The sequence below is a fragment of the Chionomys nivalis genome, chromosome 6, assembly GCF_950005125.1.
Source record: "Chionomys nivalis chromosome 6, mChiNiv1.1, whole genome shotgun sequence".
NCBI classification, from domain to species: domain Eukaryota; kingdom Metazoa; phylum Chordata; class Mammalia; order Rodentia; family Cricetidae; genus Chionomys; species Chionomys nivalis.
In genome coordinates, this window is record NC_080091.1 from 74,280,626 (window position 1) to 74,337,621 (window position 56,996).

General features: G+C 43.5%; 2 protein-coding genes across 2 annotated transcripts; both read right to left on the reverse strand.

Moving 5' to 3' along the window:
- Positions 1-5,603: 5,603 nt before the first annotated feature.
- Lrrc66 (leucine rich repeat containing 66) lies at positions 5,604-39,502 on the reverse strand. Its single transcript, XM_057772874.1, is given in 7 exon segments — positions 5,604-5,706; positions 5,708-5,779; positions 5,781-5,831; positions 5,833-7,336; positions 8,407-8,596; positions 19,179-19,348; positions 39,058-39,502. Coding segments are annotated over 7 exon segments (2,535 nt in total).
- A 3,009-nt stretch (positions 39,503-42,511) lies between these two features.
- Positions 42,512-53,114, reverse strand: Sgcb (sarcoglycan beta). The gene is made up of 6 exons (XM_057773106.1): positions 53,059-53,114; positions 49,872-50,081; positions 48,809-48,994; positions 48,027-48,218; positions 47,631-47,762; positions 42,512-45,224 (listed from the first exon to the last, which is right to left on the reverse strand). The coding sequence occupies exons 1-6, from the start codon at positions 53,092-53,094 to the stop codon at positions 45,021-45,023; spliced, it is 960 nt and encodes a 319-aa protein (XP_057629089.1). The 5' UTR covers positions 53,095-53,114; the 3' UTR covers positions 42,512-45,020.
- Positions 53,115-56,996: the final 3,882 nt, after the last annotated feature.

The window sequence follows — 56,996 nt, forward strand, 5'->3', positions numbered from 1 at the left end:
TGCTTCATGCTCTGCTTCAGCTCACCTGTCCATAGTCTCAACTTGATCTGCCCTTGGCTTGTAGCGTGTGATTTACAGAATGCAAGGCTTTTCAGGGATGCAAATTTCACAGCAGAAAAAAAAATCAACCTATTATTCTCCACTAAAAGAAAACAGAGCTGAGAGTGATTTCCATTCTTGAACATTCTAGACTGCACTGGAATATTTATTGTGAAAAAGCAACAATACTTTAGGAATAACAGAAAAAAGACACAGAAAATAGCATAAGGGGGAGCCTATTGGTCTGTTTGTGAACATTAGAACATCTAAAAATAAAACCAAAATTATGGTTAATTAAGATTATGTTGAGCTGTAAAAAGCTAGTCAGTAGTGATAGCTAAAGAAAAATAATGAGAATTTTCTTTTTAAGCCCCAAGACTTACTTCTGGGCTGTATTTATTTATTCAAATAAATAAAGATGCCACTCACATTTAATCTTATGAATACACACACAAACACACTCACATGCATGAGCACACTCACACGCATGCTCACACACATACACACACAGAGGCTGGTGAAAAAGTCAAAGGCTGAGCCAGTTTCATGTCTGTGACTGGAATGTCCTGGCCTACCGTGGTGATGGAAGAGCGCCTGTCATTTGTTAAGCTATTATGAGCATCTGAGAAGCCTTAAGACACAGCCAACCCTTCACCGCCAGTATCACCTAGAATTTGCAGTTATTAGGGAAATATTAAAGTAGGAATCTGGACATAAAATCTGGACAAAGGTTGTGCAAATCTAGAGATAGATAGCCGTAGGTCTTTGCTGAACATCTAGGAAATACGAGATTCTCAGAAAGTGCAGTGATGGGCCCTCTCTCCCTGTGCACTAGCAGACAGGTTCCTCACTGCTGTCAGCCTGCCACTTGTCTCTGCTTGGCAGCTGGGACTACTGTTGGCACTACTGACCTTCGTGGAACCTCTTCACACAGGGGAACTTCTAACCCTGCTGTCTTTGTCTCCTTTGCACAGGGAAGTGCTTCAAGAACAGCCTGCAGACCAGGGAGGGGTCGGCTTTAATTTGAAGTAGACCAGAAATAGATGAACGAGTGTCTACTGGTCTGCATTTACTTGTGGCTCTGTGTTTCCAGCAGCTATTTCTGGTTACCCAGGTTACTCCTGTGATTTTGCCCCAAAGAAGAAAGATGGAGCCCCAGACCTTACACCTGGTACCTTTCTAGAGGATGAGGAAAAAATGCTGTCAGTCAGATCCCCAAGGGACTTCACTGAACTGAAGGATCCTTGGAGGAGGTCATGAAAGACAGATCGTTTATGATCCTACTCATCTTCAAAGAGAATAAAATTGCAATGTTTCATGTTTGGGGTTTCAGCCCTGGGCCAAGACTTATTTATTTCATAGCTTTGGAAGGTAAATCAACCATACAAGAAACTTCTCTTGAAAGTGTTTCTTGAACTTAGGTCTGCTAGGACCTGGCTGAGGCAAATTCGTTGTTTCGTTGTTCCGCTATAGACATGCAAACGGGCAGCCTGAACAAAATGAAGATGTTTGGAGAGTCCTCTGTGGAATAACACAACTAAAGACATAATCTTGGAGAAAATCAAGAGGGGAAGCCGAGAGAAAGGACTCCACAGAACTCAGTTTCAAAATCTGGAATTGTAGGCTTCCAATCCTCCATCAACCAGCTCTGTCCAAGTTGACAGCAGGCACTCTGGGAGGGGGTTAAGTGTGTTTTCACAAAAGACAGGGGCCTTGCTGGGAAATTGGGCCGCTAAATTGTGCTGCCTGCGTTGTTTCTGCCACACTATGAGGACTCCTTTTGGAAGTCGGAAAGAGACCAAGTGAATGACTAAAGTGCTAAAGCCCCATAGACAATTTTCCATGTGCTTCTGGGCTGGAAAGCAGGTTTTCACCTTATGCATAACTTCGGGCTCTGAGGTGATGGCTGTCTCCATCGATTCCATGTTGAAACTGAATTCTGCCCAACTGTTGTGAGGCAGGAGAGAGTCGCATGGAGAGTGAGGTTGACATTAGCATATTAAAGACGCATTGGCACAGAGACAGACGGGAGCCTTTTTGCCACAAAGGCCAATATGTAACAAATGGAGCATGAACAGAAAGGCTCACACTGTGTGAATGACCCCAAAGCCTGGGCCGGTAAAAAATCCCGGTGATTTGTACAGTTTTTGTTCATGTTCTCCCAGCTCTGGCCCCTTTCTGCTCTTGGAAGGACATTGTTTCTCCGTAAGCTACCTCCACTTCTGTTCTGCTATTACCCATGTGTCTCTCGGTTCAGGTTTTGGTTCTGGGACACAAGAAGTTGGAAACCCCACTGGACACTCAGTAAATCCAAAATCCACCAGCAGTTGGAGATTGACTAATAAAAGAGCCTCATAGGCTCCAGCCATGCCATATTAAACCTTGGTGCTTCCACAAGACGTGAATTATACTACATGGCCAAGTGGGGAACAGAGTGGTCATTTCTACCTCAGTGGAATGAGGGGGAAAGGCTTGTTGAGGAGGTATGCTTTGAACCAAGACTTTGGATGAAGAATAGACAGATGCCGGGAGTTGGAACACCAAACAAACAACACAAAAAGTAGGTTGCAGCTCAGCCAAGAGCAGCGAATGACATAGGCTGGTGTTTGTAACCATGAGCAACTTGTATGGCTGGCTGGCTTGGTTTGGGTGGTCAGAAGCAGGCAGGAGGTAACAGCAAGCAAGCTGAGGGAGAAGCAGGACCTGATCATGGAATTCCCTGTCCTGTGTTACAAAGTTGCTCTTTCATTATTTCTTCAAGAAACAAATATATTGAGAACCTACTAAATGTGAATTCTCAGGGAGACAGATTTGTGGTGGAGCTTTTGTCGTTGTTCTTCTCGTGGAACTTTTAGCATAAAAGCGGCAGAGATTAAGCTTCCGATCATAGTTATTTAACTGTATGCACAATAACATCTTACATGTAGAAGTTAGCGATGTATAGTGAGAGCAGTAGGCGGGAAATCTAACTTAGTCCAGGGTCTGAGAGTTCCCCAAGGAGGTAACACAAAAGCTGAGTGGATACCAGTCAGCTAAAGCAGGCTTGTCTGGACACGTTGGAAGGAGGATGTGGGCAGATATGACATGGACAAAGGGCTGGAAACAGAATTTTACAGAGTTTTACAGAAACAGGTGGGTGGGGAAGTCACATGGTCGGTCACATCTGCACCTCAGTCACCCTCCCGATGTAGGACGGGGAGTGTGGTGATGGGTTTTATGTTCTGAGGGCAAAGGGATGGCCTGACAACAGGCAAGGCTTCACTTCCAGCTGTGCCCAGGTGTGGTCTCAGGAAGAGCTCAGCGGTTGAGTCAGTAGATCCAGTGAAGAGCTTGGCTCTCATTGTGTGCACAGCACCATCCAGTCTACACAGCACCCCAGAAGAGCAAAAAGGCAGAGGAAGGAGGGAGTGTCTCTCACTTCTTGGGCTGGAACTTTCGTGTTCTTCTGATGAGGAGACAGAAACTTGACAGGTAGTTAAGGGTGGGGACCTCCAAAATCAACCTGCTCCTCCTGGCCAGGAGTCAAATAGCCTTGATTCTATGGCTATTCTGTCCTGGCTGAAAATGCCAGACATGTTTTGGCCAGGAGACATTGGTCTGGTTCATGTCCTAGGTCATTTAGGTATTTATTTATTCTTTCTTCTATAGCAGAGCAACCTAATGAATACAGCTGTCTGAAAGCTAGGCACGAAGAGATACTTCACTGGTCCTTGAAGACTGGTGACAGAATCTCAGCCCAGTCACCAGGGTGGAGAGACACAGGACACCCTGTGGGGATCTATGACTGGGCCAGCTGGGCTGACCAGTCCACGTCTCCTTACTTCTCAGCCCAGTCATTTCAAGGACTTACCGACTTCTTTAGTCAAGAATCCTACTAACTCCTGGACAAAGACCCTTCACTTTCTTTACGTGCTTTCTCGCTATAATAAATCTCCTTGTTGGCTTGAACTTACTCTTCATTATTTGTGAAACTGACCCTTTGCATTTGCACCACCAAGAACCTGGAATATCACTGGTTCTGTAGAGGTTTTAGTGACTGGGACCCTGACCACTGAGTTAAGCCCACGTGAGACTAGAAAGTCTCTATCATACTTAGGGGCCACCATTTCCCCTCTTCACTTGGACATCAGTGCTCTTGGTTCTTAAGGCTTTGGGCTCAGACTGGGATTTGCAACATCAGATGCACATTCTCTTAACTTGCATTGTTTGGATGGGACTGTATTGCTAGCTTGCATGGGCACCAGTTTGGACAGAACAGATTGTGGGACTTCCGTGCCTCCATCCTCATGGGTGTCAGTTTCCCACAGTAAAACCATTCCTTCTGTCTCTAGGCACCATATTGGTTCTGTTTCCTTGGAGACTCTTGGCTAATACAGGATTTGGAGGAGGCAGTTTGATGTGTGATGTGTGCTGTTGTGACCAACCTCGTGGGAATGACCAAGCAAGGGATAAAATTGTGACGGATTGGACAGGGAAGGTGGAATAGACTTGACGGATCTCTAGGGCCTTGAACTGGCTGTACCCAATGACAAAGAAGTTACATACGGGGAACATAAAGATAAATGTCAAAAGAATAATCCTTAGATATCTGAATGGAGGAGCCCTTGTGTGAGCAGTGAGGACCAGATCTGGTAGGTGGCAGGGATGAGGGGACAGAATAAGCTTCAGTGTGAATACATTTACCTTAAAACTAGATAGGCAACTGGAAGCGAGCATAAAATCTTGAAAAGATTTCAGAGCCAGACTTGAAGAAATAAGTAAGGCTAGCAGAGAGGTAAGTGGCCTTCTGAAGCCCCAACACCTGAGAACACTCACAGAGGAAGGTGAGCAGACTGAGAAGACTGGAGAGTCATATCCTGGGCCTCTGTGAGAGCGACTGAGAAGCTAGAAACCTGAGGACCAGCAGTGATGCCATGAGGTGGACGGGGAGACTCGGTGTCCTCCCTCCAAACTTGATCTCTTTTTGTCTTCTATGCAAACCCTAATTCAATGAAAATTGTCTAGCCCCGATCCAGACTGCCTGCCAACTGTCTCCCCACATAGACAGCCAGGAGCTTAGACTGTGCTCCTGTTTAACATCTGCGCAGATGCAGGAAATCAAAGAGACGTCAAGACTAAGACAACTGTGAATGAATTTACTGGGTTGACACCGTGGTAATGGTGACTCAAAAAGTGACTTTGGGAAAGCACACTTGTGAAGGAAAACAATGACTTTCAGGTTCCAGGATGATCCAGGTGGATCCGGGCACCTGCAGTTTGGGGGTGTGAGCCTGGAGTCTGAGTGGGGGACTAGGCCTCGTCATGAGGATCTGGCAGTTGTTTCAAGCTGATTGTTGGCGCAATACGGCTCGCATTTGCCAGAACACTCTGTCACCCATCCTGAAAAATCCTGGTGTTTCCTGTCTCTACCTCCTGAGAGCTGGGAGGACAGTGTGGGCCACTATGCCCAGTTTGTACAGTGCAGGGGATTGATTCCAGGACTTCGTGCATGGTGAGTCCTGGATTCTACACTCCACCAACAGAGCTTTATCCCCAGGCCATAAAAGGGGGTGGTTTACCAGTGGTTACTTCTCTTTGGTGGCAGGCTCCTCAGGAGCTGAGGGATCTCTAGCAGACTGTGGTGGTGATGGTGAAGGACCCACATTTGGGAATTCCAGGTCTCTAAGGCCAGTCTACTGCCTCCAACTGGGGTCCTATATCACCATCACATACAAAGGTGTCTGATGTCTCCTGGTGTGATTGCTATATTCTCAGGGACAATGGAGTTCAAGTCCCTTTCCAGGTCCATCTCACACAAACGAGTCTGGAGCAGAAACGAAGAGGTTTCCAAAGAGAGCGTCCTGGATTTCACATATCTCCAGAATCCTCTGTGGGGTGATGTCCTTATCACTTTCTGCTGATATCACATCGTCCTGATAGTTCCCCAAGTTCCTGCTGGGCAGGGGCTGACTGGCCCCCACATTCTCCACAGAAGTCTGTCCTTCAGACAAACTCCTTGGGTTCTCAGAATCCTCAGAACTAAGGGTAAACAGAGAGCCCTCGTCAGAGTCAGAATCGTAATTGGCCACCAAGTCATAAGGAGAGTCAAAAGGGACATCTGTTGGCTCAGGCTCCTCGGGGGCAGGTGCGGCATGAGGGTCACTGGCCCATCTCAGCACAAGGGAGGGCGGGTCTACATCTCTTGGGTTATGGTGTAGGACCTCATCATAGACATCGGAAACCCTTTCCTCAGCATCGACTTTCTGGAAGCTTGTCTCCCGTGTGGCCATCCCCCTAACGAAATTGCTCGCCTGCCTTCCCTCGGAAGACTCCATCAGTGAGCCCGTAGCTTCCAAAGGTTCAGGGCAACCCCTTTCCTTACTCTCCCCAGAGCCCTGTGTATTTGTAGGTGCTATAGTTTTGGAGACGGGAGCCACAACAGCTCTTGACTGTGACAGGCACAATTCATCCCATTCACCATAGGTGGAGCCAGGGATAACTTCCAGAGAGCTAGAAATGGAAGACCTATCTGTCACACCCTCGTAGAGAGAAGATTCCTGGTCCACCGTGTCATAATGTAATTCTTCATAGTGATCCTGAGCCGCTGAAATCAGCTCTTGAGTACCAGCGTTTGGAAGTCCATGGAGAGCAGAGCGGGCTGCACGGCCACATGGAAGCACATTGCCATCTCTGTTGTCCTCGAGTTGCACCGGGTTCTGTTGATGACTGAGATCCATTCTGCCACTCCCCGGTACCCTTTCTGGCACGACAATATCATATGGCATTGGCTCTGTTGCCCAGGAAGGGTTCTCGCTCTCATAAAGCTTTAGCTGGTGGGATGCTTGGCATGATTCTGTCCCTTGGTGCTGTTCAGGTAGGGAAATTTCAACTTCATCATAGAAGCCCTCATTTGAATAGGCATCTCCTGAGCCAGACTTTTTGTTCAGGCAGCATTTTAAACACAGTCTGTCAATATAAGGCCTCATGAAGGCACCCAGGCAGAAAGCCACCACGAACGTGATGCACACGGACAGGCAGATGGCCAGGACGAGGTCTGGAGAATCATCGTCCTTTCTGTCAGTGACATTATCATCCTGAGAGTCTCTGAGTCCTGCGGGGGGCTGTGGCCGTATCTCATTGAGGTCATTGTAGCCCACCTGGGCTGCCTGCTCCAGAGTGGAAAGGTGAGCATCCACTCCTTCCTGGGGCTTCTCTGCTTTGCTCTGCAGGAGGCTTTTCGTGTCACTCGGAGTAGCAGGAAGGTGTGTTTCCCTGGAAATTCTGATCTGGGGGGTCTCCAAATATGGTTTCTCATTTTCTGCAAGAGGGAAATGGAAAAACACACTGATCAGATGTTAGAATAAGACACCAGGTTTCAGAGAGTCTGTGAACCCTCAAACTTTAGCTACCTATGTTTTCAAGCATGTATCAGGTAACAGGTAATTTTCATGTATTCATTCACGTGTTCATTGCCCACAGTGGCTCTGTGAGACATGGGCCTGTTTCTCACAGGTCCAGAGGTTGGTTATGTTTCTGAGGCCTCCTGTCCGACGACTGCCTACAGGTAAAGCAACCAGATGGGAGAGCTGTCACATGACTTCTCCTTCCTCCATACCCTCAGCTACTTTGCATTTGCTAGAACATTCTATCAACCCTCTATGGTATCTGCTTGTAGGTTGGAATACTAGTTCCTCACCATTCTCCAGTTTTGCTAAGCAGTAAAACCCCCACTTTCTTCTTCTGCCTTATACACTCAGAATGCCGGTCCTGGCTGATGACTCCCTTCTGTTCTTCATGGATATCTTCTTCACTCAGTAGCCATGGCCATGACACCGCTTCAATGGCAAGATCAAAGCCCAAGCCCAAGCAGTCAGATTCCAGGCCTTTTGGTCCTGAATCTTATTTTCAGGATAGTGAGGATAGCAGGAGGATTAAAACCTGCCCAGATTGTCCCATCTCACTGGCGTCATTCGTGGGGAGGGATGAGGACCACATCAAATGAAACTTTACTTTTGAAATCCATGTGCTTGTCTTCTGAACTCAGAGGGTCACATTTTAGAAGTTAGTAAGCATTTAGAATGATGCTAAAAACCCCTTCTTTAATCAATCATGAAGAATTGGGATGAACTTTGTGATATTTTGGGGGACTTCCAGGCAAAATTCTTCTCTAGCTAAAGAACTGTTTCATTTATATGTTTTTTTGATCACCTGAAAAGAAACTGTCAGAAGCCAAGGAAAAGGGTTTTAAGTGTTAGGACTGTCCTTTGCCGCAGCCCAAAGCTGAATGGGGTGGGGACCAGCATCCCTGTCTTTTGAGAGACTGTCGCTACTTTTAAGGAGGTTGCCTTCTTATATGCTTTTCCAGGCCAAATGACGCCACTCACTCACCCACAGCCGTGTTGCAGATGGCGTCCCACATCTCCCTCCAGGATGCAGAGGTGACATTCTGAAGGCTGGCACTGCTGTCGCTACACCGCCACTGGTTATCAGCCAAGTCAAGTTCCAGGTGGGGTAATTCCAGAGCAATGGTCACAATGGGTGCCAGGGCGGTCAGGGCATTGCTTCTGAGGTCTACCACCTGCTCCAACAGAAGCAAATGTGGGTCAGGCTGTGCACAAAGACAGTGAGGGGAAAAGCTACAAGGAGTTAACACAGAGATATTTCTAGCTCTACAAAAGCAATGCAACTTCAAGCCTGGCATGAAAGTCAGCGAACACTGGGTTTAAATCCCTGCCCTGCCCACAAAGCCTCTGCGTCTTGGCAACTGTTTGCTTTCCGTGAGACCACCACCCAGCATCGTCCATGGGTTAGATGCTTTCCGTGAGACCACCACCCAGCATCGTCCATGGGTTAGATGCTTTCTGTGAGACCACCACCCAGCATCGTCCATGGATTAGATGCAACTTGCGGAAGCCTTTCCGACGTCCAAGCATTTCATCTTTGTTTACCATATAACCTACGGTAACCCCTAGACTCAAGTGCTATCATCATCGCTCAGAACTGGATCCAGGTCAAGAGTTTCTCAAAATATCATCAATTTGGAAATAGCAAAGGATGTGAACCATGAGATCACGAGACACAGGAGAATTGTGTTTGGTCAAATCTCTGAGAGTAGCACACGATTCTTTGTGCATTTGTGGCTATTCAGAATCTGCAAGATGACTCGCCTCTCCTGCACAGTTAGAAGTGCAAAGCTGGGCAGTGGGAGTGCTCACCTTGAATCCCAGCACCTGTGTGGAGGCCCCAAAATGTGACCTATTTCCACCTTGTCTCAAGGTCAGAGAGTTTGAGGTTGTTTAAAGTTGTTGACTACAAGAGTGTGGCTACACACCCTGACCTAGGGTGTGGTTAGTTGGTCTTTTACATTAAGATGGCCCATACAGGTAGATCCACTCCACCCTGACCAATGGTCAGAATATTCAAGCATAAATTCTGCTCTTTCTTTGAGATAGAAGGTTTGACCTAGGGAGTGGCTGCCTTTAGGACACTTGGTCTAGGGTGGGTTCACTGCCTAAACAACAGAATGCTATTGATTTGATGTCTCAAAGTATTGAAGGAAACAAGTGTTCTGGTTGTCCTTTGTATCATGTTAAAGCAGTCTTTTGTCTTCTTCCCCCTGTGGTATTGGGGTATAAAGTATATGGAAAATTAAACATGGGAATTTCAGTATTCACTGGAACTCCCTCCTGGTACTATCCCATGTTTTCTGTTTTATTATTATTATTATTTATTTTTTTTTTATTTTTCGAGACAGGGTTTCTCCGTAGCTTTTGGTTCCTGTCCTGGAACTAGCTCTTGTAGACCAGGCTGGCCTCGAACTCACAGAGATCCACCTGCCTCTGCCTCCCGAGTGCTGGGATTAAAGGCGTGCGCCACCACTTGCATCTTGCTACCCTTTGCTAACTTTTCTCATCCCCATGCCCCACCCTGGTAAAGTGGTACACTTGTCAAAGCATGGTCCCTGACACACCCGGGAGGCAGAGGCAAGTGGATCTCTGTAAATTTGAGGCCAGCCTGGTCTACAGAGCAAGTTCCAGGACAGTCAGAACTGCCGCGAAACCCTGTCTTGAACATCCACACCCTTTCTCCACCTAAAAAAGAAATGCATGGAGAACCAGAGGATAGAAATCACTCAGTGGCTCAAGTGACAGGCCAGGGTGTGCTAGAGCTGGGCACGGCAATGCATGACCCAGCAGGGGAAGTTATGTTAGGTACGGCTATGGCTACAGCGTTGCCCACCAGATATTCTGCTGAGACTCTATACATGTTTTTTTCAGATTCCCCCAGCATCTTCTGCAGCTCCCCTTCACCAGTTTATCCCATACAGAATGTTCTTGGTACAGGGGTCTGGATCAGAATGGGCACTCAAGATAATGGAAACCGTAAATCTGATGTGGTGGTGCTCTGCAGTCCCAGCTCTTAGGAGGACAGAAGAGACCAGTCAGACAGAATACCGAGTTTGAGACCATCCCAAGCTACACAAGACTCTGTCCCAGACAATAGTGACAACTGTAAATGGAGACGCTGAAGAATTAAATGACAGAGTGGCAATGCTTTCTGGCCTCCTGGCTGTGTGTCTTCACTTCCAAACACACCCCCTCTGAGTTACCACATTAGTGTGAAGGAGACATTTGGAGAACATAGGTGTTAACAACAGAACTGGAAACCGGAAAACAGAAAACACCAACTTTGTTTTAACTAAAGAGGACATGGGTGAAAACTAGGAAGGACAACATTTTCTCTCCAGTCCCCCAAGAACGGTCAATTTTTCACTATGTAATCCAGGCTGGCCTCGAACTCATGGCAACCTTCTTCGCTCAGACCCTTGATGAAGGCCAATTTCTAAATAAACATCTTAGGTTATACAAATCCCTAAAATGAGGTAAGTCTAACAACAACAACAACAACAAAAAACTTCACCATAGAATCACTAGAAATAGAATGGAGTTTTTCATGAACTTAACGACTGTTGTTCTCCTGTGTAGAGCCTCTATGCAGTTCTGACTCTCAGGAAAGGCTCCTGGAACCAACAAGCAGGAGGCCTGGATAAGGAGGGAAAGCATTTTACTTGGGCCTGGTGTAGTCCAGGGACAGAACCTTTCCCCCACTGGTGCCTGGTCTCAGCATCACACTGAGTTATTGTCACATTTTTGGAGTAGATATTTTCTTTCTGGTGTATTTTTACATCCTAGCACTTTATAAATTACAAATCATAGGACTAAAAGTCAGTCTGTAGAAAAGAAAATAAATGGAATAATTCAGGAAGAATACTTTCTGAGAAAAGATGGGAACAGAATTGTAACTTAGCAAAAGAAATACCCATACAACAGCATTTAAAAGGTACACATATTCTGGGATGGCTGGAAGACAGGCAGAGTGTTGCTGCACAAATCGTTGTATCTAAGAAGAAGGAGAGAAGATTAAGAAAAGAAAAGCTAATCTGGACTGTCAGTGAAACTTACTTTATCCTGCTTAAGTATGCTGATTGATTTATGCTTAAAAAAAAAAATCGATCTGGCTTCCGGGAAGGTGCCCCCACTGGAAGAGAAACACAGCAGTGTGAATGTGAAATCCATCTTCCGGAGGGAAAAAGCCAACCACCGTGATGCCAAACATCTTCATCATGGTCACAGCCAGTGTTTGGAGTTATTGCCAACCACACAGAAGGGACCTCTGAGTATTCCCAGTTCTGGTGAGTCGGGGACTATGGCTGTATTCCAAATATGCTGAGAGCTGATTTATAGCTTTCCTTTGCTATTTTTTTTTAAACCTCAAACTTCAAAGACTCCTCAAGTACAATAAAATGCACAGGAGAGCAACACGCATGACAAATTCCACACACAGATGTACCCGTAACCAGTGCACACTGGTTAAGGCTCCTTTACAATCTGCCGATCTCTCGCCAGCAAAGTGGAGAGCGCTGTCATGTGAAGTGGACTCTTTTGCTCTAGTTACATGGCAGACAGACTCCAGAGTGGTCCCCCACGATCCTACCTTTCGGTATTCAGGCCCTTAAACAATCGCTTCCTTCCAGTGCAGGCAGGACAGGCGATTTGGTTTCTATCCAAGTGACTCTATCAGCTGCAGCAATGGGATTGCCGCTTTCTGATGACATTCCATAAAACAGAGTACTTTTCTTATGCAGAGCAGAGAATACCAGAGGGACTGCTACCTCTAGAGCAAGATGCCACACCATGACTAGCCTGGTGGAGAAGGCTTCAGGGCAGCAACCTGAGGACAGGCTTAAACCAACAGCTGATAACAGCCCAACCAGGAAGCAAGTCCTGCCTGCCCGCCCGGCTGAGGTGTCTGTTCTCTACAGTGGGGCTTTCAGGTGAGGCTCCAGCCGTGACAGCACTGCAGTCTCCTGAGTGACCATGAGGGGGAGGCCCCAGCTAAGGCATGTTGGAATCCCTGACCCACAGACATTGTGAGGCGATAGATGTGTGGTTTTAAGCTACATAGCTGTGGTAAGTCATGATATAGCAATAGACCACTGACTCGGTCCCTTGGGAGCATTGCCCTTTGTGCATACCACTGTTTATTCATAGGTGCTTAAAATGCCCTCAGCTAAGCACTTGGAAACAGTCAGGCATGGTATGTGCAATGATTTCAGCCACAATAAGGCCGATACTTCCGAGTTCTAGGGGTCATGCAGGTACAAACAAGCCCTCAGGCAGAAGTGCCTAATGGCCCCTGGAGATATTAAAGGGCCCTGCATGACCCACGTGTGGCATGGATTACATCATCTACATATGACTCAGCTAAGCCCTTGCGCACATATGTGAGCCCGTCATCTGCTTATGATGTAGCCATGTTAACCCCCTGTGCGCATGCGCTAGGCAGCTTTTAAAAGCTGGACGCGCCCTCTTCCCCCCCCCCCCCTCTGCACACTGACATCCCCAGGCCTGTGCACGCCCCCTCTAATAAACTCCTAAGCGGGTTTGTTGCATGTTCCACGTTTCCTTCTCACTCACGCCAGGTAATTTCATTGGTGCCATGAGACTCGGGAGGCTCTCCTGCCCCAAGCCCCTTTCCTGGGGTTGGGATCCGGAACTGGGTATTTTTTCTACAACAACCACGTGCTCCATCTGCCTGAGCACAATTTCTACGCACACCACTAGCTTCAATTGTTGAGTTTCCCCCATCTGGTCAACTTAACCGTTTCTCCGAACTCAAGGAATTGACTGTTGAGCTCCCAGAAATCTGGTGTTCCTAGAAATGGGGGGACAGCCCCCAACCATGGTCTTTATGGCTATGGTTGAACCCTTCACTGACATTCATCTCTGGATTGCTTCCCTTGCTAAAATCTTGTTTGGACTACCTGGGGTCAGACCTCCTGCAACTGGCGGCCCAGGGTCCCTCAGATTTTTTCTTTTTCCTTTCTCCCCCCCCCCCCTTGCCTCCACTGTGAAAGGTCACTCAAAGCAGCCTCTGGCCTCTCTGGCTTCCCAGTCACTCCGACCAGATCCAGTCAGGCTTTAGCACCCCACCTGTAGGCAGAGGATGCTCTGGCACAGGCCCTGCGGTGTTTGCTGCAGATTTACACCCCGCCTATGGAGAAGAGACTCTTCCTATAGGCCTTGTGGTGTCACCATTTTCGGGGATTTTCACAGTTTCAGCTATGGGTAGCAAGCCATCCAAGCCCATCAATTCAGCCTCCCCCCGGGATGCCTTTTAGAGGCCTTAAAAACCCAGGTCTTAATGTCCTACTTACAGATTCCCACACTTTTCCATCTTTGTTCAAAAAATGGCCTCCTTAGATAACAATCTAAAGTGGCTGCCTAACGCACCTTTGATCCTGGTATCTTACGGGAGCTTTCTAACTACTGTCAGTGCACAGGCAAGTGGAAGGAGTTTCCTTATATCTAAGCCTTTTACTATCTAAGCTCTAAGCCTAAGCTTAGAAAATCCTTCTGCATTTTTGGAATGCTTCACTAAAGCTCTATTACAATACACTAACTTAGATCCAGAAACCATGGAAGGCAGACAGTTACTCATAACTCATTTTTTTTCTCAGTGCTACCCTGACATTAGGGCTAAACTTAGACGTTTGGAGAAAGGCCCTTAGACCCTGCAGGCAGAAGTCTTAGAGTTGGCTTTTAAGGTGTACCATGCAAGGAATGACAAAGCCTGCAATCACTGTCACATGCTAGCCACAGCCCTTGGACCGGCCGAGGTGACAGACCACCCGATCTGTGCCATTCATGCTGCTTCCATGGCCCCCGTGGCTCAAGAACCACCAGGTCTGTGTTTCAAATGTAGTAGAACTGGTCACTGGGCCCAAGCATGTCCTAATCCTCATCTTGGTCCTGCGAGACCTTGTCCAAGATGCCATAGGGAAGGACATTGAGCAGTTGATTGTCCTCATGTACATTGTGGCATGGAGACATCAAACCCAGAAAATTCCCAAGTTGACCTTCTAGGTCTGGCCATGGACAAGTGAGGCTGCCTGGGCTCCGTTGACCTGACCACAACCACTATCTGTAACAGGGAGCCATGGGTAAACATCATGGTATCAGGACGGCCCATCTTTCTCTTGGACACCTGAGCCACATACTTGGTACTGAGGGAATTCTGGGGGCTACCTCTCCTTCTAGTTTCCCTATTGTCAGGCAGGGGGACAGCCTTATCTACCTTAGCAGACCACACCACTTAACTGTGTTTTTAGGGGTATTTATCTCAGTCATTCATTTTTAGTCATGTCAACCTACCTGGTACCTCTTATGGGAAGAGATATTTTAGCAAAAGTAGGAACTTCCATTTCATTTGTTCCTTTTATTCACGTTACGCCAGACTCACCAACAGCTCCCCTCCTCCTCCTTCTAGCCTCCCAATCTCCCAGGTCCAAAGTGTCTTTTCCTCTACCAGCCTCTCAGATGAACCCCCAAGTCTGGGACACAAAACCCCTCTGTTAATGTTAAACACCATTCCCCCAATGGTATCCAGTTATAAGACCCTACTAAGTACATCATCAAGCTCAGTACCCCCTCTCTCTCCAGAGCCTTAGGGGACTTAAGCCTATTATTTCTGACCTTCTAAGAAAAAAGTTACTTCGTCCTAATCCTCATCTTGGTCCTGCGAGACCTTGTCCAAGATGCCATAGGGAAGGACACTGAGCAGTTGATTGTCCTCATGTACATTGTGGCATGGAGACATCAAACCCAGAATGATGATATTTTACTTTGCAGTCCTTCATTGGAGATCATCAAAACTGATACCCCTGTCTTTTAAAATTTCTGTCCAAAAAGGGCTATAGAATCTCACCCTCTAATGCCCAACTGTCTACCTCTCAGGTCATTTACTTGGGATTAACTATTACCCCAACCAAAAAGCTATTACTCTATACAAAAAAGCTAATTCAGTCCCTTGCAGTTCCATCTACAAGAGAAGAGGTTTTATTGTTCCTAGGAGTAGCTGGCTTCCTGTGTTCCTGGATCTCCTCTTGTTCTCTCTTTGCCCACCCCTTATATGAGGCAGCTCTTGGCTCTTTGCATGAGCCCCTTCTCCATCCCATTACTAAATCCTTCCAGAGACTCCAACAAGTCCTTATCCAGGCCCCAGCTCTTCATCTCCCAGATTTAACTCATCCTTTCTCCTTCTATGTAACAGAGAAGGAGGGATATGCCCTTGGGGTCCTAGGACATCAGTTTGGACCTTTCTTTGCACCTGTAATGTACCTATCAAAGAAGCTGGACCTCACCATTCAGGGCTGGGCACCCTGCATATGTGCTTTAGTGGATGTTGAACTTTCTTATTCATGAGTCAAAGAAACTAACTTTTGGGTTGCCCACCACTGTCTTCTCCCACCACAATCTGTCCCATCTCTTAACTTACAAAGGCTTACAAGCCTTACCCCTTCCCGAGTTCTTTCCCTCCAGGTGGCACGAGTAGAAGATGCCACACTCACTTTCCAATACTGTCCACCCCTTAATATCTCAATTTTCCTACCTTAACCTAACATTAATTATTCCCCATCTCATTCCTGCATAGAAACTTTAGAGGATTTACTGCCCCACCTCTCACATATGCAGGAGGGCAAACTGCCCCATGTCACTTATTCCTGGTACACAGATGGCAGCTCTTTTTATGTGAAGGAACCCATAGTGCATGCTATGTTATAGTGTCAGATACCGTGGTAGTGGAGGCACAGGCACTCCCTGCTCATACCACTAATCAGCAGGCTGAGTTAATAGACCTTACCTGTGCCTTCCAGTTAGCAAAGCGACAATCTTTAAATGTTTACACAGACTCCAAATATGCCTTTCATATCCTCCTGTTCCACACAGCTATCTGGAATGAGCCTGGGCTTCTTATGATGAAAGGAGGATCCATAACTAACTCAGGTTACATTATGGACCTGTTAAAAGCCTCCCATCTCCCCAAAGCTATAGTAATTATTCACTGTCAGTCTCATCAGACCAACAGTTCCATTAATTCCAAGGGAAATAACCGACTGACCAAGCAGCTAGAACAGCAGCGTTTCAGAGCCCAAACCTACCTCACCTAAGGGGGTTCATACAGTACAGCCCACATTTTCACAGATACCCCCTAACACCCAACAAATTCTGTCCTACCTACATCAATTCTTTAATCCTAATAGCAAAGCTCTGCTTCATTTTGTCAAGGCTTACCTCCAACTCACCCCTGAGGACTTAGAGTTCTTAAAAGCTATCACAGGCAGTTTTTAAAAGCTGAACATGCCATTTTCCTTCTCTCTCTCTCTCCCTCTCTCTCTCTCTCTCCCTCTCTCTGACACTGACTTCCCCTCTAATAAACTCCTAATGCGTGTCCTGTGTTACCTTCTCACTCGGGCCAGGTAATTTCAGTATGCTCCTCAAGAACATGATTACCATTTGGTGTTGGCAGGGATGGGGCAAGGCATGAACAACTAATCATGCTGGCAGCCATGCAAGGAGGAAACGTGCAGCCACGTTGTAAGCTCGCCAAAAAGGAGACTAAAGAACACCTCCAAGAGGAAGTGAGAGTCAACCAAAGCCTGAAGGACTCATAGCCCAAGTTCTTGCTGGTAAAGGGGAGAAGTTAGTGGGGGTGGAGGAGTCCTGAAGTCCTGGAGTGCAAGCAGGAAGGGTAGTAACGCACAAAGGGACAGCAGCTTGAAATGCGGCTGGAGAGGTGGGTAGAAGCCCCAGGCCCTGGCTGTGGAATCTGGGAAGGATTCTAAGAGGAGCCACACCATTGGATTTGTGTTAGAGGAAAGGTCGCATCACCCCAGGCCCCGTTCTGAGTGCTCCTTTGTACTTAAGTTTCTTGTTCTCATAGGGAGCTGCCTGCTTTCTGTTACACAGACAGGAGGCCAGGGCGCCGAGATGGACTTGCCCGTGGAGAGGAGGTAGAAAGTGGTGGACTCGAGGCTGAATTCCAAGCACTCTGCCCCCCACCTCATTACTGCTTCCTTAGTCTCCCTTCCACGAGGAGGGTTCAGGGAGCCATCGTGGGTGAAAGGGAGAGGTGGAGGCTTGTTTTTAACAGAACTTTGTGAAATGCTGGAGAAACAGCCTCAGTCTCTGGCCAGGCTGCCTGATATGAAGCCGTTAGCCCCATGCGGCCACTGAACATTGAAATACAGAGACAGGAGACACGCGCTAGAGGTTAAAGGGATTTTTTTTTTTTGAAAAATGGAATGCAAAATACCACCTTAATAATTTTATACTAATTATACCTATAAAAGCTATTATATTGGGTTCAATAATGTGCATTATTAAGGGGAAACTCTTCATTTCCCCTTCTAAAGGAGGATTTATGTTTTAGTATTTTTAATGAGAGTGAGTGCAGGTGAGTGTGGGTGCCTACAGAACTCTGGCCTGGAGTTAGAGATACAGGAGGTTGTGAGTCACCTGAAGTGGGTGCTGGGGATTGAACTCCTGTCTTCTTGAGGAGTAGTGCATGCGCTAACCACTGATCCATCTCTCCAGCCCCTCGGTTTCATTTTTAAAGTCTGGCCACTGAAGCATTTAAAATTGCATGTGTGTTCAACTTTGTTTTAAGTGAAGAGCGGTGACCTCGAGAAGAATGTGTGTGTGTGTGTGTGTGTGTGTGTGCGCGCGAGATGGAGGTGTTTTGAAGATGGAGACTGAAGAGTCTCTCAGCTTCACTGGTGGTCCCTCTGGTAAGTCTGAAGGCCACTGAGAGGAGCCATCGCACTGTCTTCATCGAAGGGAAGGGCATGGAGAAGGGGGCTCAGGGGTTCCTTGGCTTCAGCCCTATCAAGGGGACAATTTGCAAGACTCACTACTCTGAAAAGAGACATACATGCCCCACTAGGAATGCCACTGGTGTCCAGAATAACACGTGGCCTGTGGTAAGGGATACACATGGGTGCACTATTATCACTGTCATTTTTCCTGCCCAAGGATACTTTGGCTATGAAAACTGCAGGGTCCCTGGCCAGCAGCGACCCCATGGTCCTGAGCTGATGATGCCTCAGCATTGGCCACCGTGGTCAGAAGGACCTCCCAAACACTCCAGTTCGTGCAAGAGCCCTGGCACCTCTGGCTGACCTTGCAACCTAGGTAGGTGATATTATTTATTTGTTTGCTTGCTTAAGACAGTGTTTCATTCTGGAATCCTGGCTGGTCTGGAACTCCCTATGTAGACCAGGCTGGTTTCAAACTCGTAAGTAACACGTTTAATTTCTTGCCAACCGGTAAATGGAAACTTGGAGTTGAATTTGATTTGATTTAGAAAAAAAAATAATATGCCAATTTCTTTCTTTCAGTTTTAGATAGTGCCTCTTGCAAGCAGGCTGGCCTTAACTTGATATGTATGTGGCTACCACCTGGAACTTAAGGATCCTTCCACTTCCATCTCCCAACCCCCAGAATATATGTGTAGGCTTGGGGTCGAACCTACGGCTTGTGGAATTCTAGGCAGGCCCTTTATCCACCCAGCCACATCTATAGCCCCATAATGTGAGTTCTTGCTGCTGAGAATTCTTGCTATGTTTGTGCCCACAGTTGTGGTCTTTGATTTTTGAGCAACAGATTTTGGGTGTTTTAGGAGCTCTTAAATAGACCCACATACTTCGATTAACAGCCCATAGCCCTGCACATGGAGACTCCCTTACAAGGAAACAGCCCTCTCATCTAACTGGCCACAAGACCGTAGAGTTAAGACAGAAACAAGAAAGATTTCAGAACCTGTAATTTCTTGAGGCCCTGGAAGGCTTCAGGGTGAATTGTGCTTATCTTGTTGCTCTTTAAATAGATGCTCTCCAGCTGCAGGCAGCTGTGAAAATCAGATGGCCCAACGTTAACTATCCTGTTGAATGACAGATCCAGACTCTGCAGCGACTTCAGCTTCCACAGTCCTGAGAAAACGAAAAGCAAATTAAAACCTAAACCAGTGCTATTCGCTGCCACAGAGTGTGTAGTGGGAAGTCGGAGATATTAATGGCTCTTGGGTGGGAAGTTGTCAGAGTGTATGAAGAATGAGAAAAATAAGTGCTCTTAAGAGAGAGAGAGGCCAATTAGCCTGTGAGCTTAGTGAGCAGGAAGGAAAAAAAAATCAAGTCAAAATAGTACAGATTATAATGACAATGTTCTTGAGGGGATACACACATAAACACAGGTAGGTATGTACTTGAGGGGATACACATATAAACATAGGTAGGTGTGTACTTGAGGGGATACACATATAAACATAGGTAGGTGTGTACTTGAGGGGATACACATATAAACATAGGTAGGTATGTACTTGAGCAGTATACATACATAAACATAGGTAGGTGTGTACTTGAGGGACATACACGCATAAACATAGGTAGGTATGTGTTTGGTGTGGGCAGAAATAAGGTAGTGAGTGATATTAACAGTCATCACGATTTGGTGTAGGATGGCTGAGGGCGGGGGAGAGGGATATGGAGAAAACTCTTTAACTTTATATATATATTTATCACACACTCATTTAACATTTCTCGTTTGTGTATTTGTATGTGGATGGCACCGTACATGTATGGAGGGTAGAGGATAACTGTCAGGAGCCATTCTCTCCTTCCACCATGGGGGGGGGCAGGATTTGAACCCAGATCATCAGTCTTGTCTGCAATAACCTTTCTTTTCCTGGCGAGCTGTAGTTCTAGTCTAATGTGTGCTCTTCTTAAATTAAAGAATCAATTTTTAGAATTCTAACCATGATTGAGTAAGGTGATGAGCAGATATTTGATGCTTTGATTAACCGTGAGTGAAACGGAAAGATCTGCCTGTGATAATAACACTGGAGAAACTTACCCTGAGGTTTATCATTACATAAATGAATTCTTCCACTTTGAAAGTTCCTTATTCAGTTTTTAAAGCTTCTTTTTTTTTTTTAGGGTTCTTTTTGTGTATATTCTTTCTACATGGTCCTGTATTGCAAAAGAATACGTTTGTGCAAGTGTAGATCGTATGTTGAGTGTTTCCGCCTCCCATCCCTCCCCATCTGTCCCCTTTGTTCAGTTGGAGGGTTCTAATTCTACTTCTACATCACACATGCACATCTTTATTTTTAGCCATTTGCATTCTTGTAACTGTTTGCCATTGATATTATAACTATTTTCTGGGTATCCTCAGATATCTCAAAGGTAAAAAGATCACAGGTAGACTTTGCTTTCCAGCACCAGAATCAGATGGAGTTTTAGTCTCTGCCTTTGTGTTTCACTTTGCTTTGGGAAGTTCACAAAAGGTCCCGTTGGCACTGAGAAGGAAGACTGAGAACAAGGTGCCAGTCACAGCAGACTTGCAAACTTAATTCCCAGATGGGTCTCCCAGGGAGGTGCTTGCAATTTCACACGTTCTTCAGCCTTGTTCTCAAACGTGGGCTGAATCTCTAATTTCTGGGTAGCAGATCAGGCTTATTCAGTTCCAGAGCCAAGTTTATTTCTTGCTTACTGTCTGCAAGGTATTGACGACAAGACTGATTCTGAAGAGAGCAGGTCACATGACTGAAATGGCTGTACCATGTGGATCGTCATATGTGCACTTGAGTTGCACAGATTAAGCAAGAGAACTTTAAAGAAATGAATCAATCAAAAGATTATGATGGAGGTATATGGTACTGATGACAAATCCTTACCCCAGAAGCTCAGAGTGGTGGCACAATAAGACACATGGACAATAAAACTTACATGTCAGGCAGAGCTGGCCATCATCCATAGCACCCCATTGTACAGTGGACTATTCGTCCTCCTGACTGGCAAATGATCAAATCTTTTCTGTGAATAATAAGCTGAAATTTGGGATGTAGTGTTTAACCCAACATTGAGGATTCAATACAAAAGTCTGTATTTCAGGCTTCTTTGGAAAAATTCAAAGTTTCATCTGGTGTGTGACATTTGGCTAGAGTTGAATGGAGGCTGCCTGCTTTAGATGGGACATGAGCGTAGAAAGCTATTATTTCTATGAATACACATACTCTGTGTGTGTGTGTGTGTGTCTGACACACAGATACACACATGAGGGATAGATAGGTAGATAGATATTAAAAATTGGTCAAGAAAATTACATTTAAGAATCAATGAGAGTGAACCAAAGCTGATGTTCAGTTAGCACATGTGTGTGTAAAATACTCCCATATTTCTGTGTGCCTGGAGTCTGTGTGTGCTGTCCCATGGTTCTAGAACCCCAGTGTATTTCTCCCATCTCTTCCCAAGTCCCCCCCAACTCTTTCTCTGTTCTAGCACCAGGAGACATCCAAACGAGGGCTTGAAGGAGGGGAAGGCCAGTTATCAACAACCTCTAGAGATGAACACAACCTCTAAAGAAAAACATGTCTTTGTGCAGAAATTCTTCTTCCGTGTTTAAATGTGCAGACATGGGGCACTGGGTGGGGCATGTAAGACAGCATCAGGAAAAGCACTACAGGTTCTCTGCATCTCCCTCATACTTGTCTGGCCTATTTAGAGATGTGAATTCATGCTTCCTAAAATAACTCAATGCTCAACTGAACTGGGTAAGTTTCTAGGAGCTCGGTGGAGGGAGAGTATACCCTAGCTTTGAAGGGCAGAGAAACGACTATGCAAAGCTCCTGCATAATCATACATGGTTTATGCTTTAGGCATTTCACGAGTCTTTTATTTTTAATGTTCACAAAGTCCTGGGGCTTCTCACCATTTACAAAGAAAATACCAATGCAAGGCTTGCCCAGTGACAGGATAGAAGGAGCTGGATCAAAGTCCAGATAGCTTAACCATTCATTACCCTGTAACTGTGCCCCAACAGTAGACACACCAATAAAACAGACAGGGGCAGATACTGAAGGAACTTGCCTATAAAAAGGGGACAAGCGGGTGTGGTTCTCCAAGAATGCACTGGGTGGTTTAGTCGCTGTCCTATTGCTGTGAAGAGACACTGTGGTCAAGGCATTTAGTTGGGGTCTTGCTTATAGTCTCAGAGGTTCAGCCCATTGTCATCATGGCGGGAGGCAGAGCCGCATGCATGCAGACATAGTGCTGGAGAAGTAGTTGAGAGTTTCACATCTGGATCTGCATTCAGAGAGAGACTGGGCCTGGCATGGGCTTTTGGGACCTCAAGGCCCCACTCCCAGCGGCATACTTCCTCCAACAAGTCTACACCTTCTAATCCTTTCAACTAATGTCACTCCCTGGTGACCAAGTATTAAAATTTGTGAGCCTATGGGGGCCATTCTTATTCAAACACCAAATTATTCCATTCCCTGGCCCGTATAGGACTGTAGCTATATCATAATGCAAAACTGCATTCTGTCAAGCTTCAAAATCCCCATAGTCTATCACAGTCTCAACACTGTTTAAAAGTCTAAAGTTCAATGTCTCTTCTGTGATTCATGCAATCACTTAACTATAACTTCCTATACAATCAAAATAAATAAAGCAAATCACATACTTTCAACACGCAATAATACAGGATATACATTACCAACTGACAAGGGAGAAAAGGGAGCATAGGAAGGAAATACTGGACCAAAGCAAGACTGAAAACCAGCTGAGCAAATTCCAAACTCTGCATCTCCATGTCTGATGTCAAAGTGCTCTTCAGATCTCCAACTCCTTTCAGCTTTGTTGACTGCAACACACTTCTTTTCCTTGGACTGGTTCCACTTCCTGTTAGCAGCTCTCCTCTCCAGGTCTTCCAAGGCTCTGGCATCTCCAACATCTATTTTCTTGTATCCTTGACTCTAAAGCCAGAACCACAAGGCTGAGGCTACCAAGTTCTGCTGCTTGGAGCTGAAACTTGGTTCCCTTGTCCAATTGCATGTATTCCAGCTTTCTGTTGTGGATGGTTTCTTTCATTTTTTGTTCACAAGTTTGAGGCTTAGTTGGGTGTGGGTTCTTGCCCAGAGGTCATCACTCCCTTTATTCCATTTAGCATTAGGCTTTGCTTTAAATTTTTTAGTCTCCGTGAACACTGGATTTAGCTCCGTTACATTTCCTGGTGCTTCTTTTCTCCTCAGACTGTACATTCTGCATTTCTCCTTGCCCTTCTTGCTCCTTTTCAATGTAAATCTGCACATGTGTGGCCACTGGTCATCATAAGACACAGTCAATACTAAGCTGTTTGGAAATCTCCTCCAAGGACCATAAACGGAGATTGTGCTTTTGCTTCCTGATTGTCCAGACCCGAATAATCACACAGAAACTATATTAATTGCAACACTGCTTGGCTGATGGCTCAGATGTATTTCTAGCTAGCTCTTGCGTCTTAAATTAACCAATTTCTATTATTTTATTTTACCACGAAGCTCATGGTTTGTGACCTCTTGCTTCTTGGGAAGCTACATGGCATCTCCCTGACTCTGCCTTCTTTTCTCCTCTATCTCTACTTGGATTTCCCACTTTGCTATATTCTGCCCTGCCACAGGCCAAAGAAGTTTCTTTATTAACTAATAGAAATAAAACATATCCATAGCATACAGAGGCAAATCCCACATCAAAGGACATTAATCCAAAGTGCTTCAATTTAGCCTCAGGCAGGTTTTCAGGATAAGGGCAAAACATAGCCATAGCCACCATGTTTGCCAAAATACTGTAACAATGGTCTCTAGACCATTTACTAATATTATTCTCCTCTGAAACTTGAGCTGGGCCTCCATAGTTCAAATTTCCCTCAGAACATGTCTTCCATGCTTGTCTTCCATGCTTCTACTAGGAGGGCCCAATAGCCCACCCCGCTTAAAGTGTACAATCGCTTTTCTAGTTCAAAGTCCCAAAGTCTTCCTTAAACCTAGAACAAACAGCATGGTCAGTCCTATCACAGCAACAACCCAGTTCCTAGTACCAACTTATGTCTTATTTTCTTATCTTATGTGTATGAATGGTTTGCCCTCATATGCCTACCTGATGCTTTTGGAAGGTGTTTGGTCAGAAGAAGGTGTTAGGCCCCCTGAGACTGGAGTTACAGATAGTTATAAGCTATCTTGCAGGTTCTGGGAATTGAACTTCGGTTCTCTGTACAAGTAACAAGTGCTATTAACCTATGAGACATCACTCTAGTCCTTGATGAATCATTTTATATTCGCCAATTGAATCAAGATTTTTGATTAAACTATCGCTTCACCTAGATCCTTACTGATTGCTTGTCTACTTGATCTATTATTGATGAGGGATGTTAAACTATCAGTTTTTTTCAAGTTTTCTTATGTTTTATTTTAAGTGTATTTATGTATAGGATTATTATAGGTTATCATTACTTTTAAAAGAATTAGTCCCTTTATCATTACATAGGACTCTTCTTTATCCTAATAATTTTTCTTGTTTCAAATTCTTTGTCTGGAATGAATATAACTTCTCTGGGCTGGGGGAGGGCTCAGTGAATAAAGTGCTTGCTGTGGAAGCCTGAGGACCTGAGTTCAGATCTCCAGCCTTCTCATAAAAGCTGATCATGTGGTGTGTTTCTGTAATCCCATTGCTTGGGGGCAGAGACAGATGAGTCCCAGGAGTTTGCTGTCAAGCCAATCTAGTCAAAAGTGAGCTTTAGCTTAAAAGAGTGACCTTGACTCAAAAAATAAGGTGGGGGCTGGAGAGATGGCTCAATGGGTAGAGTATTTGTCATACAAATATGAAGATCAGAGTGTGGACCTCATATAAAAGAAGTCTGGAGGGTATGGTATCCACCTGTAAACTTAGCAAATGGGAGGCAACGGAGAATCTCTAGAGCAAGCTGGGTACCTCCATTAGCCACAACAGCAAACCCAGGTTTGTTGAGTAATGCTGCCTTAAAGTAAGGTGGAGATCAGCCAAAGAAGTCACTTGTCATACTTAGCATGAATTGTTCACATGCCACACACTAGAAAAGTATCAATTGAGTAATTGTCTATCAGGTTGGTTGGTGGATATGTCTGTGAAGGATTATCTTGATTGATGCACGATGGCTCAGCCCACTCTGGGCAGCAGCATTTCTTGGACAGGTGATTTGGGGATATGAAAGGAATCTAGCTAAGCATAAGTGTAGCAAGAAAAACAAAAACCCAGAGATAGATATTGGGGTTCAAGCTGAAAATCAGAAAATCAAAGCAGCCAACCACTAGAGAGTTCTTACCTTCACAAAATCTTCAGATTGAAGGAGAGTAAGTTTCTGTCTCATCCCACCTTATATTTCTCTCTAGTGCTGGTATTAAAGGCATGCATCACCACTGCCTGACATCTATGGCTAACTATTGTGGTAACTGGGATTAAAGGTGTGTGCCACTACTGCCTGCCACTACTACTATGGTTGACTAGTGTGGCTAGCTTTGCACTCTGACCTGTAGGTAAACTTTGTTTATTAAAAAACACATAAAATACTGCTATAATTTCCTTTTTTAACCTAAAATAAAAAAGGACTATAACTAATACAAGAAAAACTATATACAATAAGTACAATAACTACATACAATATATACAGGCAATAAGTACATCAACAATATCTAGTCCATTTGCACTTGGCAAACTCAGAGAAAATACATAATTATCTCTCTTATCTTGGCAAGTTCAAAGTCTTGTACCTAATTTACTTTCAATCATAATTTGCATTACTATCTTTTGATATCTCTCAACCTTATGCCCTTTACACGTCTTTAGTGAATTTCTTTTCTGAGTCTTACAACAAGGAAAACTATAACTGTAACTATCTAGTCTTCAACTATTTCAGAGACCCAAGAAGGAAATAATATTAATGGAGTAAGCAGGAAGTCCAAGCAAGACACTTTCAAAAAATGTGAGAAATGAAGGAAACAACTGGCTGTTTGGCCAGTTCCCCAAAGTTCCTCTGATGTTGGGGCATCCATCTTCAGCCTAAAGGCTTAGAATTTTCTATAAAACTAGGTTTTTGAAGGATTTTCTTTCCTTGTCTTGAAAAGGTTTGGCAGTCACTCTCTTTTATGTCCTGCTTGTCCAATTAGGACCGCACAGTATCAGCAGTTGAGGCAAGGGCATTTTCTTGCCCAGTGGTTTACTTTTGCCACAAAGAAGGAAAACTCTATGTGGCGTTTCTTCGATGTCCATTATCTTCTCAGAAGTAGACTGGTACTACCAGGAGCAGACATATTTTATTGTCATAAAAAAGAACCTATGTTATTAAAACATCTTAAGTGACATATTCTTAGATCTCTGAAGTATTTGAAGATGATCTGTCTATTTAAAATGTATCTCTTTTGACCTTGAAAACATACCTAATAATGGTTACAAGTTTGATTGTAATAGGTGACTAATTACTAACCTGCATTTCCTTATTATCCTAAATAGTTGCTAATAATAGCTTTAAAGGACTAAAAATTTGCAAAAATTTGCACTGCATTGTTAAGTGAGATGTATAGATAGGTACAATACCTTGAACAAGATTAGAAATGTATGTACAGTATGTTCTAACAAAATTAATCTCAAATTTGTATCAATATACAAAATTTGTGTACAATATATAAAAATCCAGTCTATTGTAAGATATTTAAAATTAGTAATTGCTTTTAAAAAAGTAGATTCAATAATCTACCTTTTTATCTTATCAGATCTATAGCTTCCCTTTTTCAGAGTAAATTCAATATTCTACCCTTTTATCCTATCATATTTATATCCCAATTTTTTCTTTCTAAAACAAGAACTTTGATTCCAATCTCCTTTGCTCAACTTTCCTCCTGACTGTAACTAATAACAACCAGTAACCATCTCAACCCCCCTAAACAATGACAAATAGTCATAATCCATTGGATGACCAAAACCCACCAACCCCACCTCTTGGGAATGTGGGCGTCATATTCTTAAATTTACTTCCTATTGTCTGGGGGTGATGACATCTTTAGGGGATTCTGAAAAGAAAAAATTGAGTTGCAAAGTCCTGGGAGAGGTAGCTTTATTATTTGTTTTCAAATCTCTGCATAATGGGAAAGTGCAGGACTTATCTTAAATCCTGCCTAGAGTAGTGTGTTAGGCTGGGTCATCTCAGCTAATGACCTTGAAATTGTTCTGAGAAGTTTGTAGTCCAAAGCTGATCATTAGGTGGTGTTTCTCACCTTAGTGGTGTTTTCAAAGTCCTGGAGGAATTGTCACTGTAGGGCCCCATTCTCCTTTTGGAGACTTCAAATGTTTCTGTTAGGTATGGTCTTTATTCACTGCAGAAAAACTAAACAAATATCATGTGCAGCAGTTCTCAAAGAAGTTAAAGAAAAGCTTCAAGACTCAAAATAGAACCAAAGAATTATGATATTAGAGGCAATAAAATAGTCCTTTAATTTTGTTTTTCTTCTGTTCCACATCGGATGGCTCTTCTGACATGGGACAGAGATTTTGGATTTTACTTTAATAAGCATGCTTGGGTTCAGAGAAGGAGAGAGCCACGCTCCAACTCCAAAGCCAGCTTTAATTTTTAGTAGGACAAGAACTACAAAAGGACCATTTGCATTATATGTCTATAGAGAACAGCAGAAACAAACATTTGGGAAGATTTATGAATTTTTTTCCTGTTGGAAATGTGATATACCAATAGGCCAATTCTTTTTCTTGGGACATTTTGTTTTCTGGATGATTTATCCTTTTTCTTCAGATGTCTCTCTTGTCCAGTTGTCTTTGGATTCCTTAGCTGGATGCCTTTATTCTTCTGAAAACACAAAAACAAAACCCTTCCCCAACCCAAAATTTTTGGGAGATTCTCTTTTTGGCTAGTTATATATTATCAAATGAAAGTCTTTGTTAGATTCATAGGTTAGTTTAGATTAAATGACCATGCTGTTTGATGAACTATATATTTTCTCCTAATTAAGAAGTGTCTGTTGTTCAAATCGAATCTTTATCAATTTTGATGGTTTCCATAGCTTTCCTTCTCTTATAGAAACAAAACCAAAACCCCTTCCCCAGTATAACACATGTTCTGGTTTCCATTCTGAGGTCAGTACATCTTTAAAGTATGCTGGCTAATTTTATTTCATAGTTTTCTTTTATACTATCCAATGTAACTGTTTTCTGCAGTTGTTGTTCCTTCTCATTAGCATTTAGAAAATTCAAAGTTAATAAAGCATTATTCAGTTGATTTATGGGGGTATTTATCATCCTGTTTTATTTATTTAACATATCCTTTAGAGTTTGATTTGGTCTTTCTGTAATTGCCTGGCCTATAGGATTATGTGGTATACCTCTAATAAGGTATAACACTCTAATAAACAAAAATGTTTCATTTTCCTAGAGACATATGCCAGAGAATTGTCTGTCTTTATTTGTACAGAGATACCCATGATGGCCATAACTTCAAGTAAATGTGTAATTACCAAATCAGCCTTTTCCAAACTCAAAGCAGTTGCCAATTTAAAACCTGAATAGGTATCAATGGTGTGGTGTACATATTTTAGTTTTCCAAATTCTACAAAATGGAACACATCCATCTGCCAGATTTATTCCTTTGAGTACCCTTTGGGTTACTTCCTGCAGGTAGTGGTGTTTGGTTGTATAAAGAATAAGTAGGACATTTCCCTATAATTTCCTTGGCTTGGTGTCACATAATAAAAAAGTCTTTCTTAAACTTTTTCTATTGACATTTAATTTTTTTATGAAATTTCCAATCAACAATTCACCAATTTCTGCATTACCTTGTGCTAGAGGCCCTGGCAGACCTGTATGGGATTGGATGTGTGTTATATACATGGGATGATTCCTATTCCTGATTATATCTTGTAACTGAATAAATAATAAAGTCAATTCTGTATCATCTGGTATAAATTCAGTGGTTTTAATATGCAAAGCAACTTTTTCTGCACATTGTGAATTGGTAAGTATGTTGAGTGGTTCTTTAAAATTCATTAGTACCATGAGAATAGCATATAATTCTGACTTTTTGACAGAATAATAAGGGCTTTGATTCACTTTGAATTTTCTGATTTGCAACCTGCCTTTCCCGATTTATTTGCATCAGTATAGAACATAGGGGCTCTAGTTATTGATATGTCCTATACAATGTGACAAAGAATCCAGTAAGTTCTCTTTGTAAGTTGAATTCTCTTCTTTTGGGATTTTTTTTGTTAATCTCTCACAAAAGAATTGCTACAAGCTTTTTGCCAGTGTTCACTTTCTGTCCATAACTTGTCAATTTCATCCTTATTAAAATGCACTATAATTTCTGCTGGGTCTATTCCTGCTAGTTGATGAAGTCTCAATTTTCCTCTTAGAATTAACTCAGAGATCTTTTCCACATAAGTTTTTAATTTTTTACTCGGTTTATGTGCTAAAATATCCATTCTAAAATAATATCTTCCTTCTGCATTAAAATTTCTGTAAGGGAGGGGCTGGAGAGATGGCTCAGCGGTTAAGAACATGGACTGTTCTTCCGGAGGTCCTGAGTTCAATTCCCAGCAACCACATGGTGGCTCACAACCATCTGTAATAAGATCTGGTGCCCTCTTCTGGGGTGCAGGTATGCACACAGGCAGAACACTGTATACATAATAAATAAATAAATAAATAAATAAATAAATAAATCTTAAAAAAAAATTTCGGTAAGGGAATGTTTGGAGGGTAATATGCCCAGAACTCGGTTAAGATTTGGATCCACATGATCAACGTGTGCCTTCTGTAATTTGTCGTCTATCAAAGTCAATTCTCTTTCAGCTTCAGCTTCTCCTTCTCTTGATAATTTCCTGGGACTATTTAAGTCCTTGTCACCATCTAGGGTTTTGTTTAAATTAATCAGGTTAATTAATTTGTAAAAATTAATGAGGTTTTATCCTAATAGTTAATCATAGATTCAAAATGTCTCCTAGAAAACTTTGAAAGTCATTAAGCATCTGCAATCGATCTATCCTAATCTACACTTTTTTTTTTCCAAGATAGGATTTCTCTGTAGCTTTGGAACCTGTCCTGGAACCAGCTCTTGTAGACCAAACTGGCCTTGAACTCACAGAGATCCACCTGCCTCTACCTTCTGAGTGCTGGGATTAAAGGCGTGTACCACCACTACCTGGCTCAAATTTGCACTTTTTGAAGTTTAAGTTTTTTGTAAATGTATCCTATAGCCTAAATAATTAATAGAACTTCCTCTGTGTATTTTTTCAGGAGCAATTTGTAATACCAAACAAGGTAAAATTTTCTTTACTTCTTCAAGCATTCTTTCTAAAGTATCTACATTTGAATCAGCTATAAAATTGTGTCTTCCATGTAATGATAAACTATAGATTGAAGAAATTGTTTACGTATCATTTCCAACAGCTGCCATACAAAATATTGACACAGAGTGGGGCTATTTAACATCTCCCTGTGGGAGAATCTTTCATTGATATCTCTTAACAGGGTGAGAATTATTATAAGTAGGTACTGTGAAGGCAAGTAGGTACTGTGAAGGCAAGTTGCTCTCTGTCTTTTTCTTATAAAGGTATAGGAGATAAACAGTCTTTTAAATCAATAGTGATAAAAGGCCATGTTATAGACAATAGAGAAGGCAAAGGAATTCCAGACTATAGAGAGCCCATTGACTGAATCATCTTACTAACAGTTCTTAAATCTGTTACCACTCTCCATTTTCCAGATTTTTTTAAAATAACAAATAGAGAATTCCAAAGGCTAGTTGATTCTTCAATATGCAGAGCATTTAGTTGCTCCTGCACTAACATAAATCCAGGGCATAGTCATCATATAAAGCTTGCCTTTCTATATAGTAGCATAATCTCCTTCTCCAAGAAGTCATTCTTGGGAGATTTCCATACCTCTCGCTTTACTCTATTGTTCAACTGTCTTAACCTCTTCTCTGAACCAGGCGCTCTATTGTAATTGTGGACCACATTCTAAAACAGCTTTAACCATATCTATCCAGTCTTTAGGTATAATCTTATCACAAACTGACACAAGTTTAACATTTGCTTCATAAAAAGTGTATGCATGCCATATGAGACTACCGCTTCCTTGAATCTCTTTAAATCTAGTATTGGCACAGGAGCCCAATTATTTCTTACAAACCCTCTATCATTTGGCAATTCCTGTAAGGTTACTGGATGTACTAAGGTTGGTTGTTTGAAAACCTTAGGCTATTCCTCTCTATAATGTAACGCTGAAATTGGTTCTCCATTAAATTCCTCTGTCTAGATCTGAATATCTCTATAATCTGTTTTATTAAGTTTTTCTAAGGCCTGTGTTTGACAGTCAAACCAAATAACTTTTTAAGAGATAAACCAAGAATTATCAAATAAAAAAAACCCAGCAAGGATTATTAAAATGATAATTAACAGAAGGTCAATCCTGGTTAAGTTGATCATCCCTTCATTTAGTTGTTGCATTTTTGGAATCATGCATTACGTAATCATATAGAGACCTAACTTTCTCTATCGCAATTGTGTTTACCATTTTTTTAATGTGGTAAAAAGCTCTCCCTTTTAAGGAACTCTTCCCTTTAAGAATTCCCAATTTTTTCACCAAATCAGCCACCAATAACGATGAAGATGTGAGGCTTATTGCTGCCGTGTAGAACAATGACTGGAGTTCAAGGCAGCTACCTAGTTTGGCAGCAGCCTGAGGACGGAGTTCAGGAAAAGTCTACCAGGTAGGGCGGTGACTCTGCCACATATAGCTTTGGCTTTTGCCAGTGTGCATAAAGCCACAGGCAGATGGGTTTTTTTTTGTTGGTTTTTTTTTTCCCATGAATTTGTACCATAGATGTTGGGTGCCAGATGTAGCATGAATAATAAAAACCCAGAGACAGATATTGGGGTTCAAGCTGAAGATCAGAAAAGCAGAGAGCTCTTACCTCTCTGAAATCTTCAGACTGAAAAGAGAGTGAGTTCCTGTCTCATCCCACCTTATATTCCTCCAGTGTTGGGATTAAAGGCATGCACCACCCCTGGTCTCTATGGCTAACTAGTGTGTACTCTGATCTTCAGGAAAACTTTATTTATTAAACCACAAATAAAATATCACTATATATAAGCCTGAACACAAGTCAGCAACTCCATGAGTCCTACATCCAGATTTCTACCCTGACTTCCTACCCAGACTTCCTTCAATAATGAATATGACTTGAAAGTTTAAGCCAAATAAACCTTTTCTTCCCCTGGTTGCTTTTGGTCCGGGTATTTTACCAAAGCAGCAGTAGGAAACTAGAACAATACTCAGTGCCAAACTTGGGCCTTCATGTGCACACATACACATATATGCATGTACATTCACACACGTGTGTTCACACATAATACAAGCGTGCATTCACATACTCGTGCATATCATATGTACACACAAAAACATATTAATGGAAAGTGATAGAGGAAAGCACCTGAAGAGTCAACAAATACACACACGTGCGCACGCGCACACACACACACACACTTTGCCTTTCTTTTGATTAGTGTTTATCTAGTGGTTTATCTTTTTCCATCCACCTTCATTGCAGCACATCCAGCCTCTCCCCCATTCTAGCCTATCTGACAACAGGTGAATGATGAGCTTATACTCAGCAGTGAAAAATAACAAAAATTTAATATATATGATGATGCGAGTAAACATCCAAATAATTACACTGAAATAGAGATGCTGAAATAAAGCAAAAAGTGCAAGCAGATACTTCCTGATAAACAAGGATCTTATATTTTAATAAATCCATCACAGGCTGAAAATATCACATCAAAATGCCTTTAATATAACTAACCCACCAAATAGCCTAGCCTAACAATGTAGTACACAGACTCACTGACTGTCTACCTACACGGTCCAGAGGCTGACTGGGAGCCATGACTCTGCCACCACCTAGTACCATACAGAACACCACAGTATGTAGCAAAGGCCCCAGGGAACAAAAACAGAATGCAAAGGACAGTTTCTACTGAATGTGTATTGTTTTGTCACTGCTATAAAACCAAAGGGTCATTAAGTTTGAATCATCATAAGTCAAGGTCTGTCTGTATTGTATGGTTCAGTTCATATAAATGTACAGGAAGTTCAGGCGAGCTTACAACGCCAGGAGAGAAACCAGTGTTTCCCTGGGTTGAGGAGATGATGAGATGAACGGAAAAGACAGGTTGTTCTGGAGAAACTTCCACAGTGATCGCTAGGTCATATCTGGATGGTGGGGATGGTTTTCTTATAGGTCAGAGTGGCTCAGAATCAGGGCACAGAACCAAGATTGCCTAGACCAAGGAAGGCTAGGGGCCTCGAACACTATAAAAAAGGACACAAAACTGTGAACAGAGCAACTGCACAGATGACAAATACTCTGAACATTTGAAGACACTCAGAATAGCTTTTGGTTTTTGAAATGAGCATTTGCCCTTAGACAGCCTGAACTGCTGTCTTTTTCTCTGTCCAATATTTCTGTACAAGATTTTTTTGTTTGTTTTTTGAGACAGGGTTTCTAGTACAGCCCTGGCTGTCCTTGAGCTCATTCTGTAGACCAGGCTGGTCTCGAACTCACAGAGATCTGCCTGCCTCTGCCTCCTGAGTGCTGGGATTAAAGGCATGCACCATCACCATTCAGCCAGAAAATAGTTTTTAATATTCTAATTTACCTGAAATCAAAGAAGTGACAAGGACAGAAGAAAACTGTGGTGGGCCCCACAGTTAGAGTTGCAGGGCCATCCAACAGCACCAAAGGTGGCTAACTGGGCTAAGATATCATGTACGACATCACTCTGTGTTCTAGGCTCCAGATAATGTCTGTGTGTATACTTATTTGCTGATCCTGTATATTCATTATTCCCAGAGATATGACTTTTCATGTTAAGCGAGTTATTGAAGGTGAGTTATTAAGGAAACAGAGTATCAAGATGTTTTATTCAGCTTCCCTCATAAGTCAATCCCAGAATACCCCAAAAGGGTAAATTTCTTCTGGATATGGGACTGAGTGTCATGAACTTCTTCTAATTTTAGAGGATTAAGATTTTGTTTTATTAAGGTACTGGTGTGGTCCTTACAAATGACCTTGACCATTTAAGGTCTCCCAAGATGGAGTGAGGTCATTCGAGTAACTCATTTACATATCCAGGCTGTACAGCTAAATGGGGAGAAATGTGTTTCTTATTTGAGCCACTGATGATCGAGTGAGCAGAAGCTGTGACGTATTGGGAGCCACTGGAACATCTCATGGCAGTTAGATTCCATGTTTCAAGCAATTCAGGGCTGAGAGGAAAAGTCAGAAGTGACTTTGTGGGAATGGAATTAGCTTTGGAACTTTATTCTGACGATGGCATGGGCTATGAGGGGGTGGAATCTAATCACCCAGTACTTAAGAGGCCAGAAACAGTCTTATTATTTCCTGGAAATCATATTAGAGTCCCTAAGTAAAAAGGGCAGGAGAGGGTGTCTAGCCACCATCTTAGTAAGCACTGTCTTTGAACTATGAACTTCTGCATGCCTTCTCACGGGTGGTCATCAGAGACCAAGGTGTGCACGTCACTCAAAGTCCTGCTCTCTTGGCTTAATGTCGTCCGCACATTTTGTTTCTTTAGAAATTGAGTTGATTTTGAGAACAATGGTTATTTGTATTTCTATAATCCAATAGCAATCCCTGTGGGTAAAAGAACACAAAAAGCTCTTGTTTTATAAGACATGGGATTTTCTGTCTTTCTTAATTCTTCTCATTTCAAATATCAGCTATTCTTCCACCTCATCTCTAATGAAGGCAGCTCTCTAGTTTCTGAAACTTGGTGGGTTAGCATGAGGTGTTTGTCCCAGGACATTCCCAGCTACTGAAAAACTCCTGCTTGATGAAGGTCTTAGAGGCTGACTCCATTGCTTTAAACTCCTAAAATACTGGTTGCTATGGCCGGGGCACATGTCCCCAGGATGGCATGCACTACAGGCTTAGTCCCTAGCTTACAGCTACTGAAAGGAAGTAAACCCTTCAAGAGGTGGTGCCTACCAGAAGGTCTGCGGCCACTGGGGACATGCCCCTGGTGGGAACTGTTGTACTTTGGGTTCTTGCTCTCTCTCTCACTGTCTGTTACCTTGAAGTCAGACACTTCTACCGTGTGTTCCTGCCATGATGTACAGCTCAAAAGAGGCCCAAAGCAACAGAATCAGCTGACATGGACTGGAACCTTCAGGACTGTGAATTAAAGCAAAACTTTCCCTTTTAAGTTGTTTATCTCAGGCATTATGTTACAGTAACAAAAAGACCCAATATACTGATTTAAGTTATTACCATTCCAAAGTTATGGGCGGAAGGTGGAACTATCATTAAGGTTGCATTCCGTCTGGCTTCTCTCTTGTTTTGCCCAGCACTGGAGCAGGGTGTTTCCTCCACACGAAGCTTGTTGCTGACGTCACAGCTGACTCAGCACAGGAGCACGCCTGACAGTGGATTAGTCAGTGTGGTGTCATTATAAAAATGGGACACTTTTCTGAGCATACTATAAATAGTCACTGTTTAAAGACACAAGTCATAGGCTATGAAGCTTTGTGTGCTGCATGGTCAGTGGCTTGAGAGTTGCTTTCTGGGGTGTTTCTAATTTATTCTCATTTTTGGATGAGTAGAGTGCATCTAAACAGACACACACGGCCCTGCTGTGGATTGTAGTGGGTTATCAGTCCCCTCCATGGCAATGACTATTTAACGTTTTCAAAAGCAACTTGAGATGTAGAGAGAAGTGAATTAATTCTTTGTTTCTAAGTATACTGTTGTTCTCAATTTGTGCCAAGAGAGCAATAAAAACTAATGTTTGCAAGTCTCTCTCAGGTTTCCAAACAACCTTTTCCATCTTTTAACTGCTGCCCTGCACTGCGCGTGGCTTCCTGCATTATAGCGACAGGAGGGACCCTTTCCACTGAATCTTCACAATTCAGATAAAGCTTGTGGAGCCTTTGATTTATGATGGGTTGAGTTATGATTATTATTATTATTTTTTTACTTCACAGTGGTCTGAAATTGTGCTCACACAACCACTGCTTCACACCTTCAGTACCGTCTTCTATGTGACGTGGGATACCCAACATTTTATCAGAAAATGAACTTGGCATCGCAAGGCTTTCTTCTAGCTGTTAAGTGTTCTGAGACTGTCTAAGAGAGGGCATGCTCAGCTCTGATGCCGAGGAGGTCAGGGGCTGGTAGGTTTGTTTCTTTTCTCTTGCTGGGATGAAATATCTTGGCAAAACCAACTTAAGGAAGAAAGGGTTTGGGCTCACAGTTCCAGAGGGCTAGAGTCCATTGTGGCTGGGAAGGCATGGTGTAGGAGCAGGTGGCTGGCTGATTGTGTTTCCTCCAAACTTAGAAACACAAGGAGAACAGCAAAGGGGCCAAAGCCCTGCCCCAGTAATGTACTTCCTCCAGCAAGACTGTTTTTTCCTTCTAAAAGTTCCATAACTGATATGGGATTCTCCTCTATAGGCTGTGAATACCATTGGTGAATAAAGACATTGCCTTGGCCTGTTGATAGGGCAGAACTTATGTAGGTGGGGAAAACTAAACTGAATGCTGGGAGAAAGGAGGCAGAGTCAGAGAGAAGCCATGTAGTCCCGTCGGACACAGACGCCGGAACTTTACCCGGTAAGCCACACCTTTGTGGCGATACACAGATTACTAGAAATGGGTAAATTAAGATATAAGAGTTTGCCAATAAGAAGCTAGAGCTAATGGGCCAAGCAATGATTTAAATAATATAGTTTCTGTGTGATTATTTCAGGTCTGAGCTGCCAGGCGGCTGGGAAACAAACAAGCGGCCTTATTACAACACATAACCTCCCCAAGGGGTGTCATCAACTGAGGACCTAGTGTTCAGGCACGTGAGCTTTTGGGGGAATTATTTGATATTCAAACTCCAGCAGGTATATTTAAATGCACCTCTGATTTACAGTGTTTGTGACCTGAGTTGGGTTTGTGGTGATTATAGGCCAGGGAGCACCTGCTTTATCTAGACAGACTTGAGCAGCAGAGTCAAGAGGCCAGAAGTAGAGTGATGCCTAAGCAGCTCATCTCACTGGCTCCTCCCCTCCAAGATGGGATCCTAGGTTGTGTCCTTAGCCACAGTCAGCCTCGCAGAATGACAAGGGGTGTTAGAGGGGGTCTGACCTAGACAAACTTCAGGAGTATGTTGGCTACAGGAAGTGAGTTCAAATCACAAAAGGTCTGGGTAAAATGGCTGCGCTATATCCAATCAGATCCACACATTCCATGGACTTTCCATGTGTGCATCCTTCTTCTCTTGACAGCACCATTGGCTAGAGTTCTAACAGAATTCCAGACGCAAGAGTGACTCATTTAGTTTTCCTGCTGTTTTCTCTATGCGTTTACCATCCCCCCCTTACAGTCTGGAAGGCAGAAGTTTAACCTCACAGAGGAAAAAGCCCAGGTCTATACTGGGCCTTTGACCTTGAAGTGAAATTGGCTGGTACCAGCCATAACTGCAAGCCCTCTGGAGAACACATCTGTCCTCAGGAGGGAGGGTCACATTTCAATTCATTCTAGGACAGTGGTCTCCATTGCTAGTCCTGTGGCTCCCTGTAGTCTCCATTCTCAAAGCAAAGCAGGCTCTGTGCTACTGTGCCCAGCAGAGTTTGGGAGTCCTGAATCTCAGAGGAGCGAATCCCTAGGCCTTTCTCAAAGGGAGTTGAAGAAGCAGAAAGGGGAAGGGATTTCCACCAATCTGAGATACTGAGAAAGGCTAGTCTCTGAGTAGCAGGGGGTCAGGGAGACAGATACACACACACACACACACACACACACACACACACACTAGCACACCCTGATGTCCAGGGTCAGGGACACACACACACACAGACGCAAGCATGCACGCACGCATGTGCACGCACATACACACACATACCCCGATGCCTTGATTGAACCTAAAATTCTACCCCAGCTGTGGGGCAAGACTTAGAAAGGGCAGAGGAGGGCCATCCCGAGATGTTGTATGTACCCCTGGGAACACCCTCCTTGGGACTCAGAATCAGAAATTTATTCCCCTGTTCCAGAAAACTGAAGATGCATCTCCAAGGCCCAACTTAAGCTTCAGCAAGGAATTCTGATTTTGGTGTCATAGTAGGAAGTTTTACATACAGACACAGAATATTGTGATATGGTATTCCTGGTCTACATGTGGAGGACAACTAAAAATGCAAAATGGATTCTAAGAAGAAAAAATTGTCAATGTGATAGCATGTTTAATTTGAATTATATATTAAAAATACCTTGTATCCACTATTTCTCAGGGCTTTCACATATTAGTAAATATATATAGCAAACAAGATAGATAGCTTAGCCAGGCATGGTGGCATTCATGTTTAATTCCAGCACTTGGAGGACAGAGGTAGGCTGATTTCTATTTGTTTGAGACCAGTCTGGTCTACATAGGAAATTCCAGGTCAGCCTGGGCTACACAGTGAGACCCTGCCTCAAAAACAAACAAACCTAAATACATTAGAGATTATTACGAGCACTTAGGGGAGTCCCAGGCTTTCTTGACAAAGTCATAAACCATTAACGGGAGCGGGACAAGTGGAAGATTAATCTGCACTAGCTGTAGATTCCACTCTGGCCGGCAGCGCCCCTAGGAAACGGCTTTATTGTATTTGCTCGGTCAGACCGCTTCGCTTTTTCAGCTGCTCCCTTGTAACTGAACGAAATACAGAACTCTTGTTGACATATAACACCAGCTCCCCCACATACTGTCTTTCTGTCTCATCCTTTCTTTAAATGTGCTCACCTTTAGGAGTGCCACTGAGTTGATTCCTTTGAAGTATCAGCACCTTTAGATGAGGCAGTCTGCTGTGGGCGCCGCTTCGCTGCGAGGGGAGAGTCAAGGGCAGATCCAGCCAGAGGGAGCGCATGGCGTTGTTGCTGAGGTTTAGTGTTTCCAAAGCATGCAAAGGAGCGAGCGGGCTGAGGGTCATTTCCGATATGCTACGGTTACTCAGGTCCAGATGTTTTATTTGCCATTCTTTTCTCGTGTGAGACTGGAAGAGGACTCGAAAAAAACGGGAGCTCATATCCACGGTCTCTGTCACCTGTGATGTGCGTCTTGTTGAAGACCAGTTTGCCAGAAGATGCCCATCCCACTGGTACCTGCTTTTTCTTGATGGGTTTGTCGCTGTTCCCCGAAAGCAAAGACCTATAACTACGATTGTAACTCTGAAGTAGAAGTCTTTCATAATGCCTGGGAAAGGTAAGAAAATTGATTCATTCAAAGTAACACGGAAAACCAAACAGCAAATAAAAAGCAGAAAACTTAATTTCTATCTTAAGACTTAAGAAGCATTCTTAATTATCAACAGAAGCGAATATTTGATTTCTTAGAAACTGGCCTCTGAAGGGTAGCTCTCCCCAAAGCTGTAACTATAAAATAAAGTGAGATGAATGTACATTTTATGGAAAGATCCCCCACTGGTATTCACAGAATAGACATTTACCAAAGCCTCACCTCTCCACTGCCTTCCCAGGATCCTCCCGCCTGTAGTCCACTTCCTAGTGAGCGAGTCCAACTTCTCTGCTCTGTTGCTTGTCACCAGCATGGGGCAAAGTCTCTTATGTTTATCTACAACATCGTCATGTGGTTTATGACATGAACGGCACACAGCTACACACAGAGCAAACCTCATAGGAACAGAAAGCACAACTCGCGGGACGGACGCTCGTGTCCTTCCTGACTAGGACCATAAGCTTTATCTTTACGGCTTTTACTACTTTTTACATCATTTTGAAATCCTCTTAAATATACACAAAATAAATAAAAATGGTAAGAAAACAATGTCCTCTCGCCCAAGCCAGGAAGATGTCATAAAATATTGGAATGTCAAGCCTTTTTCATGTCAGTCTTGAGGAACATCTATAGGTTTTGAAACAATTTTCACAGGCTGAATATATCTAGAAAAGCGACAGCAATGGGTGGGCAAATGGATTCTGGAGATTTGTTTTAAGCTAAACTCCTTGAAGACAAAACCAGAGTACAAATAACAACCCTTTCTCGGCAACATATCACCCATTCCTTTCTGGTCTCATCGGAGGTACTGGAATAGCATTGCTGAGCTTCCTGCCCCGGGCTCCCCCGGACCTCCAAACCCTGCCCCCCACACACACAAAGTAGATAACTCCAGAGGATTATCTTTTCAAAAATGCTATTTCCCTTGTGATTTTTTTTCTTCGAAATTTTGAAATGTTCCTTTAATTGCCTATAGTCAGAATCCCCAAGGTTGGCATTCAGAATTTCCCATAACCCAGCTAGCCTGCTGCCCTAAGTCTGACAGATTTGTGTGGGGTAACTTCAAGATGTGGCCCAGGCAGGGGATATGTGTGTCTGCCTCACACTCAATGACTTTCCCATCTGCCCCTAATTCATGATCAGTGCCAATGCCCTCTGTGGTCTGAATCTTTGCACTTTTAAGTCTCATCTTAATTCCTATGGTCCAAACCCCTTTTTATTGAGTTAGCCAATATTTTGTCTTTGCTTTCAGTGAATATTGAATGAACGCACTCAATACTATCCCATCGGACAGTATCAATGCCATCACACAGTGTTAGCGCTCTGCTTTGTGCCTTTCAAACGAAAAGCAAAAAGAGGGCAAGAATCTCCCCCATCCATGTTTCGCAGGTTTAGTGTTCTGGAGCCCGTCACTGGGCTGCACTCTTTGCATGAATGAGTGCACAGAATGAAGGGCATTTTTCGCTGTAACTTCTAAACGTCTATTTCATAGGAGGTCAATTCTCCCATATCTCAGAGGGCATCTAAATTTAGGCACAAAAACTGCAAAGGTGCCCTACCTAGAGTAAGGAGTAATTTATAATATACCCCTTATGCAATACCAAAAACCAAGCTCACTTTTCTAGTCATAGTGATATATGTTTCAACACTAAAGCTGTCATCATTATGCACACAATTGGGTGCTAACCTAAAGTAATATTAGCAAAAAAATTTATCATAAATATGCACATTCCTTTGTAATAGCAAAGAAAACGATGGGTTGAAAAACACCTTTTTAAAGAGGGAATGAAAGTGAAAGATTTTTATAGTCTGGCCCTTTTCAAGGTAAAGAGATTGATGTATGAATAGATTCACATTGAAAAAGGGAAGATTGGAATAATTTTATTTCCAATGGGTGATGGTGGTGCATACCTTTAATCCCAGCACTCAGGAGGCAGAGGCAGGCGGATCTCTGTGAGTTCAAGGCCAGCCTGGTCTACAGAGCGAGTTCCAGGACAGCCTGGACTGTTACAGAGAAAAACTCTGTCTCAAAGAAACAAAAACAAAAAAGAAAGAAAAAAGAAAGAGGATTAATGTTAAGGAACACTATTTATAATACATACAAGTCTCTATGCGTGGGGCAAAAACAAAATCAAAAGCAACCCCTGCCCCAAAAGGAAACAGTGAGAACTGTGGAGAAATTACAGGTGATTAAGTCTGTAATTAAGACTGTAAGTCTTTATCTAGGCTGATTCAAGTTGAAGTATGAGGAAGCAGTTAGAAATGACTGGGGCATGCGCACATCAGAAAGAGACAGAGAAGGCGACAGGACAAACTAGAGAAGAGATGGATTCTTCTGTAAGGAAGTGGGAAAAGAGAATCAAATAGTGAGGCTCTCCGGGTAACGAGACACGAGGAGGGCAGGACTCTGCGCCAGGCCTACCTCAGGATGCTCAGGCGGCCTCTAACTGCTCTGTCTCCAGCTGATCCAGCCATGTGGGGATTTCAGGTCTGTCCCTTGAGGCTCCGCCCATGTTCCCCAGCTCTGCTGCCAGCCCCCACCCTTTCATCTCCTGGCTCTCGCCTTAGTGGGTGAACACCCTTTCCTGGTCCTTCTATGCCTCTCGGAAGGCATAGAAGATGAGACTGTCTAAACTGGAAATGGGCAGGTTTCTGACTCCAGAGCGGCCACATAAACAGGTCGCAGAGATTTAGAATCTGTGTTATGCTAAAGTAGAAGCTCCTTAATTAAGTCATTAAGAAACTGACAGCAAAGTTCACAGAACTGTACTGTAAACAGAGGTCATCAATCTGAAACACAGTATAGGGTTATTTTGGTGTGGCAGGGCTTGTAACCTTTGGCCCTCTTACATCTTTCAAAAGACCCCAGAGACCAGCTCTTCAGTGGTCTCCTCTTCAAGCTTAACGCCACCATTCTAACCCCTTAAAAACACTCATCAAAACCAGGTAGAAACCCTTCCATCATTAAAACTATCACACGAGGTTTATTTTGCGTCTGTTACAATGCAAAAAGATTGTCAATACAGTATATTTTAAAGGATTGCAGAAGATGGCCGCCAGGTCCTGCTTTGGGTTATTTTCCTCTCTGTTCACTGGACAGTCTCTAAGGAACCTTATGTTTATTTCTTCTGCCTCTTCGCGTTGATAACCACCTCTAAAACATTGTCCTTACTTAAATAAATGTTTGTCCGTTTTCTTCTTGCACCTGCTTCCCGCAAGGCCGCTGCAGCATGCAAGTCGTCTCCGTGTAGTCCGTTCAAACAGAAGAAATGAACAGATGAGCAGGCAGCGCCACCTGGCAGCCCGCGTGAGCAGCATGGCTTCGCTGTGCACCAAGAGGGTCTTGCTTGTCTCCTCGGCAGAGCTTCCCGGTGAGCGCAGGTGGGTCCACCTGCAGTGTATTCCACAGAACACCAGGATGCTCTCTCAGAGCAAAGAGCTCAATGGAGACGTATCGAAATACAAGTGTTTCTCAAGGAAATGCAAAAATACATTTTTTCATGAATTGTATTTAGTAAATAATACTTAGCAATATAGTGTTCTGTGGTTTTAGTAAAAATATTTATTTAAAGAAATTCTCAAAACAAATGTAAAGAGAATACATAACAAATGCACAATTTAGTAAATAATACTTAGCAATATAGTGTTCTGTGGTTTTAGTAAAAATATTTATTTAAAGAAATTCTCAAAACAAATGTAAAGAGAATACATAACAAATGCACAATTTAAAAATACACTGAGCATGAAAATGAGAATTGCAAACATGATTTTTCTGAGCATTTTTTAGTTATTAAACAATACTTGAATATATCCAAAGGTATAAATCACTCTCATTCTTTACATCTAAAACCTGGACTCAGTGTCAGGTCTCAAGTCAGTTCCTACCTCAGCCTGAGCTCACAATCTATAAGGTATTCAGTTTTTCCACCTGACAAAACGGTGACAATACTGAACACACACTGTTTTCTATATTGATTTTCTTATATTCTAAGTGACCATGACAGAATGCAAGTGTCAGCCTGTGAAGCTAGGTCCACCATATCTCCCTGCTGTCTACTTTACAGCTATGTATTCTGGATCCTCATCCCATGTATTTTGGTAATACCAGAAATTCCTTTCAGACCAAGCATAAACCACATTAAGAACCAACTGGCTTGAGGGCTGTAAATAGCTAAAATAAGACAGAGAGATGAGGAGCAGAGATAAAGCATCCGCACATCTCCCACCGCAGCACCCTTTTTCTACTGCACACGAGTCTCTCAGGATGATGCTGGTGTGGGACAGCGGAGGAAATGCATCGGGGCAGCAGGGCCTGTTGAGGCCTAGCCTCCCCGCTTTCCACTCAGCTCTCCTGGGGCTTAAGGAAAAGTATGCTGACCTCTCTGTAACTCATTCAGGTGCTCCCATGTGGCAGGCAGACCAAGCAGATCTGTCCTTTGAAACACAACTTGGAATTGGCTCAAGATAATTAAAAATGTGACAGTGATTGGTCATGTTTTGCTAATAGGTTAGTATTTTAACTAGAATAGCACACGTTTGATTTTCACCTATTAGGTAAATAGGAATTAGGCTTTTTCCATCTTCTGAGAGTTTTAAATAATTGAAAATTCAATGTAGAGTATAAAAGGCAGGAACACATTTGGAACCAAGTTCATCTAGTTCAGAACTGTACTTGACTTCCAATCCCGAGTCCATCCTTCCCTACGTGGTGTGGGGCAGGTTCCACAACTTCTCTGACTTTCGCTTTCTTGATGGGTGAAGCTGGAACTTAGTGAGAGAGGTGCAATGAGACCTGGAGATCACACACACAATGCCCAGGACAGTACTGGGGAAGAAGAGGCCCAGCAATGACAGCTACTGTCACCACATACAAGTGAGAACTGGGATTGGGTCTGATGTTTACACATCACGGGTACTTACACGTATCATTATTTCAAGTAGACATTCCACGACAGAGTATTTTCTTTAGTGCAAAGCTAAGGAAACGTAGTTTCTTACCAGCTCATTTATGGAAGGTTCTTCTGTGACTTGTGAAAATGTGGCTTTGGGTTAATGCAAAAACCTGTGCCTTCCCCCTTAAAAGCCAAAGACAGAGCACAGACAGTGACGTTGTGCCCCCAAACATCTCCCCCCTGATAATAATAACCCAAGGCTTACTACAATCTTATCCCCTCAGTCCTTTGTCCTTTAGTCAAAAGATGTTAAAATACTTCCAAGATTACTTTTGATTTTATTAATTTCTCATAATTATTTTAGAGAACTGTCACTTTTGTATCAGTGCAACTTAATAAAGCATATTAGAATTTAGGCACTCCAAAGTCCCTTAACTACGGCGAGTACGTAATACACACAGTGTGCTCCCCAGTCAACAATTACAGGTCATCGCAAACTGTACAAACATGGTTCACATGCATTCTTACGAAGAACAGATCAAGTTGAGATCCGAACACACTGACCCTGGGGCGGATCTTCTAATGAGTGTTCCCACAAGGGCTGTCTGCCACCTGGCAGCCCATGTCGTGGCCTGTCACTTGCACCTTGAAGAGCGTGCCGTCTGCACACACGCAGAGCTTGTAGCGCACCCAGTCGCCGCTCCCCGACGCGTCCCCGCTGGAGGAACTGGGCATGCGCGTTGGGCTGACCATCACGCTTCCATTGAGGATGATGCTGTTTTCCTAGGAGGACGGGAATATGGTTCAGCTACCTCCACAAAATGGACACAGACGAAAGTTATCAAACTAGACAAAACTTGTGAAATATCAAAGGGAAGGGGGCAGCGGGAGAGTAAAGTCATGATCAGAACAACCGCGGCCATCACAAAGCCAAACCACACCGAGGATTCAAGAGTGACTGTGAGTCAACAAATATGCCAACACTAGTCCAAATCACGTCCCTCGCAGTGTGACTGATGGGGACAGTCTTGGGTAATTTTCACTTTCTGACTCCAGAGATTTTTTTTTTAGTTACTAATGTTGATATGGAGGATTTTCTCTTATAAAAAACTAATTTTAGTTAATAAAAATTCAATTAAAGATTAAAACTATATAATTTATTAGACCAGACTTCCAAAGAAACTGAAGGCTTCTTCTTTTAACTCGTAGCTACAGAGTCATTTTATACTGTAGGCTCTGTGTGTGTGTGTGTGTGCGCGCGTGCATATGGAGGTCAGAGGTTGAACATGTATGTATCTTTGTAAACAGCTCTCATACTTTATGTGGTGAGGTCTTTCCCTCACTGAAACTGGAGCTCAGCAAGTAGGCTAGGCTGTCTGATCCAGCGGCCTCTACATCCTGAGAACTAGGATTATGGGCACATGCCACTGCCGTCTTATTTGGGTTCTGAATGTAGGTCCACGTGATGGTTTGGAAACACTTCACCAATTGAGCCATCTCAGCCTCCCAGGACCCTTTCTTTTAGGGACCAGTAAGTTTCTACTTCTCTCCCGGCTCTCTTCTTCCCTTCCCTCGCATTAACAAATAGTTACTAAATGCCACCGTGTGCCAGCCTTATCCTAGGTAACTGGTGTGTTCTTAGAGAGTGCCATCCATGTAAGCATGAAAGTCCTCACTTTAGGGAGGGGCTTAAATCAATGGGAGCGGCAGTAAAACAGCGGGGAGGGGTCCTGCTATATACAGACCTAATGGCAGCTTTTGTCTGAAATGCCTGGAACAGACCATTTCATGGTTCTGAGTTTATTTTGTTTTGGCATATCTGCATAGATTATTTTGAAATAAAGTTCCAAGTTGTAAAGGATCCGTTTCAAATTTTGTTTCCATGCTGCCATCTTGTGGTCATTTAAGTGTACTTTCTTGAAACTGTAACAGTGTTCACACATCGTAGCATAGGGTGACTAAGTTAACAGTGTTTGTAGAGGTAAAAACAGGAGAGACCATTCTGAATGCTCTTAATCTGAGAGGTGGCAGATACCTGAGATGATGTGTATTTTAATTCTCAAATCTGATCATATGTACATGAATAAAAACATACACTATACCCCATAAATATGTATATTATATGTTCATTAAAAATAAAATGTAAAAGGTGGTTTGAGAAAATTATTGCTAATGATTAGCTTATATACTTTAAATCCAGCTATTGATATCAACTGACTTACAAAGCTAAATATCTTTTCAATACTAGAAACTAGTATGTATGACTACTTCAGACGATTTTAAGATTTGTCACATGGACAAGGCAGAATAGTGTTAGCATTTTCTGGTGGGCAGATGGAAGATTCAGAAACTTAGGCATGTTCTGGATACAAAGGGCTCAGACCTCATTCCTTTGACCTTTAGTGTCAACTGCCCTTTAAAATAATATAAAAATACAAGCAAGCAGAAGTAAAAATGAAATCATCTGTTATTCTATCACTCTTAGCTAAATATTAACATTTTTCTACATCCTTTCAGATTTTATAAACATGCACATATTCTGAAAGAAATAAAATATTTTACAAATTACTTTATAGCCTTTCATTTTACAATCCATTTGAAACATCTCATCATGACAAAAAATAATCTTCAGTAATTATATGTGTAATATTTCGTTTGTATTTTAATAAATAAAGCTTGCCTGAAGATCAAAGAGTAAAACAGCCCCAATGGTCAGTCTTACAGACGAGACAGTGGTGACACACACCTTTAATCCCAGAAGCCACACGAGTTGACATAGAAACCGGGCAGTAGTGGTGCATGCTTTTAATCTCAGCAACAGAAAGGGATCTAAGATGGAAGAAGACAGCTCTCTCTCTCTCTCTCTCTCTCTCTCTCTCTCTCTCTCTCTTTCTCTCTCTCTGTCTCTCTGTCTCTCTCTCTCTCTCTCTCTCTCTCTCTCTCTCTCACACACACACACACACACACACACACAGTCCCAGTCTGAGATTCCTGGAGGCAGGATCACCACTTCGGACTGAGGTAGAGTAAAAGCCAGTGGATGGCTGTTTTGCTTTTCTGACCTTCAGATTAAACTCCAAAATCTGACTCTGGGTTTTAATTATTCATACTACAATTAGATATTATTCTACATGTAATTATAAACTATTCCAAAATAATTTCTTAAATTCATACACAAACAATACTCACAGCCTTTAACTCCACATTGCCCCCCATGTGAAATTCAATGGTTTTGCCCATGATGAACACGCCTTCATTGCCACGCACAATTGCACGCCCGTCAACTTTGATATTTAAATCACTGGTAGCATTGCTGGTAATCTAAAGATGAAAACACATGCTGAAAAGAGTTTGTCAGTTAAAGTGAGAATTATTGTCACAGAGAAGTAAAAGTTCTAGATGGGCAGTTTTATAATTGTGGGAGTTAACATAAAGAGAGGACATACTAGCGCTCCTCAGGCTAAGGGCAGGGCTAGAAGCAGCCCTTGGATGTCTGGAGGCTGTGTTTGCAGGCAGCCTAAACCCTCCCCCAAAGAGTAACTGCAGACAAATTTCCCGCTAGCAATGCTCAAAGAATAGCCATACCCTTTCAGTAGACGCTTTCTGAACGTTCAAACTTTTCACTCCGCTTGGCAGCTGGAACTCATGATTCTCATAGTCTGTGCTGAATAAGACATTTTGTGTCCTTGGGTCAAAAAACTGCATTCCAATGTCACTGGTGATAGACGTTTTGTTCTTTTCTACACTCAGTTTGGTCGTCCCTTGCTGAAAAACAATCTTCAGAAAAATGCTTTATTGTGAGTATCTTTTCAAAGAATGCACAAAGTTCATGAAGACTATTATTTTTAGAACACTACAAAACAAAAATGACAGTAAGAGCCAGACTTTAAACTCTTTTAACTGAACCTGTCCATAAGACTGGCTAATATATAACTAACTTTAAAATGAAGGATAAAATTAAAAAGTGTGCCCTCCTTTGCTGTTATAAGACCCACTGTACAAAAACACAGGTCATAGGAACAGGGCTGAGGCCCCAGAGGGCCAGTGCGCAAGTGAGGAAACACCCTGGACCTTCTGACCTGGGAAGGTGCCTCTACAATGGCTGTGTCACATGGACCTACATGCTCACGCCAGTCAGTGCTTCCTATGGGGAAAACCCTCTAGAATAGTAAGTATCTAACTCTAGTGAAATTATACAGCTAAATGTTATTGGCCATTGGGTATTTATAAATGTGGATATGCTTGTACATATAATACATCATTTTAACAAGAAGATAGTATTTTCCAGTACTCAACCGTAGGTTTTCATGAGGAATGCTGTCTACGCCTCTCTCCCATCCACACACTTCCCTAGTGGGGAAACTTACTGGCTGGTTGTTGCCAGTGATGACCAGATTTTCATTCCTCCTTCCTCCCACCGTGCTCTTATAAAGCGGACGGATGACACCCATGTCAGACACTTGCTTGAACCGCAGCAGACCGCTCTCGTGGAACTCCATGCTGTCACAGCCATTTGGCCCGATGCGAATCACAGCCCAGATGACAAGGGTAATCTGAAAGAGAGACACGCTTACTGAGCTGCTCAGATGACGTCAGTTCTGTTTTTCTCTTCTAGTTTATTTTCCTGGACCTGGCCTTTTCGTTCCACCAAGAACAGCCAGTCTCTAGGCTGCCCATGTGATGGAACTGGGAACTTTCCTTTCCTCTCCTGCTTTCTCCCACGTGAGATGCCCAGCTTCCTGTGTCTCCACCTTGGAAATACTTGCTTTAGAGCTTTCTATTGGCAGCCCAGTGGCTGTTTGGCGCATGTGTATGGTAAGACACTGCCTGTATAATTCCTCACATTTGTGGGATGATCTGGTTAGACATGTTTCTGACCTGAGCTCTGAGCTCTTAAGGCAAAGACTTTATTACCTTGTTGTTTCTAATGCTCACAAGAGGTCCAGAGCCAATTTGCTTTTAGATTCATCCTACACAACATGCTTTTCTCCTCTCTAGGAAGTTTTGAATCTTTTCTTTATTTGCAGTTTTCTTAAAACTGGATATAGTGAGAGCATGGTCTGTCTGTTTCTCTGCTTCTGCTGCCCTCTCTCTTAAAATATATCACACTGAACCCAGAATGGTTTCAATTTTTCTAGAGAATTTTCTTTTCTTTTCCTTCTTTCTGTTCTTCCTCTCTCTCCCTCTCTTTCCCTCCCTCCCTCCATCCCTTCCTTCCTTCTTTCTCCCCCTCTCCCCCTACTCTCTCTCTCTCTCTCTCTCTCTCTCTCTCTCTCTCTCTCTCTCTCTCTCTCTCTCTTCTGCAACAGCATTTCACTCTTTAGCCCTGGCTGTCCTAGAACTCACTGTGTAGACCAGGCTGGCCTTGAACTCAGAGATTTTCCTGCCCCAAGGTAACTTAAGAGGCAATACTCTGCCCCACATACTCACGAGTAGATTGATGACAGCCAGGATAAAGAGGAGGATAATCACACAGATGGCTAAGTTGCCCTTTCTCCCTCTCAACCCTGTTTTATGGAGACGATCTTCATCGATAGGAATATAGCCAGCTTTAAAGTTGCTGTTGTGCTCTTTGTTGACATTCCTTCGCTCCACAGCCTTCTCCCGCATGGATTTCTTCACTGGCCCATTGGAACTTTGCTAAAAAAAAAAAGAGAGAGAGAGAACAGAACACCTACATTCTCTGTTGCTGTATTTATTAAATTCAAACTCACAATTAAAGAAAGATGAAGGCTGCTGTCACAGAGGACACGCTCTCTCTGCGTTCCGTCATCCTACCGTCACCATGGCATAGCCCGTTTCTGGGCAGAGCTGGCATGTGCACATACTGCAGCGGGTATTCTTATCTTTACTAAGACTTAATAAATTTTTACTTACATATTTTTCATTTACGTGAAAACAATTTGGAATGATTGACACAGATTGCTACTTATAACTCAACCAATTAAAGCCTACATTATTCTAGACCAGTAATTTTCAAAATGTTCAGGGGCAGTCGCATGAGTATGTATGTTTAGGGGTGCTCACTAAACTCTCTTCAAGGTCTGAAATGTCAGACACATTTTAAAAGTAATAATAATATTTTTTACTCTGCCGCTCTTTTGAATGAATAATGGTGTTTCCAGAGGCTACGTGACCATTTATGATAGTGTGATTGTTCTAAGAGTTAATGAAATGGGCATTCCTATGCTTTCACAATTTCTCAGTTTTAATTTCTAATATGGTAAATATCAATAGGTATTTAAGAACACAAATATAATCTAGGATCAGAAAACTTGAGAACTTCTGAGCTTGACCACAGCTAAGTGACATTAAGCAATCATGTGATACAAACACAGAAGCAGCAGCAGAAATGGGCACAGTTTCCACATTTTTTCAGAGTTCTGAGGCAGTTCACGTTGCAGGAGGCACATACTAAGAACTGTATGCTTAAACACTATCAGGATAAGTAGGAGCACGGGATAGGAAGACATGGTCCTTATCTTAGGTATTACAGACCTGCATTGTGTGTTATATGACACACACTCTGTATGTCCGGGTGCCAAAATCAGTAGTATAGACAATATGTGCTTCAGAGTTCAAATGGGGCAGTTGGGACACTTTGGAGTTGTTAGGAAAATGGGAGGAGCAGATGGGTCAGACCGGCAACATTGGGAGAAGAGAGGTGGAAAGCAGAGGCAGGCTGAGACAGCTCTTAGCAGGGTAGAGACTTGAGTGTTCGGGACTCACTGGCAGTTGCTGAGCACAAAAGATGCATGTTTCTGCATACTCAAGGTTAAGTAACACTTGACAGAGGTAAGCAGGCTCTTTCAGATAATGTAGGAAAGGAGGTCTGGGGGAATGAGGGACTAAACCGAGGAGGGATAGATACATGAAACGAAGGGGAAAATGAAGTGCGGCAAACGACACAAGCAGCACTGCACAGAAGATGGGCTTTATCCTGGGGGTGGTGCGGAACTACCGAGGCACTGTGCATTTCTTTATTCTTTTATTGTGTGTCTGTGTGTAGATCAGAGGACAACTTTTGGGAGCTGTTCCTCTTATTTCACCATGTGGGGTCTGAGGATTGAACTCAGGAACTTAAGTTGCCAGGCCCCCTGGCCAGCACCTTTATCCACCAAGCCATCTTGCCAGCCCCTACTGAAGACATTTGCATGGACACGAAATTATGCCCTAGATGAGAAGGACTGGAAGTGAGGAGCTGGAGAAGATGCCAGCGCATTTCCTTGGCTCTGGAGATGAAGCTTTAAGTGGCAGAACTGCCAGGGCCCGGTGACTGACACAAAGGCATCTACCATGACTTCCAAACAGAACAGGTGGGACCCCGAGCACAGAAACAAGTCTTTCTGTTCAAATATATAAAGCTGAGGACAGCAGGTCATTAAGCCCAAGGCGTGTTTCTCCTTAGCTCCCACCAGACAATCCTGCTCTGGTTAGGGCAGCCACATGAGCAGATGACTTTCAATGATCAGCACAGACCCTCAGAGCATCAAGACACATGCGCAGAACAACAGCCTTGGCTACCTCCGAGGCTGATTTAGCTACGGTGTAAACTAGGAAAAGCCGGGAATGGCTTCAGTCCCAGCAGTTCACGCTGTCCCCTTTCAGCTTCACTTGCCCCTTGGCATTCTGTTGTGACTCTGCTCTTGCCTGTCAAACAGCTGGCTTGTTCGATGTTTGGCCGTTTGACTTTTAGGCACTAGAAAAGATTTCATGTCTATATTTTTTTCTACCCCTTAGATGAGTCCTCCAGGAACATATACCTAACAGGTCTCTAAAATGTTAGCCACCTAAGAAAAAATTCCCCAAAGCCAAATAAGTATTGGCAACTTGACTCATTTTTTAAAAAATATCAATGATGTTGAAGAATGGGACTTTTAAACAGAAACTATCTATCTGGTTATTTTAAAAGGGAAACAACAGTAAAGAAGTGACTACAAAAATTGTTTTGATTATAATGTGACTCTGGCAACTACATGCATGGGCTTGCATTCACACATTTCACACACATACACGTATGCACATGCTAAAGTCCATCTTGCTCTTTGAGGGGAAGCCTTCTAAACTATTCTAGGCTTCCAACGAGGACCAGAAAATATTTAATAATGCATTTCTTAAAAGTAATCCTAAACCCACTGGACACGGGTCAGTTTTATGTCGGCGACTGAATCTCCGAGAAAGCAAAGTGGGAGGGGAAATCTGGGCTGTGTGCACATCGGGCATGGCAGAAACAAGACCTGGCCCCGATCCACACCAGGCAACAGCTGACCACGACTTGGCTGCAGTCTCCCGGCCTCAGTAGACGTTATTTTTATCCGCACGGTTGCTGGGTGCGGAGAGAGACGTCCAGGCGCAGACTGCGCAGGCCAGTGACTGTCACTCCCGCCGAGGGATAGCTGCCCTCACCGGCCCGGAGCTGCTGTCCAGGTTCCCGCCCGGCCTTGGCCAGCATCTTGGCTGCGGACAGCTCCCGCCGCCCCGCCCCGCCCCGCCCCGTCCCGCCCTGCCACCCCGCCTCGCCGCCCCAGCCCGGCCCTCGGGCCCTCGTCCCCGCCCTCCGTGGGGACGAGGCGGCCATTCCACTCCCCAAGCCCTCGGCCTCAGCAGGCTCACAGACCTGCTCAGTTGCCGCCGCCGCCGCCGCTGCCGCCATCTTGACCCGCTGCAGCCCGCGCTTGCGCTCTGGCACGGGGGTGGGGCTCACACCCCCGGTGGCCACGCCCTTCCGCGCCCCTGCCACGCCCCCGGGAGAAATCCAGAGTGGACCAAGGAGTCATGGACAGGCTCAGATCCGCGGGGGCGGGTCCCTCGCGACCGTGAGCGGCGAGGGTTTGACGGGTGTGGCAGGGGTGGTACGCACTCCGGGGCGTCCTCAAATTCCTTGGAAAGGACGCCCTCAAAGTCCAAAACACGTCTTTCCCTTCCACACACTTCCCATTGTGGAATGCGGTACCATCCCGAGTTGTGACGGCTTGAGAGGGCAAGAGGTGTCAGTGAGAGTACTCGTGGGCGAGGTTTGGGTGCAGACCAAGGGAACAGAAGTTAGGCAGTTAATTCAAACTAGGAAGACGCCGGGAAGACTGTGGTCTTGTCTGGCACTCTTTCTTTGAGGCATTAGAGGCAGGTTGTCTGCCAATACAATGTTGGAGACGTGATGACCATAATTAGGTCCTTAGGGACCTATTTGACACACAGTGAGCGCCTGGAAGACATTCGGAGGTGCAGGGAACAGGTGCACATTGGTTGTTCTCTGCTCTAACAATCTCTTAAGCCGAAAGGAAAACAGTAGATTGAGCAGCGTCCAACGTCCAAGAACTGTTCCTCAGGTCATGAATAGCTTCTAGAAAGTACCATACCCCCCCACCCCCAAGGGGAATGCTTGAATCAGCTTCTTTTCCCAGGGACCTTGGTCATTTTGCTTTTGTAGCCAGTCCCTTGGCTGCTCTGCCTACTTCTGATGAGTGTGTAGTTTAAATAGACGCTGTCACCTAACGAATGTCTTTTAACCTTTTTTGCTTCTCATGTCTAACTTGGGGTAAGGGCTGGGCCTGTGTGGTCATTTGCCTGCTCATCCCTTCTTCCTCAACTGCTGAAACCAACTGGCTCCATCTCCATAGCATGCCTGCATTTTAGGCAGGAAGACTATAAATACAACACACAGGGTTGGGAATTAGCAGTGTCTTCGTAATAGCTCGGCTCTCGTCCCATGAATCAACTTTTGACTGGTCCTGGGTTCCCGCGCTTCTCCTTTTACTGTGCTCAGAAGGTCTTTTCCTTTTTCTCTGAAAGACGTTCTCCTTTGTGTCCCCAAGAACCCATCAAATGTCTCTTTGGAGCCTTTGGAGGTTACAGTCAGTAGTATGAGTCCCCTGTTTCTAATCTTGTGGAGGTTTCAGTCTGCAGCGTTGAAGGATTATGTCTCAATCACACACAATAATGAAACTTACTAAATGTCTTCCAGAGCTGCCCGATGTTCCAAGTTTTAAGATAAAAAAAACCCACCTTTTTCCTAACCCATCTTCACATAGGTGCTTTGATAATGGATTTTCCTGAAGTCAGATGTCCCTTGGTTGTCTGAAGATCTGCTTTCCTTGGACTCCTCATTGCTAACAGGACACCCACTTATTCTTGTGGCAAATTTGTCTTGTTGTGGCTGTTTTTAAAAGCAGATATTTGATGTGCTTGACTGTTTTGCCTACAGATACAGATGTGCACTCCCTGCATGCCTGGTGCTTGGGAGGGGGAGCAGAAGAGGGTGTTAGACCCTGAAACTGGAGTGGCAATTATGAACCACTAAATGGGTACAGGGAGCTGAGCTCAGGTCCTCTACAAGAGCAGCCAAAAGATGTTAATATCGGAACTGTCGCTCCCCGCCCCATTTGTCATTTGAAAAAGAGAACCAATTCATTCATTCAACCAGAAGCATAATGTGAGCCATGTCTAATGCTATTATTCTGAAGCCTTTTTTCCCCCTGAAACATTTGGAGGATGCTACGTGCTTGGCAATGTCCCTAATTCTCCCAGCAGTTTTGTTCTGACATTGTACCAGTTCACCACGACACCCTCTTTATATTTAAGTTATTTTGCTGTTAACATAGTTCTCTCCTAAGTAGACTGTGTGCTCCTTACAAACTGGGTGCAGTATGCCATTACATGTTACTTCAAGTCCTGATCATGTTAGGAATGAAATACACAATAAATCCAAAAAGCTCTGATGACCGAATACTGGTCTTTTTCACTGAATAAAACAATGACAAGTATCTCTGACATAGATTTATTTTAACTCTCACCATATAATACTCCAGATGAGTCCCACTTTCCCATTGTGCTTTCTAAGAGCTCTTCCTTAGTCCCGTCCCCACTCCTATAGAACCTGCCACATGGTGTATAAGAAGAGATCCAATTACAATTCTGTTTGTAGCCCTGCCTGCCTTCCCAGCGCCTATGAAATAAACAATCTCTTGTTATAAAAGGCTCATCAAAGCCAAACCCAAAACTATGCTCAGCTTGTCTCTGACTCTGTAGTCACAGCGGACTCTACATTTCTTACCCTGGTAGATTTCATTTCTCTGCATTCACTCTCCTGTGTCTGGTAGACTCCTCCATCCGTACAGAGCTGGTTCTAAAGGTCACTTTCTTCCACAAAGACTGGGAAGGACGAATCACTGTGTCCCTAGTTGTATAGTTGTCTAATTAGTGTTTTACACACTGAGCTACTGTTGTCTGTCTCTTGCAGATTGTGAGATCTCAGAGAGCAGGAAACCAGTCTGACTTCAGCTTATACTTAAGATGGATGGGGGTGGGTCATCATCAAAACCCAGTAAATGCTGTTAAATGTGAGAAGGCTCCATTTCCATATCACCCCTAGGCACCACCTTCCTGCCGTACCACGCCATTCTTTTGAGAAGATGAAGGCTATCTGTCAAGGCTGAACATTCCTTGCTCCTCTCTGCAGTGTCTGTGTGCTGAACAGCACCCCCCCCTTCGATGGCCATGGCCACAGTATCGTGTTTTTGGCATTTCATAGAGCTAGTGGTGCTGAAAAAGTTGATGACAGGGATCCCTTCTGTGGTGAAGTAAGTATATCAGAAACCTTGGTTGGGATTAGGGGGGTATTTGAGTCAATACAATCTTTCTCTTATTTTTCTTTTCTATTTTGTATTTAAATTTATTGTTAATTAAATTTAAATTTATTAAATATTTATTTAGGTTTCATAGTAATAAAATTTTGGTAGATTACAATCCTTGTAGGGGTTTTTTTTTTTTTGTACCTTAGGCAAACTGGGCATGAGGGGAAATAATTCTGGTCTGTCCAGAGAGACTGCATACTGGCATACTGGGACTGTATTGGCACTTCACATGAAACCTTGACTTTCTTGCTTCCTAGAGGAGGAACCTACCTTCAGCTTCCATTGGAACCAGTTGATTCTTCCTTCAGCGAAAATTTTTGTTTTTCCGTTTATGTGGAAGAAAGCATAAGGGGCAAAATTAAGTTCCTGATATAAGAACAAAACCACTCGGGTAAGGGGATGCCAACTAAATGGACAAGGAAGTGCTTTGGCACTTGGGACAAAATGTCTTGGCATACCACCAATAAAATCTCTCTCTCTCTCTCTCTCTCTCTCTCTCTCTCTCTCTCTCTCTCTCTCTCTCTCTGTGTGTGTGTGTGTGTGTAGGTCTTGTTTGGATCTCTTCACCTTATTTTTTGAGACAGGGTCTCTCCCTGAACCCAGAGTTCAGTGATTAGCCAGACCAATTGGCCAATAGTCCCAGGAGTCGCCTGTCTCAGAGCCCCTCTCCCTCGTTGTTTTAAACGTGTGTACTGGAGATCCAAACTCAGGTCCTCGCGCTTGTGTGACAAACACCTCACCAACTGGGAAATCTTACCACTACGGAAACTCCGTTTTCAAACCAATTTCGTGCAAGCGGAGCAAAAGCTAGGTTTTCTTTGAACAGAACTACAGATCCTGACACCACCAACCCCACCCCAAAAGAGTGGCATGGTACACCGAGGGACCCAGTGTCCACACAGAACACAGGTTGGCAAAGGGATTG

Bases quoted from the DNA above. Each gene is read 5' to 3' on its own strand.
- Sgcb (XM_057773106.1), bottom strand. From the start codon at position 53,094: ATGGCGGCAGCGGCGGCGGCGGCGGCAACTGAGCAG. The intron at 48,995-49,871 runs GTGAGTATGTGG...TCTCTCTTTCAG, and splicing joins TGGCTGTCATCAATCTACTC to ATTACCCTTGTCATCTGGGC. The intron at 48,219-48,808 runs GTAAGTTTCCCC...ATTTTTCTGAAG, and splicing joins TCACTGGCAACAACCAGCCA to ATTGTTTTTCAGCAAGGGAC.